Source organism: Sus scrofa, chromosome X, assembly GCF_054392235.1.
Source record: "Sus scrofa isolate SSC_HxYL_T2T_F1_AM1 chromosome X, Sscrofa_HxYL_maternal_Yorkshire_Landrace_v2.0, whole genome shotgun sequence".
In the NCBI taxonomy this organism is placed as follows: Eukaryota; Metazoa; Chordata; class Mammalia; order Artiodactyla; family Suidae; genus Sus; species Sus scrofa.
In genome coordinates, this window is record NC_139401.1 from 57815802 (window position 1) to 57882939 (window position 67138).

A 67138-nucleotide genomic window follows, 5' to 3' on the forward strand; every position below is an offset into this window, starting at 1 on the left:
CAGCCTTCTGCGCGAAGGAGAAGACGTTTGGAGTTGGTTTCCAGCTGCGGAGACCACCAGCCAAGCAGCAGTGCCCACGGAGCCAGAGGCAGCCCAGACCCTCCTTGGCCCTATGGGGAGCCGAGGGCTAGGTGAGAACTAGGCAAGCGCTGGGATCCTGAGCCAAGCCGCATTGGGGCTGAGGTTTGTTCCCCGAGCCCAGTTTCCCTTTGCAGAATGCAGCTCCTAGAAGCGCGTTTTGTGCCGTTTCGGAGCTAGGCCCGAGGTGGGTCCCTCCCTAGCTGGCTATGGGGGGGTTGCTAGGGCCAGTGCACACAGGGCTTCTTCAGGCCAAATCAGCCTTCTGCGCGAAGGAGAAGACGTTTGGAGTTGGTTTCCAGCTGCGGAGACCACCAGCCAAGCAGCAGTGCCCACGGAGCCAGAGGCAACCCAGACCCTCCTTGGCCCTATGGGGAGCCGAGGGCTAGGTGAGAACTAGGCAAGCGCTGGGATCCTGAGCCAAGCCGCATTGGGGCTGAGGTTTGTTCCCCGAGCCCAGTTTCCCTTTGCAGAATGCAGCTCCTAGAAGCGCGTTTTGTGCCGTTTCGGAGCTAGGCCCGAGGTGGGTCCCTCCCTAGCTGGCTATAGGGGAGTTGCTAGGGCCAGTGCACACAGGGCTTCTTCAGGCCAAATCAGCCTTCTGGGCGAAGGAGAAGACGTTTGGAATTGGTTTCCCGCTGCGGAGACAACCAGCCAAGCAGCAGTGCCCACAGAGACAGAGGCAGCCCAGACCCTCCTTGGCCCTGTGGGGAGTCGAGGGCTAGGTGAGAACTAGGCAAGCGCTGGGATCCTGAGCCAAGCCGCATTGGGGCTGAGGTTTGTTCCTCAAGCCCAGTTTCCCTTTGCAGAATGCAGCTCCTAGAAGCGCGTTTTGTGTCGTTTCGGAGCTAGGCCCTAGGTGGGTCTCTCCCTAGCTGGCTCTGGGGGGGTTGCTAGGGCCAGTGCACACAGGGCTTCTTCAGGCCAAATCAGCCTTCTGCGCGAAGGAGAAGTGTTTGGAGTTGGTTTCCAGCTGCGGAGACCACCAGCCAAGCAGCAGTGCCCACGGAGCCAGAGGCAGCCCAGACCCTCCTTGGCCCTATGGGGAGCCGAGGGCTAGGTGAGAACTCGGCAAGCGCTGGGATCCTGAGCCAAGCCGCATTGGGGCTGAGGTTTGTTCCCCGAGCCCAGTTGGCCGTTGCAGAATGCAGCAGCTAGAAGCGCGTTTTGGGCCGTTTCGGAGCTAGGCCCGAGGTGGGTCCCTCCCTAGCTGGCTATAGGGGGGTTGCTAGGGCCAGTGCACACAGGGCTTCTTCAGGCCAAATCAGCCATCTGCGCGAAGGAGAAGACGTTTGGAGTTGGTTTCCAGCTGCGGAGACCACCAGCCAAGCAGCAGTGCCCACGGAGCCAGAGGCAGCCCAGACCCTCCTTGGCCCTATGGGGAGCCGAGGGCTAGGTGAGAACTAGGCAAGCGCTGGGATCCTGAGCCAAGCCGCATTGGGGCTGAGGTTTGTTCCCCGAGCCCAGTTTCCCTTTGCAGAATGCAGCTCCTAGAAGCGCGTTTTGTGCCGTTTCGGAGCTAGGCCCTAGGTGGGTCCCTCCCTAGCTGGCTCTGGGGGGGTTGCTAGGGCCAGTGCACACAGGGCTTCTTCAGGCCAAATCAGCCTTCTGCGTGAAGGAGAAGACGTTTAGAGTTGGTTTCCCGCAGCCGAGGACACCAGGCAAGCAGCAGTGCCCACGGAGCCAGAGGCAGCCCAGACCCTCCTTGGCCCTATGGGGAGCCGAGGGCTAGGTGAGAACTAGGCAAGTGCTGGGATCCTGAGCCAATCCGCATTGGGGCTGAGGTTTGTTCCTCAAGCCCAGTTTCCCTTTGCAGAATGCAGCTCCTAGAAGCGCGTTTTGTGCCGTTTCGGAGCTAGGCCCTAGGTGGGTCCCTCCCTAGCTGGCTATAGGGGGGTTGCCAGGGCCGGTGCACACAGGGCTTCTTCAGGCCAAATCAGCCTTCTGCGTGAAGGAGAAGACATTTGGAGTTGGTTTCCAGCTGCGGAGACCACCAGCCAAGCAGCAGTGCCCACGGAGCCAGTGGCAGCAAAGACCCTCCTTGGTCCTATGGGGAGCCGAGGGCTAGGTGAGAACTAGGCAAGCGCTGGGATCCTGAGCCAAGCCGCATTGGGGCTGAGGTTTGTTCCCCGAGCCCAGTTTCCCTTTGCCGAATGCAGCTCCTAGAAGCGCGTTTTGTGCCGTTTCGGAGCTAGGCCCGAGGTGGGTCCATCCCTAGCTGGCTCTGGGGGGGTTGCTAGGGCCAGTGCACACAGGGCTTCTTCAGGCCAAATCAGCCTTCTGCGCGAAGGAGAAGACGTTGGGAGTTGGTTTCCAGCTGCGGAGACCACCAGCCAAGCAGCAGTGCCCACGGAGCCAGAGGCAGCCCACACCCTCCATGGCCCTATGAGGAGCCGAGGGCTAGGTGAGAACTAGGCAAGCGCTGGGATCCTGAGCCAAGCCGCATTGGGGCTGAGGTTTGTTCCCCGAGCCCTTTGGCCGTTGCAGAATGCAGCAGCTAGAAGCCCGTTTTGGGCCGTTTCGGAGCTAGGCCCGAGGTGGGTCCCTCCCTAGCTGGCTATAGGGGGGTTGCTAGGGCCAGTGCACACAGGGCTTCTTCAGGCCAAATCAGCCTTCTGGGCGAAGGAGAAGACGTTTGGAATTGGTTTCCAGCTGCGGAGACCACCAGCCAAGCAGCAGTGCCCACGGAGCCAGAGGCAGCCCAGACCCTCTTTGGCCCTGTGGGGAGTCGAGGGCTAGGTGAGAACTAGGCAAGCGCTGGGATCCTGAGCCAAGCCGCATTGGGGCTGAGGTTTGTTCCTCAAGCCAGTTTCCCTTTGCAGAATGCAGCTCCTAGAAGCGCGTTTTGTGCCGTTTCGGAGCTAGGCCGAGGTGGGTCCCTCCCTAGCTGGCTCTGGGGGGGTTGCTAGGGCCAGTGCACACAGGTCTTCTTCAGGCCAAATCAGCCTTCTGCGTGAAGGAGAAGACGTTTGGAGATGGTTTCCAGCTGCTGAGACCACCAGCCAAGCAGCAGTGCCCACGGAGCCAGAGGCAGTCCAGACCATCCTTGGCCCTATGGGGAGCCGAGGACTAGGTGAGAACTAGGCAAGCGCTGGGATCCTGAGCCAAGCCGCATTGGGGCTGAGGTTTGTTCCCCGAGCCCAGTTTCCCTTTGCAGAATGCAGCTCCTAGAAGCGCGTTTTGTGTCGTTTCGGAGCTAGGCCCTAGGTGGGTCTCTCCCTAGCTGGCTCTGGGGGGGTTGCTAGGGCCAGTGCACACAGGGCTTCTTCAGGCCAAATCAGCCTTCTGCGCGAAGGAGAAGACGTTTGGAGTTGGTTTCCAGCTGCGGAGACCACCAGCCAAGCAGCAGTGCCCACGTAGCCAGAGGCAGCCCAGACCCTCCTTGGCCCTATGGGGAGCCGAGGGCTAGGTGAGAACTAGGCAAGCGCTGGGATCCTGAGCCAAGCCCCATTGGGGCTGAGGTTTGTTCCCCGAGCCCAGTTTCCCTTTGCAGAATGCAGCTCCTAGAAGCGCGATTTGGGCCGTTTCGGAGCTAGGCCCTAGGTGGGTCCCTCCCTAGCTGGCTATAGGGGGGTTGCTAGGGCCAGTGCACACAGGGCTTCTTCAGGCCAAATCAGCCTTCTGCGCGAAGGAGAAGACGTTTGGAGTTGGTTTCCCGCTGCGGAGACCACCAGCCAAGCAGCAGTGCCCACGGAGCCAGAGGCAGCCCAGACCCTCCTTGGCCCTGTGGGGAGTCGAGAGCTAGGTGAGAACTAGGCAAGCGCTGGGATCCTGAGCCAAGCCGCATTGGGGCTGAGGTTTGTTCCCCGAGCCCAGTTTCCCTTTGCAGAATGCAGCTCCTAGAAGCGCGTTTTGTGCCGTTTCGGAGCTAGGCCCTAGGTGGGTCCCTCCCTAGCTGGCTATAGGGGGGTTGCTAGGGCCAGTGCACACAGGGCTTCTTCAGGCCAAATCAGCCTTCTGCGCGAAGGAGAAGACGTTTGGAGTTGGTTTCCAGCTGCGGAGACCACCAGCCAAGCAGCAGTGCCCACGGAGCCAGAGGCAGCCCAGACCCTCCTTGGCCCTATGGGGAGCCGAGGGCTAGGTGAGAACTAGGCAAGCGCTGGGATCCTGAGCCAAGCCGCATTGGGGCTGAGGTTTGTTCCTCAAGCCCAGTTTCCCTTTGCAGAATGCAGCTCCTAGAAGCGCGTTTTGTGCCGTTTCGGAGCTAGGCCCGAGGTGGATCCCTCCCTAGCTGGCTCTGGGGGGGTTGCTAGGGCCAGTGCACACAGGGCTTCTTCAGGCCAAATCAGCCTTCTGCCTGAAGGAGAAGACGTTTGGAGTTGGTTTCCAGCTGCGGAGACCACCAGCCAAGCAGCAGTGCCCACGGAGCCAGAGGCAGCCCAGACCCTCCTTGGCCCTATGGGGAGCCGAGGGCTAGGTGAGAACTAGGCAAGCGCTGGGATCCTGAGCCAAGCCGCATTGGGGCTGAGGTTTGTTCCCCGAGCCCAGTTGGCCGTTGCAGAATGCAGCAGCTAGAAGCGCGATTTGGGCCGTTTCGGAGCTAGGCCCGAGGTGGGTCCCTCCCTAGCTGGCTATAGGGGGGTTGCTAGGGCCAGTGCACACAGGGCTTCTTCAGGCCAAATCAGCCTTCTGGGCGAAGGAGAAGACGTTTGGAGTTGGCTTCCCGCTGCGGAGACCACCAGCCAAGCAGCAGTGCCCACGGAGCCAGAGGCAGCCCAGACCCTCCTTGGCCCTGTGGGGAGTCGAGGGCTAGGTGAGAACTAGGCAAGCGCTGGGATCCTGAGCCAAGCCGCATTGGGGCTGAGGTTTGTTCCCCGAGCCCAGTTTCCCTTTGCAGAATGCAGCTCCTAGAAGCGCGTTTTGTTCCGTTTCGGAGCTAGGCCCTAGGTGTGTCCCTCCCTAGCTGGCCATAGGGGAGTTGCTAGGGCCAGTGCACACAGGTCTTCTTCAGGCCAAATCAGCCTTCTGCGCGAAGGAGAAGACGTTTGGAATTGGTTTCCAGCTGCGGAGACCACCAGCCAAGCAGCAGTGCCCGCGGAGCCAGAGGCCGCCCAGACCCTCCTTGGCCCTGTGGGGAGTCGAGGGCTAGGTGAGAACTAGGCAATCGCTGGGATCCTGAGCCAAGCCGCATTGGGGCTGAGGTTTGTTCCTCAAGCCCAGTTTCCCTTTGCAGAATGCAGCTCCTAGAAGCGCGTTTTGTGCCGTTTCGGAGCTAGGCCCGAGGTGGGTCCCTCCCTAGCTGGCTCTGGGGGGGTTGCCAGGGCCAGTGCACACAGGGCTTCTTCAGGCCAAATCAGCCTTCTGCGTGAAGGATAAGACGTTTGGAGTTGGATTCCAGCTGCTGAGACCACCAGCCAAGCAGCAGTGCCCACGGAGCCAGAGGCAGCCCAGACCCTCCTTGGACCTATGGGGAGCCGAGGGCTAGGTGAGAACTAGGCAAGCGCTGGGATCCTGAGCCAAGCCGCATTGGGGCTGAGGTTTGTTCCTCAAGCCCAGTTTCCCTTTGCAGAATGCAGCTCCTAGAAGCGCGTTTTGTGCCGTTTCGGAGCTAGGCCCGAGGTGGATCCCTCCCTAGCTGGCTCTGGGGGGGTTGCCAGGGCCAGTGCACACAGGGCTTCTTCAGGCCAAATCAGCCTTCTGCCTGAAGGAGAAGACGTTTGGAGTTGGTTTCCAGCTGCGGAGACCACCAGCCAAGCCGCAGTGCCCACGGAGCCAGAGGCAGCCCAGACCCTCCTTGGCCCTATGGGGAGCCGAGGGCTAGGTGAGAACTAGGCAAGCGATAGGATTCTGAGCCAAGCCGCATTGGGGCTGAGGTTTGTTCCCCGAGCCCAGTTGGCCGTTGCAGAATGCAGCAGCTAGAAGCGCGATTTGGCCCGTTTCGGAGCTAGGCCCGAGGTGGGTCCCTCCCTAGCTGGCTATACGGGGGTTGCTAGGGCCAGTGCACACAGGGCTTCTTCAGGCCAAATCAGCCTTCTGGGCGAAGGAGAAGACGTTTGGAGTTGGCTTCCCGCTGCGGAGACCACCAGCCAAGCAGCAGTGCCCACGGAGCCAGAGGCAGCCCAGACCCTCCTTGGCCCTGTGGGGAGTCGAGGGCTAGGTGAGAACTAGGCAAGCGCTGGGATCCTGAGCCAAGCCGCATTGGGGCTGAGGTTTGTTCCCCGAGCCCAGTTTCCCTTTGCAGAATGCAGCTCCTAGAAGCGCGTTTTGTTCCGTTTCGGAGCTAGGCCCTAGGTGTGTCCCTCCCTAGCTGGCTCTGGGGGGGTTGCTAGGGCCAGTGCACACAGGGCTTCTTCAGGCCAAATCAGCCTTCTGCGCGAAGGAGAAGACGTTTGGAATTGGTTTCCAGCTGCGGAGACCACCAGCCAAGCAGCAGTGCCCGCGGAGCCAGAGGCAGCCCAGACCCTCCTTGGCCCTGTGGGGAGTCGACGGCTAGGTGAGAACTAGGCAATCGCTGGGATCCTGAGCCAAGCCGCATTGGGGCTGAGGTTTGTTCCTCAAGCCCAGTTTCCCTTTGCAGAATGCAGCTCCTAGAAGCGCGTTTTGTGCCGTTTCGGAGCTAGGCCCGAGGTGGGTCCCTCCCTAGCTGGCTCTGGGGGGGTTGCCAGGGCCAGTGCACACAGGGCTTCTTCAGGCCAAATCAGCCTTCTGCGTGAAGGAGAAGACGTTTGGAGTTGGTTTCCAGCTGCTGAGACCACCAGCCAAGCAGCAGTGCCCACGGAGCCAGAGGCAGCCCAGACCCTCCATGGACCTATGGGGAGCCGAGGGCTAGGTGAGAACTAGGCAAGCGCTGGGATCCTGAGCCAAGCCGCATTGGGGCTGAGGTTTGTTCCCCGAGCCCAGTTTGCCGTTGCAGAATGCACTCCTAGAAGCGCGTTTTGGGCCGTTTCGGAGCTAGTCCCGAGGTGGGTCCCTCCCTAGCTGGCTATGGGGGGGTTGCTAGGGCCAGTGCACACAGGGCTTCTTCAGGCCAAATCAGCCTTATGCGCGAAGGAGAAGACGTTTGGAGTTGGTTTCCAGCTGCGGAGACCACCAGCCAAGCAGCAGTGCCCACAGAGCCAGAGGCAGCCCAGACCCTCCTTGGCCCTATGGGGAGCCGAGGGCTAGGTGAGAACTAGGCAAGCGCTGGGATCCTGAGCCAAGCCGCATTGGGGCTGAGGTTTGTTCCCCGAGCCCAGGTTGCCGTTGCAGAATGCAGCTGCTAGAAGCGCGTTTTGTGCCGTTTCGGAGCTAGGCCCGAGGTGGGTCCCTCCCTAGCTGGCTCTGGGGGGGTTGCTAGGGCCAGTGCACACAGGGCTTCTACAGGCCAAATCAGCCTTCTGCGCGAAGGAGAAGACGTTTGGAGTTGGTTTCCAGCTGCTGAGACCACCAGCCAAGCAGCAGTGCCCACGGAGCCAGAGGCAGCCCAGACCCTCCTTGGCCCTGTGGGGAGTCGAGGGCTAGGTGAGAACTAGGCAAGCGCTGGGATCCTGAGCCAAGCCGCATTGGGGCTGAGGTTTGTTCCCCGAGCCCAGTTTCCCTTTGCAGAATGCAGCTCCTAGAAGCGCGTTTTGTTCCGTTTCGGAGCTAGGCCCTAGGTGTGTCCCTCCCTAGCTGGCCATAGGGGAGTTGCTAGGGCCAGTGCACACAGGTCTTCTTCAGGCCAAATCAGCCTTCTGCGCGAAGGAGAAGACGTTTGGAATTGGTTTCCAGCTGCGGAGACCACCAGCCAAGCAGCAGTGCCCGCGGAGCCAGAGGCCGCCCAGACCCTCCTTGGCCCTGTGGGGAGTCGAGGGCTAGGTGAGAACTAGGCAATCGCTGGGATCCTGAGCCAAGCCGCATTGGGGCTGAGGTTTGTTCCTCAAGCCCAGTTTCCCTTTGCAGAATGCAGCTCCTAGAAGCGCGTTTTGTGCCGTTTCGGAGCTAGGCCCGAGGTGGGTCCCTCCCTAGCTGGCTCTGGGGGGGTTGCCAGGGCCAGTGCACACAGGGCTTCTTCAGGCCAAATCAGCCTTCTGCGTGAAGGATAAGACGTTTGAAGTTGGATTCCAGCTGCTGAGACCACCAGCCAAGCAGCAGTGCCCACGGAGCCAGAGGCAGCCCAGACCCTCCTTGGACCTATGGGGAGCCGAGGGCTAGGTGAGAACTAGGCAAGCGCTGGGATCCTGAGCCAAGCCGCATTGGGGCTGAGGTTTGTTCCTCAAGCCCAGTTTCCCTTTGCAGAATGCAGCTCCTAGAAGCGCGTTTTGTGCCGTTTCGGAGCTAGGCCCGAGGTGGATCCCTCCCTAGCTGGCTCTGGGGGGGTTGCCAGGGCCAGTGCACACAGGGCTTCTTCAGGCCAAATCAGCCTTCTGCCTGAAGGAGAAGACGTTTGGAGTTGGTTTCCAGCTGCGGAGACCACCAGCCAAGCCGCAGTGCCCACGGAGCCAGAGGCAGCCCAGACCCTCCTTGGCCCTATGGGGAGCCGAGGGCTAGGTGAGAACTAGGCAAGCGATAGGATCCTGAGCCAAGCCGCATTGGGGCTGAGGTTTGTTCCCCGAGCCCAGTTGGCCGTTGCAGAATGCAGCAGCTAGAAGCGCGATTTGGCCCGTTTCGGAGCTAGGCCCGAGGTGGGTCCCTCCCTAGCTGGCTATACGGGGGTTGCTAGGGCCAGTGCACACAGGGCTTCTTCAGGCCAAATCAGCCTTCTGGGCGAAGGAGAAGACGTTTGGAGTTGGCTTCCCGCTGCGGAGACCACCAGCCAAGCAGCAGTGCCCACGGAGCCAGAGGCAGCCCAGACCCTCCTTGGCCCTGTGGGGAGTCGAGGGCTAGGTGAGAACTAGGCAAGCGCTGGGATCCTGAGCCAAGCCGCATTGGGGCTGAGGTTTGTTCCCCGAGCCCAGTTTCCCTTTGCAGAATGCAGCTCCTAGAAGCGCGTTATGTTCCGTTTCGGAGCTAGGCCCTAGGTGTGTCCCTCCCTAGCTGGCTCTGGGGGGATTGCTAGGGCCAGTGCACACAGGGCTTCTTCAGGCCAAATCAGCCTTCTGCGCGAAGGAGAAGACGTTTGGAATTGGTTTCCAGCTGCGGAGACCACCAGCCAAGCAGCAGTGCCCGCGGAGCCAGAGGCAGCCCAGACCCTCCTTGGCCCTGTGGGGAGTCGACGGCTAGGTGAGAACTAGGCAATCGCTGGGATCCTGAGCCAAGCCGCATTGGGGCTGAGGTTTGTTCCTCAAGCCCAGTTTCCCTTTGCAGAATGCAGCTCCTAGAAGCGCGTTTTGTGCCGTTTCGGAGCTAGGCCCGAGGTGGGTCCCTCCCTAGCTGGCTCTGGGGGGGTTGCCAGGGCCAGTGCACACAGGGCTTCTTCAGGCCAAATCAGCCTTCTGCGTGAAGGAGAAGACGTTTGGAGTTGGTTTCCAGCTGCTGAGACCACCAGCCAAGCAGCAGTGCCCACGGAGCCAGAGGCAGCCCAGACCCTCCATGGACCTATGGGGAGCCGAGGGCTAGGTGAGAACTAGGCAAGCGCTGGGATCCTGAGCCAAGCCGCATTGGGGCTGAGGTTTGTTCCCCGAGCCCAGTTGGCCGTTGCAGAATGCAGCAGCTAGAAGCGCGTTTTGTGCCGTTTCGGAGCTAGTCCCGAGGTGGGTCCCTCCCTAGCTGGCTATGGGGGGGTTGCTAGGGCCAGTGCACACAGGGCTTCTTCAGGCCAAATCAGCCTTCTGCGCGAAGGAGAAGACGTTTGGAGTTGGTTTCCAGCTGCGGAGACCACCAGCCAAGCAGCAGTGCCCACGGAGCCAGAGGCAGCCCAGACCCTCCTTGGCCCTATGGGGAGCCGAGGGCTAGGTGAGAACTAGGCAAGCGCTGGGATCCTGAGCCAAGCCGCATTGGGGCTGAGGTTTGTTCCCCGAGCCCAGGTTGCCGTTGCAGAATGCAGCTGCTTGAAGCGCGTTTTGTGCCGTTTCGGAGCTAGGCCCGAGGTGGGTCCCTCCCTAGCTGGCTCTGGGGGGGTTGCTAGGGCCAGTGCACACAGGGCTTCTTCAGGCCAAATCAGCCTTCTGCGCGAAGGAGAAGACGTTTGGAGTTGGTTTCCAGCTGCGGAGACCACCAGCCAAGCAGCAGTGCCCACGGAGCCAGTGGCGCGTAGACACTCCTTGGCCCTATGGGGAGCCGAGGGCTAGGTGAGAACTAGGCAAGCGCTGGGATCCTGAGCCAAGCCGCATTGGGGCTGAGGTTTGTTCCCCTAGCCCAGTTTCCCTTTGCAGAATGCAGCTCCTAGAAGCGCGTTTTGTGCCGTTTCGGAGCTAGGCCCTATGTGGGTCCCTCCCTAGCTGGCAATAGGGGGGTTGCTAGGGCCAGTGCACACAGGGCTTCTTCAGGCCAAATCAGCCTTCTGCGCAAAGGAGAAGACGTTTGGAGATGGTTTCCAGCTGTGGAGACCACCAGCCAAGCAGCAGTGCCCACGGAGCCAGAGGCAGCCCAGACCCTCCTTGGCCCTATGGGGAGCCGAGGGCTAGGTGAGAACTAGGCAAGCGCTGGGATCCTGAGCCCAGCCGCATTGGGGCTGAGGTTTGTTCCTCAAGCCCAGTTTCCCTTTGCAGAATGCAGCTCCTAGAAGCGCGTTTTGTTCCGTTTCGGAGCTAGGCCCTAGGTGGGTCCCTCCCTAGCTGGCTATAGGGGGGTTGCTAGGGCCAGTGCACACAGGGCTTCTTCAGGCCAAATCAGCCTTCTGCGTGAAGGAGAAGACGTTTGGAATTGGTTTCCAGCTGCGGAGACCACCAGCCAAGCAGCAGTGCCCGCGGAGCCAGAGGCAGCCCAGACCCTCCTTGGCCCTGTGGGGAGTCGAGGGCTAGGTGAGAACTAGGCAATCGCTGGGATCCTGAGCCAAGCCGCATTGGGGCTGAGGTTTGTTCCTCAAGCCCAGTTTCCCTTTGCAGAATGCAGCTCATTGAAGCGCGTTTTGTGCCGTTTCGGAGCTAGGCCCTAGGTGGGTCCCTCCCTAGCTGGCTATAGGGGGGTTGCTAGGGCCAGTGCACACAGGGCTTCTTCAGGCCAAATCAGCCTTCTGCGCGAAGGAGAAGACGTTTGGAATTGGTTTCCAGCTGCGGAGACCACCAGCCAAGCAGCAGTGCCCGCGGAGCCAGAGGCAGCCCAGACCCTCCTTGGCCCTGTGGGGAGTCGAGGGCTAGGTGAGAACTAGGCAAGTGCTGGGATTCTGAGCCAAGCCGCATTGGGGCTGAGGTTTGTTCCTCAAGCCCAGTTTCCCTTTGCAGAATGCAGCTCCTAGAAGCGCGTTTTGTGCCGTTTCGGAGCTAGGCCCGAGGTGGGTCCCTCCCTAGCTGGCTCTGGGGGGATTGCCAGGGCCAGTGCACACAGGGCTTCTTCAGGCCAAATCAGCCTTCTGCGTGAAGGAGAAGACGTTTGGAGTTGGTTTCCAGCTGCTGAGACCACCAGCCAAGCAGCAGTGCCCACGGAGCCAGAGGCAGCCCAGACCCTCCATGGACCTATGGGGAGCCGAGGGCTAGGTGAGAACTAGGCAAGCGCTGGGATCCTGAGCCAAGCCGCATTGGGGCTGAGGTTTGTTCCCCGAGCCCAGTTTCCCTTTGCAGAATGCAGCAGCTAGAAGCGCGTTTTGGGCCGTTTCGGAGCTAGGCCCGAGGTGGGTCCCTCCCTAGCTGGCTCTGGGGGGGTTGCTAGGGCCAGTGCACACAGGGCTTCTTCAGGCCAAATCAGCCTTCTGTGCGAAGGAGAAGACGTTTGGAGTTGGTTTCCAGCTGCGGAGACCACCAGCCAAGCAGCAGTGCCCACGGAGCCAGAGGCAGCCCAGACCCTCCTTGGCCCTATGGGGAGCCGAGGGCTAGGTGAGAACTAGGCAAGCGCTGGGATCCTGAGCCAAGCCGCATTGGGGCTGAGGTTTGTTCCTCAAGCCCAGGTTGCCGTTGCAGAATGCAGCTGCTAGAAGCGCGTTTTGTTCCGTTTCGGAGCTAGGCCCTAGGTGTGTCCCTCCCTAGCTGGCTCTGGGGGGGTTGCTAGGGCCAGTGCACACAGGGCTTCTTCAGGCCAAATCAGCCTTCTGCGCGAAGGAGAAGACGTTTGGAATTGGTTTCCAGCTGCGGAGACCACCAGCCAAGCAGCAGTGCCCGCGGAGCCAGAGGCAGCCCAGACCCTCCTTGGCCCTGTGGGGAGTCGAGGGCTAGGTGAGAACTAGGCAATCGCTGGGATCCTGAGCCAAGCCGCATTGGGGCTGAGGTTTGTTCCTCAAGCCCAGTTTCCCTTTGCAGAATGCAGCTCCTAGAAGCGCGTTTTGTGCCGTTTCGGAGCTAGGCCCGAGGTGGGTCCCTCCCTAGCTGGCTCTGGGGGGGTTGCCAGGGCCAGTGCACACAGGGCTTCTTCAGGCCAAATCAGCCTTCTGCGTGAAGGAGAAGACGTTTGGAGTTGGTTTCCAGCTGCTGAGACCACCAGCCAAGCAGCAGTGCCCACGGAGCCAGAGGCAGCCCAGACCCTCCATGGACCTATGGGGAGCCGAGGGCTAGGTGAGAACTAGGCAAGCGCTGGGATCCTGAGCCAAGCCGCATTGGGGCTGAGGTTTGTTCCCCGAGCCCAGTTGGCCGTTGCAGAATGCAGCAGCTAGAAGCGCGTTTTGGGCCGTTTCGGAGCTAGGCCCGAGGTGGGTCCCTCCCTAGCTGGCTCTGGGGGGGTTGCTAGGGCCAGTGCACACAGGGCTTCTTCAGGCCAAATCAGCCTTCTGCGCGAAGGAGAAGACGTTTGGAGTTGGTTTCCAGCTGCGGAGACCACCAGCCAAGCAGCAGTGCCCACGGAGCCAGAGGCAGCCCAGACCCTCCATGGACCTATGGGGAGCCGAGGGCTAGGTGAGAACTAGGCAAGCGCTGGGATCCTGAGCCAAGCCGCATTGGGGCTGAGGTTTGTTCCCCGAGCCCAGGTTGCCGTTGCAGAATGCAGCTGCTAGAAGCGCGTTTTGGGCCGTTTCGGAGCTAGGCCCGAGGTGGGTCCCTTCCTAGCTGGCTCTGGGGGGGTTGCTAGGGCCAGTGCACACAGGGCTTCTTCAGGCCAAATCAGCCTTCTGCGCGAAGGAGAAGACGTTTGGAGTTGGTTTCCCGCTGCGGAGACCACCAGCCAAGCAGCAGTGCCCACGGAGCCAGAGGCAGCCCAGACCCTCCTTGGCCCTATGGGGAGCCGAGGGCTAGGTGAGAACTAGGCAAGCGCTGGGATCCTGAGCCAAGCCGCATTGGGGCTGAGGTTTGTTCCCCGAGCCCAGTTTCCCTTTGCAGAATGCAGCTCCTAGAAGCGCGTTTTGTGCCGTTTCGGAGCTAGGCCCGAGGTGGGTCCCTCCCTAGGTGGCTATAGGGGGGTTGCTAGGGCCAGTGCACACAGGGCTTCTTCAGGCCAAATCAGCCTTCTGGGCGAAGGAGAAGACGTTTGGAGTTGGTTTCCCGCTGCGGAGACCACCAGCCAAGCAGCAGTGCCCACGGAGCCAGAGGCAGCCCAGACCCTCCTTGGCCCTATGGGGAGCCGAGGGCTAGGTGAGAACTAGGCAAGCGCTGGGATCCTGAGCCAAGCCGCATTGGGGCTGAGGTTTGTTCCCCGAGCCCAGTTTCCCTTTGCAGAATGCAGCTCCTAGAAGCGCGTTTTGTTCCGTTTCGGAGCTAGGCCCTAGGTGGGTCCCTCCCTAGCTGGCTATAGGGGGGTTGCTAGGGCCAGTGCACACAGGGCTTCTTCAGGCCAAATCAGCCTTCTGCGCGAAGGAGAAGACGTTTGGAATTGGTTTCCCGCTGCGGAGACCACCAGCCAAGCAGCAGTGCCCGCGGACCAGAGGCAGCCCAGACCCTCCTTGGCCCTGTGGGGAGTCGAGGGCTAGGTGAGAACTAGGCAAGCGCTGGGATCCTGAGCCAAGCCACTTTGGGGCTGAGGTTTGTTCCTCAAGCCCAGTTTCCCTTTGCAGAATGCAGCTCCTAGAAGCGCGTTTTGTGCCGTTTCGGAGCTAGGCCCGTGGTGGGTCCCTCCCTAGCTGGCTCTGGGGGGGTTGCCAGGGCCAGTGCACACAGGGCTTCTTCAGGCCAAATCAGCCTTCTGCGTGAAGGAGAAGACGTTTGGAGTTGGTTTCCAGCTGCTGAGACCACCAGCCAAGCAGCAGTGCCCACGGAGCCAGAGGCAGCCCAGACCCTCCTTGGACCTATGGGGAGCCGAGGGCTAGGTGAGAACTAGGCAAGCGCTGGGATCCTGAGCCAAGCCGCATTGGGGCTGAGGTTTGTTCCCCGAGCCCAGTTGGCCGTTGCAGAATGCAGCAGCTAGAAGCGCGTTTTGGGCCGTTTCGGAGCTAGGCCCGAGGTGGGTCCCTCCCTAGCTGGCTATGGGGGGGTTGCTAGGGCCAGTGCACACAGGGCTTCTTCAGGCCAAATCAGCCTTCTGCGCGAAGGAGAAGACGTTTGGAGTTGGTTTCCAGCTGCGGAGACCACCAGCCAAGCAGCAGTGCCCACGAAGCCAGAGGCAGCCCAGACCCTCCTTGGCCCTATGGGGAGCCGAGGGCTAGGTGAGAACTAGGCAAGCGCTGGGATCCTGAGCCAAGCCGCATTGGGGCTGAGGTTTGTTCCCCGAGCCCAGGTTGCCGTTGCAGAATGCAGCTGCTAGAAGCGCGTTTTGTGCCGTTTCGGAGCTAGGCCCGAGGTGGGTCCCTCCCTAGCTGGCTCTGGGGGGGTTGCTAGGGCCAGTGCACACAGGGCTTCTTCAGGCCAAATCAGCCTTCTGCGCGAAGGAGAAGACGTTTGGAATTGGTTTCCAGCTGCGGAGACCACCAGCCAAGCAGCAGTGCCCGCGGAGCCAGAGGCAGCCCAGACCCTCCTTGGCCCTGTGGGGAGTCGAGGGCTAGGTGAGAACTAGGCAATCGCTGGGATCCTGAGCCAAGCCGCATTGGGGCTGAGGTTTGTTCCTCAAGCCCAGTTTCCCTTTGCAGAATGCAGCTCCTAGAAGCGCGTTTTGTGCCGTTTCGGAGCTAGGCCCGAGGTGGGTCCCTCCCTAGCTGGCTCTGGGGGGGTTGCCAGGTCCAGTGCACACAGGGCTTCTTCAGGCCAAATCAGCCTTCTGCGTGAAGGAGAAGACGTTTGGAGTTGGTTTCCAGCTGCTGAGACCACCAGCCAAGCAGCAGTGCCCACGGAGCCAGAGGCAGCCCAGACCCTCCATGGACCTATGGGGAGCCGAGGGCTAGGTGAGAACTAGGCAAGCGCTGGGATCCTGAGCCAAGCCGCATTGGGGCTGAGGTTTGTTCCCCGAGCCCAGTTGGCCGTTGCAGAATGCAGCAGCTAGAAGCGCGTTTTGGGCCGTTTCGGAGCTAGGCCCGAGGTGGGTCCCTCCCTAGCTGGCTCTGGGGGGGTTGCTAGGGCCAGTGCACACAGGGCTTCTTCAGGCCAAATCAGCCTTCTGCGCGAAGGAGAAGACGTTTGGAGTTGGTTTCCAGCTGCGGAGACCACCAGCCAAGCAGCAGTGCCCACGGAGCCAGAGGCAGCCCAGACCCTCCATGGACCTATGGGGAGCCGAGGGCTAGGTGAGAACTAGGCAAGCGCTGGGATCCTGAGCCAAGCCGCATTGGGGCTGAGGTTTGTTCCCCGAGCCCAGGTTGCCGTTGCAGAATGCAGCTGCTAGAAGCGCGTTTTGGGCCGTTTCGGAGCTAGGCCCGAGGTGGGTCCCTTCCTAGCTGGCTCTGGGGGGGTTGCTAGGGCCAGTGCACACAGGGCTTCTTCAGGCCAAATCAGCCTTCTGCGCGAAGGAGAAGACGTTTGGAGTTGGTTTCCCGCTGCGGAGACCACCAGCCAAGCAGCAGTGCCCACGGAGCCAGAGGCAGCCCAGACCCTCCTTGTCCCTATGGGGAGCCGAGGGCTAGGTGAGAACTAGGCAAGCGCTGGGATCCTGAGCCAAGCCGCATTGGGGCTGAGGTTTGTTCCCCGAGCCCAGTTTCCCTTTGCAGAATGCAGCTCCTAGAAGCGCGTTTTGTGCCGTTTCGGAGCTAGGCCCGAGGTGGGTCCCTCCCTAGCTGGCTATAGGGGGGTTGCTAGGGCCAGTGCACACAGGGCTTCTTCAGGCCAAATCAGCCTTCTGGGCGAAGGAGAAGACGTTTGGAGTTGGTTTCCCGCTGCGGAGACCACCAGCCAAGCAGCAGTGCCCACGGAGCCAGAGGCAGCCCAGACCCTCCTTGGCCCTATGGGGAGCCGAGGGCTAGGTGAGAACTAGGCAAGCGCTGGGATCCTGAGCCAAGCCGCATTGGGGCTGAGGTTTGTTCCCCGAGCCCAGTTTCCCTTTGCAGAATGCAGCTCCTAGAAGCGCGTTTTGTTCCGTTTCGGAGCTAGGCCCTAGGTGGGTCCCTCCCTAGCTGGCTATAGGGGGGTTGCTAGGGCCAGTGCACACAGGGCTTCTTCAGGCCAAATCAGCCTTCTGCGCGAAGGAGAAGACGTTTGGAATTGGTTTCCCGCTGCGGAGACCACCAGCCAAGCAGCAGTGCCCGCGGACCAGAGGCAGCCCAGACCCTCCTTGGCCCTGTGGGGAGTCGAGGGCTAGGTGAGAACTAGGCAAGCGCTGGGATCCTGAGCCAAGCCACTTTGGGGCTGAGGTTTGTTCCTCAAGCCCAGTTTCCCTTTGCAGAATGCAGCTCCTAGAAGCGCGTTTTGTGCCGTTTCGGAGCTAGGCCCGTGGTGGGTCCCTCCCTAGCTGGCTCTGGGGGGGTTGCCAGGGCCAGTGCACACAGGGCTTCTTCAGGCCAAATCAGCCTTCTGCGTGAAGGAGAAGACGTTTGGAGTTGGTTTCCAGCTGCTGAGACCACCAGCCAAGCAGCAGTGCCCACGGAGCCAGAGGCAGCCCAGACCCTCCTTGGACCTATGGGGAGCCGAGGGCTAGGTGAGAACTAGGCAAGCGCTGGGATCCTGAGCCAAGCCGCATTGGGGCTGAGGTTTGTTCCCCGAGCCCAGTTGGCCGTTGCAGAATGCAGCAGCTAGAAGCGCGTTTTGGGCCGTTTCGGAGCTAGGCCCGAGGTGGGTCCCTCCCTAGCTGGCTATGGGGGGGTTGCTAGGGCCAGTGCACACAGGGCTTCTTCAGGCCAAATCAGCCTTCTGCGCGAAGGAGAAGACGTTTGGAGTTGGTTTCCAGCTGCGGAGACCACCAGCCAAGCAGCAGTGCCCACGGAGCCAGAGGCAGCCCAGACCCTCCTTGGCCCTATGGGGAGCCGAGGGCTAGGTGAGAACTAGGCAAGCGCTGGGATCCTGAGCCAAGCCGCATTGGGGCTGAGGTTTGTTCCCCGAGCCCAGGTTGCCGTTGCAGAATGCAGCTGCTAGAAGCGCGTTTTGTGCCGTTTCGGAGCTAGGCCCGAGGTGGGTCCCTCCCTACCTGGCTCTGGGGGGGTTGCTAGGGCCAGTGCACACAGGGCTTCTTCAGGCCAAATCAGCCTTCTGCGCGAAGGAGAAGACGTTTGGAGTTGGTTTCCAGCTGCGGAGACCACCAGCCAAGCAGCAGTGCCCACGGAGCCAGTGGCAGCATAGACACTCCTTGGCCCTATGGGGAGCCGAGGGCTAGGTGAGAACTAGGCAAGCGCTGGGATCCTGAGCCAAGCCGCATTGGGGCTGAGGTTTGTTCCCCTAGCCCAGTTTCCCTTTGCAGAATGCAGCTCCTAGAAGCGCGTTTTGTGCCGTTTCGGAGCTAGGCCCTATGTGGGTCCCTCCCTAGCTGGCTATAGGGGGGTTGCTAGGGCCAGTGCACACAGGGCTTCTTCAGGCCAAATCAGCCTTCTGCGCAAAGGAGAAGACGTTTGGAGATGGTTTCCAGCTGCGGAGACCACCAGCCAAGCAGCAGTGCCCACGGAGCCAGAGGCAGCCCAGACCCTCCTTGGCCCTATGGGGAGCCGAGGGCTAGGTGAGAACTAGGCAAGCGCTGGGATCCTGAGCCAAGCCGCATTGGGGCTGAGGTTTGTTCCTCAAGCCCAGTTTCCCTTTGCAGAATGCAGCTCCTAGAAGCGCGTTTTGTTCCGTTTCGGAGCTAGGCCCTAGGTGGGTCCCTCCCTAGCTGGCTATAGGGGGGTTGCTAGGGCCAGTGCACACAGGGCTTCTTCAGGCCAAATCAGCCTTCTGCGCGAAGGAGAAGACGTTTGGAATTGGTTTCCAGCTGCGGAGACCACCAGCCAAGCAGCAGTGCCCGCGGAGCCAGAGGCAGCCCAGACCCTCCTTGGCCCTGTGGGGAGTCGAGGGCTAGGTGAGAACTAGGCAATCGCTGGGATCCTGAGCCAAGCCGCATTGGGGCTGAGGTTTGTTCCTCAAGCCCAGTTTCCCTTTGCAGAATGCAGCTCCTAGAAGCGCGTTTTGTGCCGTTTCGGAGCTAGGCCCTAGGTGGGTCCCTCCCTAGCTGGCTATAGGGGGGTTGCTAGGGCCAGTGCACACAGGGCTTCTTCAGGCCAAATCAGCCTTCTGCGCGAAGGAGAAGACGTTTGGAATTGGTTTCCAGCTGCGGAGACCACCAGCCAAGCAGCAGTGCCCGCGGAGCCAGAGGCAGCCCAGACCCTCCTTGGCCCTGTGGGGAGTCGAGGGCTAGGTGAGAACTAGGCAATCGCTGGGATCCTGAGCCAAGCCGCATTGGGGCTGAGGTTTGTTCCCCGAGCCCAGTTTCCCTTTGCAGAATGCAGCTCCTAGAAGCGCGTTTTGTGCCGTTTCGGAGCTAGGCCCGAGGTGGGTCCCTCCCTAGCTGGCTCTGGGGGGGTTGCCAGGGCCAGTGCACACAGGGCTTCTTCAGGCCAAATCAGCCTTCTGCGTGAAGGAGAAGACGTTTGGAGTTGGTTTCCAGCTGCTGAGACCACCAGCCAAGCAGCAGTGCCCACGGAGCCAGAGGCAGCCCAGACCCTCCATGGACCTATGGGGAGCCGAGGGCTAGGTGAGAACTAGGCAAGCGCTGGGATCCTGAGCCAAGCCGCATTGGGGCTGAGGTTTGTTCCCCGAGCCCAGTTGGCCGTTGCAGAATGCAGCAGCTAGAAGCGCGTTTTGGGCCGTTTCGGAGCTAGGCCCGAGGTGGGTCCCTCCCTAGCTGGCTCTGGGGGGGTTGCTAGGGCCAGTGCACACAGGGCTTCTTCAGGCCAAATCAGCCTTCTGCGCGAAGGAGAAGACGTTTGGAGTTGGTTTCCAGCTGCGGAGACCACCAGCCAAGCAGCAGTGCCCACGGAGCCAGAGGCAGCCCAGACCCTCCTTGGCCCTATGGGGAGCCGAGGGCTAGGTGAGAACTAGGCAAGCGCTGGGATCCTGAGCCAAGCCGCATTGGGGCTGAGGTTTGTTCCCCGAGCCCAGGTTGCCGTTGCAGAATGCAGCTGCTAGAAGCGCGTTTTGTGCCGTTTCGGAGCTAGGCCCGAGGTGGGTCCCTCCCTAGCTGGCTCTGGGGGGGTTGCTAGGGCCAGTGCACACAGGGCTTCTTCAGGCCAAATCAGCCTTCTGCGCGAAGGAGAAGACGTTTGGAATTGGTTTCCAGCTGCGGAGACCACCAGCCAAGCAGCAGTGCCCGCGGAGCCAGAGGCAGCCCAGACCCTCCTTGGCCCTGTGGGGAGTCGACGGCTAGGTGAGAACTAGGCAATCGCTGGGATCCTGAGCCAAGCCGCATTGGGGCTGAGGTTTGTTCCTCAAGCCCAGTTTCCCTTTGCAGAATGCAGCTCCTAGAAGCGCGTTTTGTGCCGTTTCGGAGCTAGGCCCGAGGTGGGTCCCTCCCTAGCTGGCTCTGGGGGGGTTGCCAGGGCCAGTGCACACAGGGCTTCTTCAGGCCAAATCAGCCTTCTGCGTGAAGGAGAAGACGTTTGGAGTTGGTTTCCAGCTGCTGAGACCACCAGCCAAGCAGCAGTGCCCACGGAGCCAGAGGCAGCCCAGACCCTCCATGGACCTATGGGGAGCCGAGGGCTAGGTGAGAACTAGGCAAGCGCTGGGATCCTGAGCCAAGCCGCATTGGGGCTGAGGTTTGTTCCCCGAGCCCAGTTGGCCGTTGCAGAATGCAGCAGCTAGAAGCGCGTTTTGGGCCGTTTCGGAGCTAGGCCCGAGGTGGGTCCCTCCCTAGCTGGCTCTGGGGGGGTTGCTAGGGCCAGTGCACACAGGGCTTCTTCAGGCCAAATCAGCCTTCTGCGCGAAGGAGAAGACGTTTGGAGTTGGTTTCCAGCTGCGGAGACCACCAGCCAAGCAGCAGTGCCCACGGAGCCAGAGGCAGCCCAGACCCTCCATGGACCTATGGGGAGCCGAGGGCTAGGTGAGAACTAGGCAAGCGCTGGGATCCTGAGCCAAGCCGCATTGGGGCTGAGGTTTGTTCCCCGAGCCCAGGTTGCCGTTGCAGAATGCAGCTGCTAGAAGCGCGTTTTGGGCCGTTTCGGAGCTAGGCCCGAGGTGGGTCCCTTCCTAGCTGGCTCTGGGGGGGTTGCTAGGGCCAGTGCACACAGGGCTTCTTCAGGCCAAATCAGCCTTCTGCGCGAAGGAGAAGACGTTTGGAGTTGGTTTCCCGCTGCGGAGACCACCAGCCAAGCAGCAGTGCCCACGGAGCCAGAGGCAGCCCAGACCCTCCTTGGCCCTATGGGGAGCCGAGGGCTAGGTGAGAACTAGGCAAGCGCTGGGATCCTGAGCCAAGCCGCATTGGGGCTGAGGTTTGTTCCCCGAGCCCAGTTTCCCTTTGCAGAATGCAGCTCCTAGAAGCGCGTTTTGTGCCGTTTCGGAGCTAGGCCCGAGGTGGGTCCCTCCCTAGCTGGCTATAGGGGGGTTGCTAGGGCCAGTGCACACAGGGCTTCTTCAGGCCAAATCAGCCTTCTGGGCGAAGGAGAAGACGTTTGGAGTTGGTTTCCCGCTGCGGAGACCACCAGCCAAGCAGCAGTGCCCACGGAGCCAGAGGCAGCCCAGACCCTCCTTGGCCCTATGGGGAGCCGAGGGCTAGGTGAGAACTAGGCAAGCGCTGGGATCCTGAGCCAAGCCGCATTGGGGCTGAGGTTTGTTCCCCGAGCCCAGTTTCCCTTTGCAGAATGCAGCTCCTAGAAGCGCGTTTTGTTCCGTTTCGGAGCTAGGCCCTAGGTGGGTCCCTCCCTTGCTGGCTATAGGGGGGTTGCTAGGGCCAGTGCACACAGGGCTTCTTCAGGCCAAATCAGCCTTCTGCGCGAAGGAGAAGACGTTTGGAATTGGTTTCCCGCTGCGGAGACCACCAGCCAAGCAGCAGTGCCCGCGGACCAGAGGCAGCCCAGACCCTCCTTGGCCCTGTGGGGAGTCGAGGGCTAGGTGAGAACTAGGCAAGCGCTGGGATCCTGAGCCAAGCCACTTTGGGGCTGAGGTTTGTTCCTCAAGCCCAGTTTCCCTTTGCAGAATGCAGCTCCTAGAAGCGCGTTTTGTGCCGTTTCGGAGCTAGGCCCTTGGTGGGTCCCTCCCTAGCTGGCTCTGGGGGGGTTGCCAGGGCCAGTGCACACAGGGCTTCTTCAGGCCAAATCAGCCTTCTGCGTGAAGGAGAAGACGTTTGGAGTTGGTTTCCAGCTGCTGAGACCACCAGCCAAGCAGCAGTGCCCACGGAGCCAGAGGCAGCCCAGACCCTCCTTGGACCTATGGGGAGCCGAGGGCTAGGTGAGAACTAGGCAAGCGCTGGGATCCTGAGCCAAGCCGCATTGGGGCTGAGGTTTGTTCCCCGAGCCCAGTTGGCCGTTGCAGAATGCAGCAGCTAGAAGCGCGTTTTGGGCCGTTTCGGAGCTAGGCCCGAGGTGGGTCCCTCCCTAGCTGGCTATGGGGGGGTTGCTAGGGCCAGTGCACACAGGGCTTCTTCAGGCCAAATCAGCCTTCTGCGCGAAGGAGAAGACGTTTGGAGTTGGTTTCCAGCTGCGGAGACCACCAGCCAAGCAGCAGTGCCCACGGAGCCAGAGGCAGCCCAGACCCTCCTTGGCCCTATGGGGAGCCGAGGGCTAGGTGAGAACTAGGCAAGCGCTGGGATCCTGAGCCAAGCCGCATTGGGGCTGAGGTTTGTTCCCCGAGCCCAGGTTGCCGTTGCAGAATGCAGCTGCTAGAAGCGCGTTTTGTGCCGTTTCGGAGCTAGGCCCGAGGTGGGTCCCTCCCTAGCTGGCTCTGGGGGGGTTGCTAGGGCCAGTGCACACAGGGCTTCTTCAGGCCAAATCAGCCTTCTGCGCGAAGGAGAAGACGTTTGGAGTTGGTTTCCAGCTGCGGAGACCACCAGCCAAGCAGCAGTGCCCACGGAGCCAGTGGCAGCATAGACACTCCTTGGCCCTATGGGGAGCCGAGGGCTAGGTGAGAACTAGGCAAGCGCTGGGATCCTGAGCCAAGCCGCATTGGGGCTGAGGTTTGTTCCCCTAGCCCAGTTTCCCTTTGCAGAATGCAGCTCCTAGAAGCGCGTTTTGTGCCGTTTCGGAGCTAGGCCCTATGTGGGTCCCTCCCTAGCTGGCTATAGGGGGGTTGCTAGGGCCAGTGCACACAGGGCTTCTTCAGGCCAAATCAGCCTTCTGCGCAAAGGAGAAGACGTTTGGAGATGGTTTCCAGCTGCGGAGACCACCAGCCAAGCAGCAGTGCCCACGGAGCCAGAGGCAGCCCAGACCCTCCTTGGCCCTATGGGGAGCCGAGGGCTAGGTGAGAACTAGGCAAGCGCTGGGATCCTGAGCCAAGCCGCATTGGGGCTGAGGTTTGTTCCTCAAGCCCAGTTTCCCTTTGCAGAATGCAGCTCCTAGAAGCGCGTTTTGTTCCGTTTCGGAGCTAGGCCCTAGGTGGGTCCCTCCCTAGCTGGCTATAGGGGGGTTGCTAGGGCCAGTGCACACAGGGCTTCTTCAGGCCAAATCAGCCTTCTGCGCGAAGGAGAAGACGTTTGGAATTGGTTTCCAGCTGCGGAGACCACCAGCCAAGCAGCAGTGCCCGCGGAGCCAGAGGCAGCCCAGACCCTCCTTGGCCCTGTGGGGAGTCGAGGGCTAGGTGAGAACTAGGCAATCGCTGGGATCCTGAGCCAAGCCGCATTGGGGCTGAGGTTTGTTCCTCAAGCCCAGTTTCCCTTTGCAGAATGCAGCTCCTAGAAGCGCGTTTTGTGCCGTTTCGGAGCTAGGCCCTAGGTGGGTCCCTCCCTAGCTGGCTATAGGGGGGTTGCTAGGGCCAGTGCACACAGGGCTTCTTCAGGCCAAATCAGCCTTCTGCGCGAAGGAGAAGACGTTTGGAATTGGTTTCCAGCTGCGGAGACCACCAGCCAAGCAGCAGTGCCCGCGGAGCCAGAGGCAGCCCAGACCCTCCTTGGCCCTGTGGGGAGTCGAGGGCTAGGTGAGAACTAGGCAATCGCTGGGATCCTGAGCCAAGCCGCATTGGGGCTGAGGTTTGTTCCTCAAGCCCAGTTTCCCTTTGCAGAATGCAGCTCCTAGAAGCGCGTTTTGTGCCGTTTCGGAGCTAGGCCCGAGGTGGGTCCCTCCCTAGCTGGCTCTGGGGGGGTTGCCAGGGCCAGTGCACACAGGGCTTCTTCAGGCCAAATCAGCCTTCTGCGTGAAGGAGAAGACGTTTGGAGTTGGTTTCCAGCTGCTGAGACCACCAGCCAAGCAGCAGTGCCCACGGAGCCAGAGGCAGCCCAGACCCTCCATGGACCTATGGGGAGCCGAGGGCTAGGTGAGAACTAGGCAAGCGCTGGGATCCTGAGCCAAGCCGCATTGGGGCTGAGGTTTGTTCCCCGAGCCCAGTTGGCCGTTGCAGAATGCAGCAGCTAGAAGCGCGTTTTGGGCCGTTTCGGAGCTAGGCCCGAGGTGGGTCCCTCCCTAGCTGGCTCTGGGGGGGTTGCTAGGGCCAGTGCACACAGGGCTTCTTCAGGCCAAATCAGCCTTCTGCGCGAAGGAGAAGACGTTTGGAGTTGGTTTCCAGCTGCGGAGACCACCAGCCAAGCAGCAGTGCCCACGGAGCCAGAGGCAGCCCAGACCCTCCATGGACCTATGGGGAGCCGAGGGCTAGGTGAGAACTAGGCAAGCGCTGGGATCCTGAGCCAAGCCGCATTGGGGCTGAGGTTTGTTCCTCAAGCCCAGGTTGCCGTTGCAGAATGCAGCTGCTAGAAGCGCGTTTTGGGCCGTTTCGGAGCTAGGCCCGAGGTGGGTCCCTTCCTAGCTGGCTCTGGGGGGGTTGCTAGGGCCAGTGCACACAGGGCTTCTTCAGGCCAAATCAGCCTTCTGCGCGAAGGAGAAGACGTTTGGAGTTGGTTTCCCGCTGCGGAGACCACCAGCCAAGCAGCAGTGCCCACGGAGCCAGAGGCAGCCCAGACCCTCCTTGGCCCTATGGGGAGCCGAGGGCTAGGTGAGAACTAGGCAAGCGCTGGGATCCTGAGCCAAGCCGCATTGGGGCTGAGGTTTGTTCCCCGAGCCCAGTTTCCCTTTGCAGAATGCAGCTCCTAGAAGCGCGTTTTGTGCCGTTTCGGAGCTAGGCCCGAGGTGGGTCCCTCCCTAGCTGGCTATAGGGGGGTTGCTAGGGCCAGTGCACACAGGGCTTCTTCAGGCCAAATCAGCCTTCTGGGCGAAGGAGAAGACGTTTGGAGTTGGTTTCCCGCTGCGGAGACCACCAGCCAAGCAGCAGTGCCCACGGAGCCAGAGGCAGCCCAGACCCTCCTTGGCCCTATGGGGAGCCGAGGGCTAGGTGAGAACTAGGCAAGCGCTGGGATCCTGAGCCAAGCCGCATTGGGGCTGAGGTTTGTTCCCCGAGCCCAGTTTCCCTTTGCAGAATGCAGCTCCTAGAAGCGCGTTTTGTTCCGTTTCGGAGCTAGGCCCTAGGTGGGTCCCTCCCTAGCTGGCTATAGGGGGGTTGCTAGGGCCAGTGCACACAGGGCTTCTTCAGGCCAAATCAGCCTTCTGCGCGAAGGAGAAGACGTTTGGAATTGGTTTCCCGCTGCGGAGACCACCAGCCAAGCAGCAGTGCCCGCGGACCAGAGGCAGCCCAGACCCTCCTTGGCCCTGTGGGGAGTCGAGGGCTAGGTGAGAACTAGGCAAGCGCTGGGATCCTGAGCCAAGCCACATTGGGGCTGAGGTTTGTTCCTCAAGCCCAGTTTCCCTTTGCAGAATGCAGCTCCTAGAAGCGCGTTTTGTGCCGTTTCGGAGCTAGGCCCGTGGTGGGTCCCTCCCTAGCTGGCTCTGGGGGGGTTGCCAGGGCCAGTGCACACAGGGCTTCTTCAGGCCAAATCAGCCTTCTGCGTGAAGGAGAAGACGTTTGGAGTTGGTTTCCAGCTGCGGAGACCACCAGCCAAGCAGCAGTGCCCACGGAGCCAGAGGCAGCCCAGACCCTCCTTGGACCTATGGGGAGCCGAGGGCTAGGTGAGAACTAGGCAAGCGCTGGGATCCTGAGCCAAGCCGCATTGGGGCTGAGGTTTGTTCCCCGAGCCCAGTTGGCCGTTGCAGAATGCAGCAGCTAGAAGCGCGTTTTGGGCCGTTTCGGAGCTAGGCCCGAGGTGGGTCCCTCCCTAGCTGGCTATGGGGGGGTTGCTAGGGCCAGTGCACACAGGGCTTCGTCAGGCCAAATCAGCCTTCTGCGCGAAGGAGAGGACGTTTGGAGTTGGTTTCCAGCTGCGGAGACCACCAGCCAAGCAGCAGTGCCCACGGAGCCAGAGGCAGCCCAGACCCTCCTTGGCCCTATGGGGAGCCGAGGGCTAGGTGAGAACTAGGCAAGCGCTGGGATCCTGAGCCAAGCCGCATTGGGGCTGAGGTTTGTTCCCCGAGCCCAGGTTGCCGTTGCAGAATGCAGCTGCTAGAAGCGCGTTTTGTGCCGTTTCGGAGCTAGGCCCGAGGTGGGTCCCTCCCTAGCTGGCTCTGGGGGGGTTGCTAGGGCCAGTGCACACAGGGCTTCTTCAGGCCAAATCAGCCTTCTGCGCGAAGGAGAAGACGTTTGGAGTTGGTTTCCAGCTGCGGAGACCACCAGCCAAGCAGCAGTGCCCACGGAGCCAGTGGCAGCATAGACACTCCTTGGCCCTATGGGGAGCCGAGGGCTAGGTGAGAACTAGGCAACTGCTGGGATCCTGAGCCAAGCCGCATTGGGTTGAGGTTGGTTTTTCAAGCCCAGTTTTCCTTTGCAGAATGCAGCTCCTAGAAGCGCGTTTTGTGCCGTTTCGGAGCTAGGCCCGAGGTGGGTCCCTCCCTAGCTGGCTATAGGGGGGTTGCTAGGGCCAGTGCACACAGGGCTTCTTCAGGCCAAATCAGCCTTCTGCGCAAAGGAGAAGACGTTTGGAGATGGTTTCCAGCTGCGGAGACCACCAGCCAAGCAGCAGTGCCCACGGAGCCAGAGGCAGCCCAGACCCTCCTTGGCCCTATGGGGAGCCGAGGGCTAGGTGAGAACTAGGCAAGCGCTGGGATCCTGAGCCAAGCCGCATTGGGGCTGAGGTTTGTTCCCCGAGCCCAGTTGGCCGTTGCAGAATGCAGCTGCTAGAAGCGCGTTTTGGGCCGTTTCAGAGCTAGGCCCGAAGTGGGTCCCTCCCTAGCTGGCTCTAGGGGGGTTGCTAGGGCCAGTGCACACAGGGCTTCTTCAGGCCAAATCAGCCTTCTGCGCGAGGGAGAAGACGTTTGGAATTGGTTTCCCGCTGGGGAGACCACTAGCCAAGCAGCAGTGCCCACGGAGCCAGAGGCAGCCCAGACCCTCCTTGGCCCTGTGGGGAGTCGAGGGCTAGGTGAGAACTAGGCAAGCGCTGGGATCCTGAGCCAAGCCGCATTGGGGCTGAGGTTTGTTCCTCAAGCCCAGTTTCCCTTTGCAGAATGCAGCTCCTAGAAGCGCGTTTTGTGCCGTTTCGGAGCTAGGACCGAGGTGGGTCCCTCCCTAGCTGGCTCTGGGGGGGTTGCCAGGGCCAGTGCACACAGGGCTTCTTCAGGCCAAATCAGCCTTCTGCCTGAAGGAGAAGACGTTTGGAGTTGGTTTCCAGCTGCGGAGACCACCAGCCAAGCAGCAGTGCCCACGGAGCCAGAGGCAGCCCAGACCCTCCTTGGCCCTATGGGGAGCCGAGGGCTAGGTGAGAACTAGGCAAGCGCTGGGATCCTGAGCCAAGCCGCATTGGGGCTGAGGTTTGTTCCCCGAGCCCAGTTTGCCGTTGCAGAATGCACTCCTAGAAGCGCGTTTTCTGCAGTTTCGGAGCTAGGCCCTAGGTGGGTCCCTCCCTAGCTGGCTATAGGGGGATTGCTAGGGCCAGTGAACACAGGGATTCTTTAGGCCAAATCAGCCTTCTGCGCAAAGGAGAAGACGTTTGGAGTTGGTTTCCAGCTGCGGAGACCACCAGCCAAGCAGCAGTGCCCACGGAGCCAGAGGCAGCCCAGACCCTCCTTGGCCCTATGGGGAGCCGAGGGCTAGGTGAGAACTCGGCAAGTGCTGGGATCCTGAGCCAAGCCGCATTGGAGCTGAGGTTTGTTCCCCGAGCCCAGTTTCCCTTTGCAGAATGCAGCTCCTAGAAGCGCGTTTTGTTCCATTTCGGAGCTAGGCCCTAGGTGGTTCCCTCCCTAGCTGGCTATAGGGGGGTTGCTAGGGCCAGTGCACACAGGGCTTCTTCAGGCCAAATCAGCCTTCTGCGCGAAGGAGAAGACGTTTGGAATTGGTTTCCAGCTGCGGAGACCACCAGCCAAGCAGCAGTGCCCACGGAGCCAGAGGCAGCCCAGACCCTCCTTGGCCCTATGGGGAGCCGAGGGCTAGGTGAGAACTAGGCAAGCGCTGGGATCCTGAGCCAAGCCGCATTGGGGCTGAGGTTTGTTCCCCGAGCCCAGTTTCCCTTTGCAGAATGCAGCTCCTAGAAGCGCGTTTTGTGCCGTTTCGGAGCTAGGCCCGAGGTGGGTCCCTCCCTAGCTGGCTCTGGGGGGGTTGCCAGGGCCAGTGCACACAGGGCTTCTTCAGGCCAAATCAGCCTTCTGCGTGAAGGAGAAGACGTTTGGAGTTGGTTTCCAGCTGCGGAGACCACCAGCCAAGCAGCAGTGCCCACGGAGCCAGAGGCAGCCCAGACCCTCCTTGGCCCTATGGGGAGCCGAGGGCTAGGTGAGAACTAGGCAAGCGCTGGGATCCTCATCCAAGCCGCATTGGGGCTGAGGTTTGTTCCCCGAGCCCAGTTGGCCGTTGCAGAATGCAGCTGCTAGAAGCGCGTTTTGGGCCGTTTCAGAGCTAGGCCCGAAGTGGGTCCCTCCCTAGCTGGCTATGGGGGGGTTGCTAGGGCCAGTGCACACAGGGCTTCTTCAGGCCAAATCAGCCTTCTGCGCGAGGGAGAAGACGTTTGGAATTGGTTTCCCGCTGCGGAGACCACTAGCCAAGCAGCAGTGCCCACGGAGCCAGAGGCAGCCCAGACCCTCCTTGGCCCTATGGGGAGCCGAGGGCTAGGTGAGAACTAGGCAAGCGCTGGGATCCTGAGCCAAGCCGCATTGGGGCTGAGGTTTGTTCCTCAAGCCCAGTTTCCCTTTGCAGAATGCAGCTCCTAGAAGCGCGTTTTGTGCCGTTTCGGAGCTAGGACGGAGGTGGGTCCCTCCCTAGCTGGCTCTGGGGGGGTTGCTAGGGCCAGTGCACACAGGGCTTCTTCAGGCCAAATCAGCCTTCTGCGCGAAGGAGAAGACGTTTGGAATTGGTTTCCAGCTGCGGAGACCACCAGCCAAGCAGCAGTGCCCACGGAGCCAGAGGCAGCCCAGACCCTCCTTGGCCCTATGGGGAGCCGAGGGCTAGGTGAGAACTAGGCAAGCGCTGGGATCCTGAGCCAAGCCGCATTGGGGCTGAGGTTTGTTCCCCGAGCCCAGTTTGCCGTTGCAGAATGCACTCCTAGAAGCGCGTTTTGTGCAGTTTCGGAGCTAGGCCCTAGGTGGGTCCCTCCCTAGCTGGCTATAGGGGGGTTGCTAGGGCCAGTGCACACAGGGCTTCTTCAGGCCAAATCAGCCTTCTGCGCAAAGGAGAAGACGTTTGGAGTTGGTTTCCCGCTGCGGAGACCACCAGCCAAGCAGCAGTGCCCACGGAGCCAGAGGCAGCCCAGACCCTCCTTGGCCCTATGGGGAGCCGAGGGCTAGGTGAGAACTCGGCAAGTGCTGGGATCCTGAGCCAAGCCGCATTGGAGCTGAGGCTTGTTCCCCGAGCCCAGTTTCCCTTTGCAGAATGCAGCTCCTAGAAGCGCGGTTTGTGCCGTTTCGGAGCTAGGCCCGAGGTGGGTCCCTCCCTAGCTGGCTCTGGGGGGGTTGCTAGGGCCAGTGCACACAGGGCTTCTTCAGGCCAAATCAGCCTTCTGCGTGAAGGAGAAGACGTTTGGAATTGGTTTCCAGCTGCGGAGACCACCAGCCAAGCAGCAGTGCCCACGGAGCCAGAGGCAGCCCAGACCCTCCTTGGCCCTATGGGGAGCCGAGGGCTAGGTGAGAACTAGGCAAGCGCTGGGATCCTGAGCCAAGCCGCATTGGGGCTGAGGTTTGTTCCCGAGCCCAGTTTGCCGTTGCAGAATGCACTCCTAGAAGCACGTTTTGTGCAATTTCGGAGCTAGGCCCTAGGTGGGTCCCTCCCTAGCTGGCTCTGGGGGGGTTGCTAGGGCCAGTGCACACAGGGCTTCTTCAGGCCAAATCAGCCTTCTGGGCGAAGGAGAAGACGTTTGGAGTTGGTTTCCCGCTGCGGAGACCACCAGCCAAGCAGTAGTGCCCACGGAGCCAGAGGCAGCCCAGACCCTCCTTGGCCCTGTGGGGAGTGGAGGTCTAGGTGAGAACTAGGCAAGCGCTGGGATCCTGAGCCAAGCCGCATTGGGGCTGAGGTTTGTTCCCCGAGCCCAGTTTCCCTTTGCAGAATGCAGCTCCTAGAAGCGCGTTTTGTTCCGTTTCGGAGCTAGGCCCTAGGTGGGTCCCTCCCTAGCTGGCTCTGGGGGGGTTGCTAGGGCCAGTGCACACAGGGCTTCTTCAGGCCAAATCAGCCTTCTGCGCGAAGGAGAAGACGTTTGGAATTGGTTTCCCGCTGCGGAGACCACCAACCAAGCAGCAGTGCACACGGAGCCAGAGGCAGCCCAGACCCTCCTTGGCCCTGTGGGGAGTCGAGGGCTAGGTGAGAACTAGGCAAGCGCTGGGATCCTGAGCCAAGCCGCATTGGGGCTGAGGTTTGTTCCTCAAGCCCAGTTTCCCTTTGCAGAATGCAGCTCCTAGAAGCGCGTTTTGTGCCGTTTCGGAGCTAGGCCCGAGGTGGGTCCCTCCCTAGCTGGCTCTGGGGGGGTTGCCAGGGCCAGTGCACACAGGGCTTCTTCAGGCCAAATCAGCCTTCTGCGTGAAGGAGAAGACGTTTGGAGTTGGTTTCCAGCTGCGGAGACCACCAGCCAAGCAGCAGTGCCCACGGAGCCAGTGGCAGCATAGACCCTCCTTGGCCCTATGGGGAGCCGAGGGCTAGGTGAGAACTAGGCAAGCGCTGGGATCCTGAGCCAAGCCGCATTGGGGCTGAGGTTTGTTCCCCGAGCCCAGTTTGCCTTTGCAGAATGCAGCTCCTAGAAGCGCGGTTTGGGCCGTTTCGGAGCTAGGCCCGAGGTGGGTCCCTCCCTAGCTGGCTATAGGGGGGTTGCTAGGGCCAGTGCACACAGGGCTTCTTCAGGCCAAATCAGCCTTCTGCGCGAAGGAGAAGACGTTTGGAGTTGGTTTCCCGCTGCGGAGACCACCAGCCAAGCAGCAGTGCCCACGGAGCCAGAGGCAGCCCAGACCCTCCTTGGCCCTATGGGGAGCCGAGGGCTAGGTGAGAACTAGGCAAGCGCTGGGATCCTGAGCCAAGCCGCATTGGGGCTGAGGTTTGTTCCCCGAGCCCAGTTTGCCGTTGCAGAATGCACTCCTAGAAGCGCGTTTTGTGCAGTTTCGGAGCTAGGCCCTAGGTGGGTCCCTCCCTAGCTGGCTATAGGGGGGTTGCTAGGGCCAGTGCACACAGGGCTTCTTCAGGCCAAATCAGCCTTCTGCGCAAAGGAGAAGACGTTTGGAGTTGGTTTCCCGCTGCGGAGACCACCAGCCAAGCAGCAGTGCCCACGTAGCCAGAGGCAGCCCAGACCCTCCTTGGCCCTATGGGGAGCCGAGGGCTAGGTGAGAACTCGGCAAGTGCTGGGATCCTGAGCCAAGCCGCATTGGAGCTGAGGCTTGTTCCCCGAGCCCAGTTTCCCTTTGCAGAATGCAGCTCTTAGAAGCGCGTTTTGTTCCGTTTCGGAGCTAGGCCCTAGGTGGGTCCCTCCCTAGCTGGCTATAGGGGGGTTGCTAGGGCCAGTGCACACAGGGCTTCTTCAGGCCAAATCAGCCTTCTGGGCGAAGGAGAAGACGTTTGGAGTTGGTTTCCAGCTGCGGAGACCACCAGCCAAGCAGCAGTGCCCACGGAGCCAGAGGCAGCCCAGACCCTCCTTGGCCCTGTGGGGAGTCGAGGGCTAGGTGAGAACTAGGCAAGCGCTGGGATCCTGAGCCAAGCCGCATTGGGGCTGAGGTTTGTTCCTCAAGCCCAGTTTCCCTTTGCAGAATGCAGCTCCTAGAAGCGCGGTTTGTGCCGTTTCGGAGCTAGGCCCGAGGTGGGTCCCTCCCTAGCTGGCTCTGGGGGGGTTGCTAGGGCCAGTGCACACAGGGCTTCTTCAGGCCAAATCAGCCTTCTGCGCGAAGGAGAAGACGTTTGGAATTGGTTTCCAGCTGCGGAGACCACCAGCCAAGCAGCAGTGCCCACGGAGCCAGAGGCAGCCCAGACCCTCCTTGGCCCTATGGGGAGCCGAGGGCTAGGTGAGAACTCGGCAAGTGCTGGGATCCTGAGCCAAGCCGCATTGGAGCTGAGGTTTGTTCCCCGAGCCCAGTTTCCCTTTGCAGAATGCAGCTCTTAGAAGCGCGTTTTGTTCCGTTTCGGAGCTAGGCCCTAGGTGGGTCCCTCCCTAGCTGGCTCTGGGGGGGTTGCTAGGGCCAGTGCACACAGGGCTTCTTCAGGCCAAATCAGCCTTCTGGGCGAAGGAGAAGACGTTTGGAGTTGGTTTCCCGCTGCGGAGACCACCAGCCAAGCAGTAGTGCCCACGGAGCCAGAGGCAGCCCAGACCCTCCTTGGCCCTGTGGGGAGTGGAGGGCTAGGTGAGAACTAGGCAAGCGCTGGGATCCTGAGCCAAGCCGCATTGGGGCTGAGGTTTGTTCCCCGAGCCCAGTTTCCCTTTGCAGAATGCAGCTCCTAGAAGCGCGTTTTGTGCCGTTTCGGAGCTAGGCCCGAGGTGGGTCCCTCCCTAGCTGGCTCTGGGGGGGTTGCTAGGGCCAGTGCACACAGGGCTTCTTCAGGCCAAATCAGCCTTCTGCGCGAAGGAGAAGACGTTTGGAATTGGTTTCCCGCTGCGGAGACCACCAGCCAAGCAGCAGTGCCCACGGAGCCAGAGGCAGCCCAGACCCTCCTTGGCCCTGTGGGGAGTCGAGGGCTAGGTGAGAACTAGGCAAGCGCTGGGATCCTGAGCCAAGCCGCATTGGGGCTGAGGTTTGTTCCTCAAGCCCAGTTTCCCTTTGCAGAATGCAGCTCCTAGAAGCGCGTTTTGTGCCGTTTCGGAGCTAGGCCCGAGGTGGGTCCCTCCCTAGCTGGCTCTGGGGGGGTTGCCAGGGCCAGTGCACACAGGGCTTCTTCAGGCCAAATCAGCCTTCTGTGTGAAGGAGAAGACGTTTGGAGTTGGTTTCCAGCTGCGGAGACCACCAGCCAAGCAGCAGTGCCCACGGAGCCAGTGGCAGCATAGACCCTCCTTGGCCCTATGGGGATCCGAGGGCTAGGTGAGAACTAGGCAAGCGCTGGGATCCTGAGCCAAGCCGCATTGGGGCTGAGGTTTGTTCCCCTAGCCCAGTTTGCCTTTGCAGAATGCAGCTCCTAGAAGCGCGGTTTGGGCCGTTTCGGAGCTAGGCCCGAGGTGGGTCCCTCCCTAGCTGGCTATAGGGGGGTTGCTAGGGCCAGTGCACACAGGGCTTCTTCAGGCCAAATCAGCCTTCTGCGCGAAGGAGAAGACGTTTGGAGTTGGTTTCCAGCTGCGGAGACCACCAGCCAAGCAGCAGTGCCCACGGAGCCAGAGGCAGCCCAGACCCTCCTTGGCCCTATGGGGAGCCGAGGGCTAGGTGAGAACTAGGCAAGCGCTGGGATCCTGAGCCAAGCCGCATTGGGGCTGAGGTTTGTTCCCCGAGCCCAGTTGGCCGTTGCAGAATGCAGCTCCTAGAAGCGCGTTTTGGGCCGTTTCGGAGCTAGGCCCGAAGTGGGTCCCTCCCTAGCTGGCTCTGGGGGGGTTGCTAGGGCCAGTGCACACAGGGCTTCTTCAGGCCAAATCAGCCTTCTGCGTGAAGGAGAAGACGTTTGGAGTTGGTTTCCAGCTGCGGAGACCACCAGCCAAGCAGCAGTGCCCACGGAGCCAGTGGCAGCAAAGACCCTCCTTGGCCCTATGGGGAGCCGAGGGCTAGGTGAGAACTAGGCAAGCGCTGGGATCCTGAGCCAAGCCGCATTGGGGCTGAGGTTTGTTCCCCGAGCCCAGTTTCCCTTTGCAGAATGCAGCTCCTAGAAGCGCGTTTTGTGCCGTTTCGGAGCTAGGCCCTAGGTGGGTCCCTCCCTAGCTGGCTCTGGGGGGGTTGCTAGGGCCAGTGCACACAGGGCTTCTTCAGGCCAAATCAGCCTTCTGCGCAAAGGAGAAGACGTTTGGAGTTGGTTTACAGCTGCGGAGACCACCAGCCAAGCAGCAGTGCCCACGGAGCCAGAGGCAGCCCAGACCCTCCTTGGCCCTATGGGGAGCCGAGGGCTAGGTGAGAACTCGGCAAGTGCTGGGATCCTGAGCCAAGCCGCATTGGAGCTGAGGTTTGTTCCCCGAGCCCAGTTTCCCTTTGCAGAATGCAGCTCCTAGAAGCGCGTTTTGTTCCGTTTCGGAGCTAGGCCCGAGGTGGGTCCCTCCCTAGCTGGCTATAGGGGGGTTGCTAGGGCCAGTGCACACAGGGCTTCTTCAGGCCAAATCAGCCTTCTGCGCGAAGGAGAAGACGTTTGGAATTGGTTTCCAGCTGCGGAGACAACCAGGCAAGCAGCAGTGCCCACGGAGCCAGAGGCAGCCCAGACCCTCCTTGGCCCTATGGGGAGCCGAGGGCTAGGTGAGAACTAGGCAAGCGCTGGGATCCTGAGCCAAGCCGCATTGGGGCTGAGGTTTGTTCCCCGAGCCCAGTTTGCCGTTGCAGAATGCACTCCTAGAAGCGCGTTTTGTGCAGTTTCGGAGCTAGGCCCTAGGTGGGTCCCTCCCTAGCTGGCTATAGGGGGGTTGCTAGGGCCAGTGCACACAGGTCTTCTTCAGGCCAAATCAGCCTTCTGCGCGAAGGAGAAGACGTTTGGAGTTGGTTTCCAGCTGCGGAGACCACCAGCCAAGCAGCAGTGCCCACGGAGCCAGAGGCAGCCCAGACCCTCCTTGGCCCTATGGGGAGCCGAGGGCTAGGTGAGAACTCGGCAAGTGCTGGGATCCTGAGCCAAGCCGCATTGGAGCTGAGGTTTGTTCCCCGAGCCCAGTTTCCCTTTGCAGAATGCAGCTCCTAGAAGCGCGTTTTGTTCCGTTTCGGAGCTAGGCCCTAGGTGGGTCCCTCCCTAGCTGGCTATAGGGGGGTTGCTAGGGCGAGTGCACACAGGGCTTCTTCAGGCCAAATCAGCCTTCTGGGCGAAGGAGAAGACGTTTGGAATTGGTTTCCCGCTGCGGAGACCACCAGCCAAGCAGCAGTGCCCACGGAGCCAGAGGCAGCCCAGACCCTCCTTGGCCCTGTGGGGAGTCGAGGGCTAGGTGAGAACTAGGCAAGCGCTGGGATCCTGAGCCAAGCCGCATTGGGGCTGAGGTTTGTTCCCCGAGCCCAGTTTCCCTTTGCAGAATGCAGCTCCTAGAAGCGCGTTTTGTGCCGTTTCAGAGCTAGGCCCGAGGTGGGTCCCTCCCTAGCTGGCTCTGTGGGGGTTGCCAGGGCCAGTGCACACAGGGCTTCTTCAGGCCAAATCAGCCTTCTGCGTGAAGGAGAAGACGTTTGGAGTTGGTTTCCAGCTGCGGAGACCACCAGCCAAGCAGCAGTGCCCACGGAGCCAGTGGCAGCAAAGACCCTCCTTGGCCCTATGGGGAGCCGAGGGCTAGGTGAGAACTAGGCAAGCGCTGGGATCCTGAGCCAAGCCGCATTGGGGCTGAGGTTTGTTCCCCGAGCCCAGTTTCCCTTTGCAGAATGCAGCTCCTAGAAGCGCGTTTTGTGCCGTTTCGGAGCTAGGCCCGAGGTGGGTCCCTCCCTAGCTGGCTCTGGGGGGGTTGCTAGGGCCAGTGCACACAGGGCTTCTTCAGGCCAAATCAGCCTTCTGCGTGAAGGAGAAGACGTTTGGAATTGGTTTCCAGCTGCGGAGACCACCAGCCAAGCAGCAGTGCCCACGGAGCCAGAGGCAGCCCAGACCCTCCTTGGCCCTATGGGGAGCCGAGGGCTAGGTGAGAATTAGGCAAGCGCTGGGATCCTGAGCCAAGCCGCATTGGGGCTGAGGTTTGTTCCCCGAGCCCAGTTTGCCGTTGCAGAATGCACTCCTAGAAGCGCGTTTTCTGCAGTTTCGGAGCTAGGCCCTAGGTGGGTCCCTCCCTAGCTGGCTATAGGGGGATTGCTAGGGCCAGTGCACACAGGGCTTCTTCAGGCCAAATCAGCCTTCTGCGCAAAGGAGAAGACGTTTGGAGTTGGTTTCCAGCTGCGGAGACCACCAGCCAAGCAGCAGTGCCCACGGAGCCAGAGGCAGCCCAGACCCTCCTTGGCCCTATGGGGAGCCGAGGGCTAGGTGAGAACTCGGCAAGTGCTGGGATCCTGAGCCAAGCCGCATTGGAGCTGAGGTTTGTTCCCCGAGCCCAGTTTCCCTTTGCAGAATGCAGCTCCTAGAAGCGCGTTTTGTTCCGTTTCGGAGCTAGGCCCGAGGTGGGTCCCTCCCTAGCTGGCTATAGGGGGGTTGCTAGGGCCAGTGCACACAGGGCTTCTTCAGGCCAAATCAGCCTTCTGCGCGAAGGAGAAGACGTTTGGAATTGGTTTCCAGCTGCGGAGACAACCAGGCAAGCAGCAGTGCCCACGGAGCCAGAGGCAGCCCAGACCCTCCTTGGCCCTATGGGGAGCCGAGGGCTAGGTGAGAACTAGGCAAGCGCTGGGATCCTGAGCCAAGCCGCATTGGGGCTGAGGTTTGTTCCCCGAGCCCATTTTGCCGTTGCAGAATGCACTCCTAGAAGCGCGTTTTGTGCAGTTTCGGAGCTAGGCCCTAGGTGGGTCCCTCCCTAGCTGGCTCTGGGGGGGTTGCTAGGGCCAGTGCACACAGGGCTTCTTCAGGCCAAATCAGCCTTCTGCGTGAAGGAGAAGACGTTTGGAGTTGGTTTCCAGCTGCGGAGACCACCAGCCAAGCAGCAGTGCCCACGGAGCCAGTGGCAGCAAAGACCCTCCTTGGCCCTATGGGGAGCCGAGGGCTAGGTGAGAACTAGGCAAGCGCTGGGATCCTGAGCCAAGCCGCATTGGGGCTGAGGTTTGTTCCCCGAGCCCAGTTTCCCTTTGCAGAATGCAGCTCCTAGAAGCGCGTTTTGTTCCGTTTCGGAGCTAGGCCCTAGGTGGGTCCCTCCCTAGCTGGCTCTGGGGGGGTTGCTAGGGCCAGTGCACACAGGGCTTCTTCAGGCCAAATCAGCCTTCTGCGTGAAGGAGAAGACGTTTGGAATTGGTTTCCAGCTGCGGAGACCACCAGCCAAGCAGCAGTGCCCACGGAGCCAGAGGCAGCCCAGACCCTCCTTGGCCCTATGGGGAGCCGAGGGCTAGGTGAGAACTAGGCAAGCGCTGGGATCCTCAGCCAAGCCGCATTGGGGCTGAGGTTTGTTCCCCGAGCCCAGTTTGCCGTTGCAGAATGCACTCCTAGAAGCGCGTTTTGTGCAGTTTCGGAGCTAGGCCCTAGGTGGGTCCTCCCTAGCTGGCTATAGGGGGATTGCTAGGGCCAGTGCACACAGGGCTTCTTCAGGCCAAATCAGCCTTCTGCGCAAAGGAGAAGACGTTTGGAGTTGGTTTACAGCTGCGGAGACCACCAGCCAAGCAGCAGTGCCCACGGAGCCAGAGGCAGCCCAGACCCTCCTTGGCCCTATGGGGAGCCGAGGGCTAGGTGAGAACTAGGCAAGCGCTGGGATCCTGAGCCAAGCCGCATTGGAGCTGAGGTTTGTTCCCCGAGCCCAGTTTCCCTTTGCAGAATGCAGCTCCTAGAAGCGCGTTTTGTTCCGTTTCGGAGCTAGGCCCGAGGTGGGTCCCTCCCTAGCTGGCTATAGGGGGGTTGCTAGGGCCAGTGCACACAGGGCTTCTTCAGGCCAAATCAGCCTTCTGCGCGAAGGAGAAGACGTTTGGAATTGGTTTCCAGCTGCGGAGACAACCAGGCAAGCAGCAGTGCCCACGGAGCCAGAGGCAGCCCAGACCCTCCTTGGCCCTATGGGGAGCCGAGGGCTAGGTGAGAACTAGGCAAGTGCTGGGATCCTGAGCCAAGCCGCATTGGGGCTGAGGTTTGTTCCCCGAGCCCAGTTTGCCGTTGCAGAATGCACTCCTAGAAGCGCGTTTTCTGCAGTTTCGGAGCTAGGCCCTAGGTGGGTCCCTCCCTAGCTGGCTATAGGGGGGTTGCTAGGGCCAGTGCACACAGGGCTTCTTCAGGCCAAATCAGCCTTCTGCGCGAAGGAGAAGACGTTTGGAGTTGGTTTCCAGCTGCGGAGACCACCAGCCAAGCAGCAGTGCCCACGGAGCCAGAGGCAGCCCAGACCCTCCTTGGCCCTATGGGGAGCCGAGGGCTAGGTGAGAACTCGGCAAGTGCTGGGATCCTGAGCCAAGCCGCATTGGAGCTGAGGTTTGTTCCCCGAGCCCAGTTTCCCTTTGCAGAATGCAGCTCCTAGAAGCGCGTTTTGTTCCGTTTCGGAGCTAGGCCCTAGGTGGGTCCCTCCCTAGCTGGCTATAGGGGGGTTGCTAGGGCGAGTGCACACAGGGCTTCTTCAGGCCAAATCAGCCTTCTGGGCGAAGGAGAAGACGTTTGGAATTGGTTTCCAGCTGCGGAGACCACCAGCCAAGCAGCAGTGCCCACGGAGCCAGAGGCAGCCCAGACCCTCCTTGGCCCTGTGGGGAGTCGAGGGCTAGGTGAGAACTAGGCAAGCGCTGGGATCCTGAGCCAAGCCGCATTGGGGCTGAGGTTTGTTCCCCGAGCCCAGTTTCCCTTTGCAGAATGCAGCTCCTAGAAGCGCGTTTTGTGCCGTTTCAGAGCTAGGCCCGAGGTGGGTCCCTCCCTAGCTGGCTCTGGGGGGGTTGCCAGGGCCAGTGCACACAGGGCTTCTTCAGGCCAAATCAGCCTTCTGCGTGAAGGAGAAGACGTTTGGAGTTGGTTTCCAGCTGCGGAGACCACCAGCCAAGCAGCAGTGCCCACGGAGCCAGTGGCAGCAAAGACCCTCCTTGGCCCTATGGGGAGCCGAGGGCTAGGTGAGAACTAGGCAAGCGCTGGGATCCTGAGCCAAGCCGCATTGGGGCTGAGGTTTGTTCCCCGAGCCCAGTTTCCCTTTGCAGAATGCAGCTCCTAGAAGCGCGTTTTGTGCCGTTTCGGAGCTAGGCCCGAGGTGGGTCCCTCCCTAGCTGGCTCTGGGGGGGTTGCTAGGGCCAGTGCACACAGGGCTTCTTCAGGCCAAATCAGCCTTCTGCGTGAAGGAGAAGACGTTTGGAATTGGTTTCCAGCTGCGGAGACCACCAGCCAAGCAGCAGTGCCCACGGAGCCAGAGGCAGCCCAGACCCTCCTTGGCCCTATGGGGAGCCGAGGGCTAGGTGAGAATTAGGCAAGCGCTGGGATCCTGAGCCAAGCCGCATTGGGGCTGAGGTTTGTTCCCCGAGCCCAGTTTGCCGTTGCAGAATGCACTCCTAGAAGCGCGTTTTGTGCAGTTTCGGAGCTAGGCCCTAGGTGGGTCCCTCCCTAGCTGGCTATAGGGGGATTGCTAGGGCCAGTGCACACAGGGCTTCTTCAGGCCAAATCAGCCTTCTGCGCAAAGGAGAAGACGTTTGGAGTTGGTTTCCAGCTGCGGAGACCACCAGCCAAGCAGCAGTGCCCACGGAGCCAGAGGCAGCCCAGACCCTCCTTGGCCCTATGGGGAGCCGAGGGCTAGGTGAGAACTCGGCAAGTGCTGGGATCCTGAGCCAAGCCGCATTGGAGCTGAGGTTTGTTCCCCGAGCCCAGTTTCCCTTTGCAGAATGCAGCTCCTAGAAGCGCGTTTTGTGCAGTTTCGGAGCTAGGCCCGAGGTGGGTCCCTCCCTAGCTGGCTATAGGGGGGTTGCTAGGGCCAGTGCACACAGGGCTTCTTCAGGCCAAATCAGCCTTCTGGGCGAAGGAGAAGACGTTTGGAGTTGGTTTCCCGCTGCGGAGACCACCAGCCAAGCAGCAGTGCCCACGGAGCCAGAGGCAGCCCAGACCCTCCTTGGCCCTGTGGGGAGTCGAGGGCTAGGTGAGAACTAGGCAAGCGCTGGGATCCTGAGCCAAGCCGCATTGGGGCTGAGGTTTGTTCCCCGAGCCCAGTTTCCCTTTGCAGAATGCAGCTCCTAGAAGCGCGTTTTGTTCCGTTTCGGAGCTAGGCCCTAGGTGGGTCCCTCCCTAGCTGGCTATAGGGGGGTTGCTAGAGCCAGTGCACACAGGGCTTCTTCAGGCCAAATCAGCCTTCTGCGTGAAGGAGAAGACGTTTGGAATTGGTTTCCCGCTGCGGAGACCACCAGCCAAGCAGCAGTGCCCACGGAGCCAGAGGCAGCCCAGACCCTCCTTGGCCCTGTGGGGAGTCGAGGGCTAGGTGAGAACTAGGCAAGCGCTGGGATCCTGAGCCAAGCCGCATTGGGGCTGAGCTTTGTTCCTCAAGCCGAGTTTCCCTTTGCAGAATGTAGCACCTAGAAGTGCGTTTTGTGCCGTTTCGGAGCTAGGCCCGAGGTGGGTCCCTCCCTAGCTGGCTCTGGGGGGGTTGCCAGGGCCAGTGCACACAGGGCTTCTTCAGGCCAAATCAGCCTTCTGCGTGAAGGAGAAGACGTTTGGAGTTGGTTTCCAGCTGCGGAGACCACCAGCCAAGCAGCAGTGCCCACGGAGCCAGTGGCAGCAAAGACCCTCCTTGGCCCTATGGGGAGCCGAGGGCTAAGTGAGAACTAGGCAAGCGCTGGGATCCTGAGCCAAGCCGCATTGGGGCTGAGGTTTGTTCCCCGAGCCCAGTTTGCCGTTGCAGAATGCACTCCTAGAAGCGCGTTTTGTGCAGTTTCGGAGCTAGGCCCTAGGTGGGTCCATCCCTAGCTGGCTATAGGGGGGTTGCTAGGGCCAGTGCACACAGGGCTTCTTCAGGCCAAATCAGCCTTCTGCGCGAAGGAGAAGACGTTTGGAGTTGGTTTCCCGCTGCGGAGACCACCAGCCAAGCAGCAGTGCCCACGTAGCCAGAGGCAGCCCAGACCCTCCTTGGCCCTATGGGGAGCCGAGGGCTAGGTGAGAACTAGGCAAGCGCTGGGATCCTCAGCCAAGCCGCATTGGGGCTGAGGTTTGTTCCCAGAGCCCAGTTTCCCTTTGCAGAATGCAGCTGCTAGAAGCGCGTTTTGAGCCGTTTCGGAGCTAGGCCCGAGGTGGGTCCCTCCCTAGCTGGCTATGGTGGGGTTGCCAGGGCCAGTGCACACAGGGCTTCTTCAGGCCAAATCAGCCTTCTGCGCGAAGGAGAAGACGTTTGGAATTGGTTTCCAGCTGCGGAGACAACCAGGCAAGCAGCAGTGCCCACGGAGCCAGAGGCAGCCCAGACCCTCCTTGGCCCTATGGGGAGCCGAGGGCTAGGTGAGAACTAGGCAAGCGCTGGGATCCTGAGCCAAGCCGCATTGGGGCTGAGGTTTGTTCCCCGAGCCCAGTTTGCCGTTGCAGAATGCACTCCTAGAAGCGCGTTTTGTGCCGTTTCGGAGCTAGGCCCGAGGTGGGTCCCTCCCTAGCTGGCTATAGGGGGGTTGCTAGGGCCAGTGCACACAGGGCTTCTTCAGGCCAAATCAGCCTTCTGCGCGAAGGAGAAGACGTTTGGAGTTGGTTTCCAGCTGCGGAGACCACCAGCCAAGCAGCAGTGCCCACGTAGCCAGAGGCAGCCCAGACCCTCCTTGGCCCTATGGGGAGCCGAGGGCTAGGTGAGAACTCGGCAAGTGCTGGGATCCTGAGCCAAGCCGCATTGGAGCTGAGGTTTGTTCCCCGAGCCCAGTTTCCCTTTGCAGAATGCAGCCCCTAGAAGCACGTTTTGTTCCGTTTCGGAGCTAGGCCCTAGGTGGGTCCCTCCCTAGCTGGCTATAGGGGGGTTGCTAGGGCGAGTGCACACAGGGCTTCTTCAGGCCAAATCAGCCTTCTGCGTGAAGGAGAAGACGTTTGGAATTGGTTTCCCGCTGCGGAGACCACCAGCCAAGCAGCAGTGCCCACGGAGCCAGAGGCAGCCCAGACCATCCTTGGCCCTGTGGGGAGTCGAGGGCTAGGTGAGAACTAGGCAAGCGCTGGGATCCTGAGCCAAGCCGCATTGGGGCTGAGGTTTGTTCCCCGAGCCCAGTTTCCCTTTGCAGAATGCAGCTCCTAGAAGCGCGTTTTGTGCCGTTTCAGAGCTAGGCCCGAGGTGGGTCCCTCCCTAGCTGGCTCTGGGGGGGTGGCTAGGGCCAGTGCACACTGGGCTTCTTCAGGCCAAATCAGCCTTCTGCGCGAAGGAGAAGACGTTTGGAATTGGTTTCCCGCTGCGGAGACCACCAGCCAAGCAGCAGTGCCCACGGAGCCAGAGGCAGCCCAGACCCTCCTTGGCCCTGTGGGGAGTCGAGGGCTAGGTGAGAACTAGGCAAGCGCTGGGATCCTGAGCCAAGCCGCATTGGGGCTGAGGTTTGTTCCCCGAGCCCAGTTTCCCTTTGCAGAATGCAGCTCCTAGAAGCGCGTTTTGTGCCGTTTCGGAGCTAGGCCCGAGGTGGGTCCCTCCCTAGCTGGCTCTGGGGGGGTGGCTAGGGCCAGTGCACACAGGGCTTCTTCAGGCCAAATCAGCCTTCTGCGCGAAGGAGAAGAAGTTTGGAATTGGTTTCCAGCTGCGGAGACCACCAGCCAAGCAGCAGTGCCCACGCAGCCAGAGGCAGTCCAGACCCTCCTTGGCCCTATGGGGAGCCGAGGGCTAGGTGAGAACTAGGCAAGCGCTGGGATCGTGAGCCAAGCCGCATTGGGGCTGAGGTTTGTTCCCCGAGCCCAGTTTCCCTTTGCAGAATGCAGCTCCTAGAAGCGCGGTTTGGGCCGTTTCTGAGCTAGGCCCGAGGTGGGTCCCTCCCTAGGTGGCTATAGGGGGGTTGCTAGGGCCAGTGCACACAGGGCTTCTTCAGGCCAAATCAGCCTTCTGCGCGAAGGAGAAGACGTTTGGAGTTGGTTTCCCGCTGCGGAGACCACCAGCCAAGCAGCAGTGCCCACGGGGCCAGAGGCAGTGCAGACCCTCCTTGGCCCTATGGGGAGCCGAGGGCTAGGTGAGAACTAGGCAAGCGCTGGGATCCTCAGCCAAGCCGCATTGGGGCTGAGGTTTGTTCCCCGAGCCCAGTTTCCCTTTGCAGAATGCAGCTCCTAGAAGCGCGTTTTGTGCCGTTTCAGAGCTAGGCCCCAGGTGGGTCCCTCCCTAGCTGGCTCTGGGGGGGTTGCCAGGGCCAGTGCACACAGGGCTTCTTCAGGCCAAATCAGCCTTCTGCGTGAAGGAGAAGACGTTTGGAGTTGGTTTCCAGCTGCGGAGACCACCAGCCAAGCAGCAGTGCCCACGGAGCCAGTGGCAGCAAAGACCCTCCTTGGCCCTATGGGGAGCCGAGGGCTAGGTGAGAACTAGGCAAGCGCTGGGATCCTGAGCCAAGCCGCATTGGGGCTGAGGTTTGTTCCCCGAGCCCAGTTTGCCGTTGCAGAATGCACTCCTAGAAGCGCGTTTTGTGCAGTTTCGGAGCTAGGCCCTAGGTGGGTCCCTCCCTAGCTGGCTATAGGGGGGTTGCTAGGGCCAGTGCACACAGGGCTTCTTCAGGCCAAATCAGCCTTCTGCGCGAAGGAGAAGACGTTTGGAGTTGGTTTCCAGCTGCGGAGACCACCAGCCAAGCAGCAGTGCCCACGGAGCCAGAGGCAGCCCAGACCCTCCTTGGCCCTATGGGGAGCCGAGGGCTAGGTGAGAACTCGGCAAGTGCTGGGATCCTGAGCCAAGCCGCATTGGAGCTGAGGTTTGTTCCCCGAGCCCAGTTTCCCTTTGCAGAATGCAGCTCCTAGAAGCGCGTTTTGTTCCGTTTCGGAGCTAGGCCCTAGGTGGGTCCCTCCCTAGCTGGCTATAGGGGGGTTGCTAGGGCGAGTGCACACAGGGCTTCTTCAGGCCAAATCAGCCTTCTGGGCGAAGGAGAAGACGTTTGGAATTGGTTTCCCGCTGCGGAGACCACCAGCCAAGCAGCAGTGCCCACGGAGCCAGAGGCAGCCCAGACCCTCCTTGGCCCTGTGGGGAGTCGAGGGCTAGGTGAGAACTAGGCAAGCGCTGGGATCCTGAGCCAAGCCGCATTGGGGCTGAGGTTTGTTCCCCGAGCCCAGTTTCCCTTTGCAGAATGCAGCTCCTAGAAGCGCGGTTTGTGCCGTTTCGGAGCTAGGCCCGAGGTGGGTCCCTCCCTAGCTGGCTCTGGGGGGGTTGCTAGGGCCAGTGCACACAGGGCTTCTTCAGGCCAAATCAGCCTTCTGCGCGAAGGAGAAGACGTTTGGAATTGGTTTCCAGCTGCGGAGACCACCAGCCAAGCAGCAGTGCCCACGGAGCCAGAGGCAGTCCAGACCCTCCTTGGCCCTATGGGGAGCCGAGGGCTAGGTGAGAACTAGGCAAGCGCTGGGATCCTGAGCCAAGCCGCATTGGGGCTGAGGTTTGTTCCCCGAGCCCAGTTTCCCTTTGCAGAATGCAGCTCCAAGAAGCGCGTTTTGTTCCGTTTCGGAGCTAGGCCCTTGGTGGGTCCCTCCCTAGCTGGCTATAGGGGGGTTGCTAGGGCCAGTGCACACAGGGCTTCTTCAGGCCAAATCAGCCTTCTGGGCGAAGGAGAAGACGTTTGGAGTTGGTTTCCCGCTGCGGAGACCACCAGCCAAGCAGCAGTGCCCACGGAGCCAGAGGCAGCCCAGACCCTCCTTGGCCCTGTGGGGAGTCGAGGGCTAGGTGAGAACTAGGCAAGCGCTGGGATCCTGAGCCAAGCCGCATTGGGGCTGAGGTTTGTTCCCCGAGCCCAGTTTCCCTTTGCAGAATGCAGCTCCTAGAAGCGCGTTTTGTTCCGTTTCGGAGCTAGGCCCTAGGTGGGTCCCTCCCTAGCTGGCTATAGGGGGGTTGCTAGAGCCAGTGCACACAGGGCTTCTTCAGGCCAAACCAGCCTTCTGCGTGAAGGAGAAGACGTTTGGAATTGGTTTCCCGCTGCGGAGACCACCAGCCAAGCAGCAGTGCCCACGGAGCCAGAGGCAGCCCAGACCCTCCTTGGCCCTGTGGGGAGTCGAGGGCTAGGTGAGAACTAGGCAAGCGCTGGGATCCTGAGCCAAGCCGCATTGGGGCTGAGCTTTGTTCCTCAAGCCGAGTTTCCCTTTGCAGAATGTAGCACCTAGAAGTGCGTTTTGTGCCGTTTCGGAGCTAGGCCCGAGGTGGGTCCCTCCCTAGCTGGCTCTGGGGGGGTTGCCAGGGCCAGTGCACACAGGGCTTCTTCAGGCCAAATCAGCCTTCTGCGTGAAGGAGAAGACGTTTGGAGTTGGTTTCCAGCTGCGGAGACCACCAGCCAAGCAGCAGTGCCCACGGAGCCAGTGGCAGCAAAGACCCTCCTTGGCCCTATGGGGAGCCGAGGGCTAGGTGAGAACTAGGCAAGCGCTGGGATCCTGAGCCAAGCCGCATTGGGGCTGAGGTTTGTTCCCCGAGCCCAGTTTGCCGTTGCAGAATGCACTCCTAGAAGCGCGTTTTGTGCAGTTTCGGAGCTAGGCCCTAGGTGGGTCCCTCCCTAGCTGGCTATAGGGGGGTTGCTAGGGCCAGTGCACACAGGGCTTCTTCAGGCCAAATCAGCCTTCTGCGCGAAGGAGAAGACGTTTGGAGTTGGTTTCCAGCTGCGGAGACCACCAGCCAAGCAGCAGTGCCCACGGAGCCAGAGGCAGCCCAGACCCTCCTTGGCCCTATGGGGAGCCGAGGGCTAGGTGAGAACTCGGCAAGTGCTGGGATCCTGAGCCAAGCCGCATTGGAGCTGAGGTTTGTTCCCCGAGCCCAGTTTCCCTTTGCAGAATGCAGCTCCTAGAAGCGCGTTTTGTTCCGTTTCGGAGCTAGGCCCTAGGTGGGTCCCTCCCTAGCTGGCTATAGGGGGGTTGCTAGGGCGAGTGCACACAGGGCTTCTTCAGGCCAAATCAGCCTTCTGGGCGAAGGAGAAGATGTTTGGAATTGGTTTCCCGCTGCGGAGACCACCAGCCAAGCAGCAGTGCCCACGGAGCCAGAGGCAGCCCAGACCCTCCTTGGCCCTGTGGGGAGTCGAGGGCTAGGTGAGAACTAGGCAAGCGCTGGGATCCTGAGCCAAGCCGCATTGGGGCTGAGGTTTGTTCCCCGAGCCCAGTTTCCCTTTGCAGAATGCAGCTCCTAGAAGCGCGTTTTGTGCCGTTTCAGAGCTAGGCCCGAGGTGGGTCCCTCCCTAGCTGGCTCTGGGGGGGTGGCTAGGGCCAGTGCACACTGGGCTTCTTCAGGCCAAATCAGCCTTCTGCGCGAAGGAGAAGACGTTTGGAGTTGGTTTCCCGCTGCGGAGACCACCAGCCAAGCAGCAGTGCCCACGGAGCCAGAGGCAGCCCAGACCCTCCTTGGCCCTGTGGGGAGTCGAGGGCTAGGTGAGAACTAGGCAAGCGCTGGGATCCTGAGCCAAGCCGCATTGGGGCTGAGGTTTGTTCCCCGAGCCCAGTTTCCCTTTGCAGAATGCAGCTCCTAGAAGCGCGTTTTGTGCCGTTTCAGAGCTAGGCCCGAGGTGGGTCCCTCCCTAGCTGGCTCTGGGGGGGTGGCTAGGGCCAGTGCACACTGGGCTTCTTCAGGCCAAATCAGCCTTCTGCGCGAAGGAGAAGACGTTTGGAATTGGTTTCCCGCTGCGGAGACCACCAGCCAAGCAGCAGTGCCCACGGAGCCAGAGGCAGCCCAGACCCTCCTTGGCCCTGTGGGGAGTCGAGGGCTAGGTGAGAACTAGGCAAGCGCTGGGATCCTGAGCCAAGCCGCATTGGGGCTGAGGTTTGTTCCCCGAGCCCAGTTTCCCTTTGCAGAATGCAGCTCCTAGAAGCGCGTTTTGTTCCGTTTCGGAGCTAGGCCCTAGGTGGGTCCCTCCCTAGCTGGCTATAGGGGGGTTGCTAGGGCGAGTGCACACAGGGCTTCTTCAGGCCAAATCAGCCTTCTGGGCGAAGGAGAAGACGTTTGGAATTGGTTTCCCGCTGCGGAGACCACCAGCCAAGCAGCAGTGCCCACGGAGCCAGAGGCAGCCCAGACCCTCCTTGGACCTGTGGGGAGTCGAGGGCTAGGTGAGAACTAGGCAAGCGCTGGGATCCTGAGCCAAGCCGCATTGGGGCTGAGGTTTGTTCCCCGAGCCCAGTTTCCCTTTGCAGAATGCAGCTCCTAGAAGCGCGTTTTGTTCCGTTTCAGAGCTAGGCCCGAGGTGGGTCCCTCCCTAGCTGGCTCTGGGGGGGTGGCTAGGGCCAGTGCACACTGGGCTTCTTCAGGCCAAATCAGCCTTCTGTGCGAAGGAGAAGACGTTTGGAATTGGTTTCCCGCTGCGGAGACCACCAGCCAAGCAGCAGTGCCCACGGAGCCAGAGGCAGCCCAGACCCTCCTTGGCCCTGTGGGGAGTCGAGGGCTAGGTGAGAACTAGGCAAGCGCTGGGATCCTGAGCCAAGCCGCATTGGGGCTGAGGTTTGTTCCCCGAGCCCAGTTTCCCTTTGCAGAATGCAGCTCCTAGAAGCGCGTTTTGTTCGGTTTCGGAGCTAGGCCCGAGGTGGGTCCCTCCCTAGCTGGCTCTGGGGGGGTGGCTAGGGCCAGTGCACACTGGGCTTCTTCAGGCCAAATCAGCCTTCTGCGCGAAGGAGAAGACGTTTGGAATTGGTTTCCCGCTGCGGAGACCACCAGCCAAGCAGCAGTGCCCACGGAGCCAGAGGCAGCCCAGACCCTCCTTGGCCCTGTGGGGAGCCGAGGGCTAGGTGAGAACTAGGCAAGCGCTGGGATCCTGAGCCAAGCCGCATTGGGGCTGAGGTTTGTTCCCCGAGCCCAGTTTCCCTTTGCAGAATGCAGCTCCTAGAAGCGCGTTTTGTGCCGTTTCGGAGCTAGGCCCGAGGTGGGTCCCTCCCTAGCTGGCTCTGGGGGGGTTGCTAGGGCCAGTGCACACAGGGCTTCTTCAGGCCAAATCAGCCTTCTGCGCGAAGGAGAAGACGTTTGGAATTGGTTTCCCGCTGCGGAGACCACCAGCCAAGCAGCAGTGCCCACGGAGCCAGAGGCAGTCCAGACCCTCCTTGGCCCTATGGGGAGCCGAGGGCTAGGTGAGAACTAGGCAAGCGCTGGGATCCTGAGCCAAGCCGCATTGGGGCTGAGGTTTGTTCCTCAAGCCGATTTTCCCTTTGCAGAATGCAGCTCATAGAAGCGCGTTTTGTTCCGTTTCGGAGCTAGGCCCTTGGTGGGTCCCTCCCTAGCTGGCTATAGGGGGGTTGCTAGGGCCAGTGCACACAGGGCTTCCTCAGGCCAAATCAGCCTTCTGGGCGAAGGAGAAGACGTTTGGAGTTGGTTTCCCGCTGCGGAGACCACCAGCCAAGCAGCAGTGCCCACGGAGCCAGAGGCAGCCCAGACCCTCCTTGGCCCTGTGGGGAGTCGAGGGCTAGGTGAGAACTAGGCAAGCGCTGGGATCCTGAGCCAAGCCGCATTGGGGCTGAGGTTTGTTCCCCGAGCCCAGTTTCCCTTTGCAGAATGCATCTCCTAGAAGCGCGTTTTGTTCCGTTTCGGAGCTAGGCCCTAGGTGAGTCCCTCCCTAGCTGGCTATAGGGGGGTTGCTAGAGCCAGTGCACCCAGGGCTTCTTCAGGCCAAATCAGCCTTCTGCGTGAAGGAGAAGACGTTTGGAATTGGTTTCCCGCTGCGGAGACCACCAGCCAAGCAGCAGTGCCCACGGAGCCAGAGGCAGCCCAGACCCTCCTTGGCCCTGTGGGGAGTCGAGGGCTAGGTGAGAACTAGGCAAGCGCTGGGATCCTGAGCCAAGCCGCATTGGGGCTGAGCTTTGTTCCTCAAGCCGAGTTTCCCTTTGCAGAATGCAGCACCTAGAAGTGCGTTTTGTGCCGTTTCGGAGCTAGGCCCGAGGTGGGTCCCTCCCTAGCTGGCTCTGGGGGGGTTGCCAGGGCCAGTGCACACAGGGCTTCTTCAGGCCAAATCAGCCTTCTGCGTGAAGGAGAAGACGTTTGGAGTTGGTTTCCAGCTGCGGAGACCACCAGCCAAGCAGCAGTGCCCACGGAGCCAGTGGCAGCAAAGACCCTCCTTGGCCCTATGGGGAGCCGAGGGCTAGGTGAGAATTAGGCAAGCGCTGGGATCCTGAGCCAAGCCGCATTGGGGCTGAGGTTTGTTCCCCGAGCCCAGTTTGCCGTTGCAGAATGCACTCCTAGAAGCGCGTTTTGTGCAGTTTCGGAGCTAGGCCCTAGGTGGGTCCATCCCTAGCTGGCTATAGGGGGGTTGCTAGGGCCAGTGCACACAGGGCTTCTTCAGGCCAAATCAGCCTTCTGCGCGAAGGAGAAGACGTTTGGAGTTGGTTTCCCGCTGCGGAGACCACCAGCCAAGCAGCAGTGCCCACGTAGCCAGAGGCAGCCCAGACCCTCCTTGGCCCTATGGGGAGCCGAGGGCTAGGTGAGAACTAGGCAAGCGCTGGGATCCTGAGCCAAGCCGCATTGGGGCTGAGGTTTGTTCCCCGAGCCCAGTTTCCCTTTGCAGAATGCACTCCTAGAAGCGCGTTTTGTGCCGTTTCGGAGCTAGGCCCCAGGTGGGTCCCTCCCTAGCTGGCTCTGGGGGGGTTGCCAGGGCCAGTGCACACAGGGCTTCTTCAGGCCAAATCAGCCTTCTGCGTGAAGGAGAAGACGTTTGGAGTTGGTTTCCAGCTGCGGAGACCACCAGCCAAGCAGCAGTGCCCACGGAGCCAGTGGCAGCAAAGACCCTCCTTGGCCCTATGGGGAGCCGAGGGCTAGGTGAGAACTAGGCAAGCGCTGGGATCCTGAGCCAAGCCGCATTGGGGCTGAGGTTTGTTCCCCGAGCCCAGTTTCCCTTTGCAGAATGCAGCTCCTAGAAGCGCGGTTTGGGCCGTTTCGGAGCTAGGCCCGAGGTGGGTCCCTCCCTAGCTGGCTATAGGGGGGTTGCTAGGGCCAGTGCACACAGGGCTTCTTCAGGCCAAATCAGCCTTCTGCGCGAAGGAGAAGACGTTTGGAATTGGTTTCCAGCTGCGGAGACAACCAGGCAAGCAGCAGTGCCCACGGAGCCAGAGGCAGCCCAGACCCTCCTTGGCCCTATGGGGAGCCGAGGGCTAGGTGAGAACTAGGCAAGCGCTGGGATCCTGAGCCAAGCCGCATTGGGGCTGAGGTTTGTTCCCCGAGCCCAGTTTGCCGTTGCAGAATGCACTCCTAGAAGCGCGTTTTGTGCAGTTTCGGAGCTAGGCCCTAGGTGGGTCCCTCCCTAGCTGGCTATAGGGGGGTTGCTAGGGCGAGTGCACACAGGGCTTCTTCAGGCCAAATCAGCCTTCTGGGCGAAGGAGAAGACGTTTGGAATTGGTTTCCCGCTGCGGAGACCACCAGCCAAGCAGCAGTGCCCACGGAGCCAGAGGCAGCCCAGACCCTCCTTGGCCCTGTGGGGAGTCGAGGGCTAGGTGAGAACTAGGCAAGCGCTGGGATCCTGAGCCAAGCCGCATTGGGGCTGAGGTTTGTTCCCCGAGCCCAGTTTCCCTTTGCAGAATGCAGCTCCTAGAAGCGCGGTTTGTGCCGTTTCGGAGCTAGGCCCGAGGTGGGTCCCTCCCTAGCTGGCTCTGTGGGGGTTGCCAGGGCCAGTGCACACAGGGCTTCTTCAGGCCAAATCAGCCTTCTGCGCGAAGGAGAAGACGTTTGGAATTGGTTTCCAGCTGCGGAGACCACCAGCCAAGCAGCAGTGCCCACGGAGCCAGAGGCAGTCCAGACCCTCCTTGGCCCTATGGGGAGCCGAGGGCTAGGTGAGAACTAGGCAAGCGCTGGGATCCTGAGCCAAGCCGCATTGGGGCTGAGGTTTGTTCCCCGAGCCCAGTTTCCCTTTGCAGAATGCAGCTCCTAGAAGCGCGTTTTGTTCCGTTTCGGAGCTAGGCCCTTGGTGGGTCCCTCCCTAGCTGGCTATAGGGGGGTTGCTAGGGCCAGTGCACACAGGGCTTCTTCAGGCCAAATCAGCCTTCTGGGCGAAGGAGAAGACGTTTGGAGTTGGTTTCCCGCTGCGGAGACCACCAGCCAAGCAGCAGTGCCCACGGAGCCAGAGGCAGCCCAGACCCTCCTTGGCCCTGTGGGGAGTCGAGGGCTAGGTGAGAACTAGGCAAGCGCTGGGATCCTGAGCCAAGCCGCATTGGGGCTGAGGTTTGTTCCCCGAGCCCAGTTTCCCTTTGCAGAATGCAGCTCCTAGAAGCGCGTTTTGTTCCGTTTCGGAGCTAGGCCCTAGGTGGGTCCCTCCCTAGCTGGCTATAGGGGGGTTGCTAGAGCCAGTGCACACAGGGCTTCTTCAGGCCAAATCAGCCTTCTGCGTGAAGGAGAAGACGTTTGGAATTGGTTTCCCGCTGCGGAGACCACCAGCCAAGCAGCAGTACCCACGGAGCCAGAGGCAGCCCAGACCCTCCTTGGCCCTGTGGGGAGTCGAGGGCTAGGTGAGAACTAGGCAAGCGCTGGGATCCTGAGCCAAGCCGCATTGGGGCTGAGCTTTGTTCCTCAAGCCGAGTTTCCCTTTGCAGAATGCAGCACCTAGAAGTGCGTTTTGTGCCGTTTCGGAGCTAGGCCCGAGGTGGGTCCCTCCCTAGCTGGCTCTGGGGGGGTTGCCAGGGCCAGTGCACACAGGGCTTCTTCAGGCCAAATCAGCCTTCTGCGTGAAGGAGAAGACGTTTGGAGTTGGTTTCCAGCTGCGGAGACCACCAGCCAAGCAGCAGTGCCCACGGAGCCAGTGGCAGCCCAGACCCTCCTTGGCCCTATGGGGAGCCGAGGGCTAGGTGAGAACTAGGCAAGCGCTGGGATCCTGAGCCAAGCCGCATTGGGGCTGAGGTTTGTTCCCCGAGCCCAGTTTGCCGTTGCAGAATGCACTCCTAGAAGCGCGTTTTGTGCAGTTTCGGAGCTAGGCCCTAGGTGGGTCCATCCCTAGCTGGCTATAGGGGGGTTGCTAGGGCCAGTGCACACAGGGCTTCTTCAGGCCAAATCAGCCTTCTGCGCGAAGGAGAAGACGTTTGGAGTTGGTTTCCCGCTGCGGAGACCACCAGCCAAGCAGCAGTGCCCACGTAGCCAGAGGCAGCCCAGACCCTCCTTGGCCCTATGGGGAGCCGAGGGCTAGGTGAGAACTAGGCAAGCGCTGGGATCCTGAGCCAAGCCGCATTGGGGCTGAGGTTTGTTCCCCGAGCCCAGTTTCCCTTTGCAGAATGCAGCTGCTAGAAGCGCGTTTTGAGCCGTTTCGGAGCTAGGCCCGAGGTGGGTCCCTCCCTAGCTGGCTATGGTGGGGTTGCCAGGGCCAGTGCACACAGGGCTTCTTCAGGCCAAATCAGCCTTCTGCGTGAAGGAGAAGACGTTTGTAGTTGGTTTCCAGCTGCGGAGACCACCAGCCAAGCAGCAGTGCCCACGGAGCCAGTGGCAGCAAAGACCCTCCTTGGCCCTATGGGGAGCCGAGGGCTAGGTGAGAACTAGGCAAGTGCTGGGATCCTGAGCCAAGCCGCATTGGGGCTGAGGTTTGTTCCCCGAGCCCAGTTTGCCTTTGCAGAATGCAGCTCCTAGAAGCGCGGTTTGGGCCGTTTCTGAGCTAGGCCCGAGGTGGGTCCCTCCCTAGGTGGCTATAGGGGGGTTGCTAGGGCCAGTGCACACAGGGCTTCTTCAGGCCAAATCAGCCTTCTGCGCGAAGGAGAAGACGTTTGGAGTTGGTTTCCCGCTGCGGAGACCACCAGCCAAGCAGCAGTGCCCACGGAGCCAGAGGCAGCCCAGACCCTCCTTGGCCCTATGGGGAGCCGAGGGCTAGGTGAGAACTAGGCAAGCGCTGGGATCCTCAGCCAAGCCGCATTGGGGCTGAGGTTTGTTCCCCGAGCCCAGTTTCCCTTTGCAGAATGCAGCTCCTAGAAGCGCGTTTTGTGCCGTTTCGGAGCTAGGCCCGAGGTGGGTCCCTCCCTAGCTGGCTCTGGGGGGGTTGCCAGGGCCAGTGCACACAGGGCTTCTTCAGGCCAAATCAGCCTTCTGCGTGAAGGAGAAGACGTTTGGAGTTGGTTTCCAGCTGCGGAGACCACCAGCCAAGCAGCAGTGCCCACGGAGCCAGTGGCAGCAAAGACCCTCCTTGGCCCTATGGGGAGCCGAGGGCTAGGTGAGAACTAGGCAAGCGCTGGGATCCTGAGCCAAGCCGCATTGGGGCTGAGGTTTGTTCCCCGAGCCCAGTTTCCCTTTGCAGAATGCAGCTCCTAGAAGCGCGGTTTGGGCCGTTTAGGAGCTAGGCCCGAGGTGGGTCCCTCCCTAGGTGGCTATAGGGGGGTTGCTAGGGCCAGTGCACACAGGGCTTCCTCAGGCCAAATCAGCCTTCTGCGCGAAGGAGAAGACGTTTGGAGTTGGTTTCCCGCTGCGGAGACCACCAGCCAAGCAGCAGTGCCCACGGAGCCAGAGGCATTCCAGACCCTCCTTGGCCCTATGGGGAGCCGAAGGCTAGGTGAGAACTAGGCAAGCGCTGGGATCCTCAGCCAAGCTGCATTGGGGCTGAGGTTTGTTCCCCGAGCCCAGTTTCCCTTTGCAGAATGCAGCTCCTAGATGCGCGTTTTGTGCCGTTTCGGAGCTAGGCCCTAGGTGGGTCCCTCCCTAGCTGGCGATAAGGGGGTTGATAGAGCCAGTGCACACAGGGCTTCTTCAGGCCAAATCAGCCTTCTGGGTGAAGGAGAAGACGTTTGGAGTTGGTTTCCCGCTGCAGAGACCACCAGCCAAGCAGCAGTGCCCACGGAGCCAGAGGCAGACCAGACCCTCCTTGGCCCTGTGGGGAGTCGAGGGCTAGGTGAGAACTAGGCAAGCGCTGGGATCCTGAGCCAAGCCGCATTGGGGCTGAGGTTTGTTCCTCAAGCCCAGTTTCCCTTTGCAGAATGCAGCTCCTAGAAGCGCGTTTTGTGCCGTTTCGGAGCTAGGCCCGAGGTGGGTCCCTCCCTAGCTGGCTCTGGGGGGGTTGCTAGGGCCAGTGCACACAGGGCTTCTTCAGGCCAAATCAGCCTTCTGCGCGAAGGAGAAGACGTTTGGAGTTGGTTTCCAGCTGCGGAGACCACCAGCCAAGCAGCAAGGCCCACGGAGCCAGAGGCAGCCCAGACCCTCCTTGGCCCTATGGGGAGCCGAGGGCTAGGTGAGAACTAGGCAAGCGCTGGGATCCTGAGCCAAGCCGCATTGGGGCTGAGGTTTGTTCCCCGAGCCCAGTTTGCCGTTGCAGAATGCACTCCTAGAAGCGCGTTTTGTGCAGTTTAGGAGCTAAGCCCTAGGTGGGTCCCTCCCTTGCTGGCTATAGGGGGGTTGCTAGGGCCAGTGCACACAGGGCTTCTTCAGGCCAAATCAGCCTTCTGCGCGAAGGAGAAGACGTTTGGAGTTGGTTTTCCAATGCGGAGACCACCAGGCAAGCAGTAGTGCCCACGGAGCCAGAGGCTGCCCAGACCCTCCTTGGCCCTATGGGGAGCCGAGGGCTAGGTGAGAACTAGGCAAGCGCTGGGATCCTGAGCCAAGCCGCATTGGGGCTGAGGTTTGTTCCCCGAGCCCAGTTTCCCTTTGCAGAATGCAGCTCCTAGAAGCGCGTTTTGTTCCGTTTCGGAGCTAGGCCCTTGGTGGGTCCCTCCCTAGCTGGCTATAGGGGGGTTGCTAGGGCCAGTGCACACAGGGCTTCTTCAGGCCAAATCAGCCTTCTGGGCGAAGGAGAAGACGTTTGGAGTTGGTTTCCCGCTGCGGAGACCACCAGCCAAGCAGCAGTGCCCACGGAGCCAGTGGCAGCCCAGACCCTCCTTGGCCCTGTGGGGAGTCGAGGGCTAGGTGAGAACTAGGCAAGCGCTGGGATCCTGAGCCAAGCCGCATTGGGGCTGAGGTTTGTTCCCCGAGCCCAGTTTCCCTTTGCAGAATGCAGCTCCTAGAAGCGCGTTTTGTTCCGTTTCGGAGCTAGGCCCTAGGTGGGTCCCTCCCTAGCTGGCTATAGGGGGGTTGCTAGAGCCAGTGCACACAGGGCTTCTTCAGGCCAAATCAGCCTTCTGCGTGAAGGAGAAGACGTTTGGAATTGGTTTCCCGCTGCGGAGACCACCAGCCAAGCAGCAGTGCCCACGGAGCCAGAGGCAGCCCAGACCCTCCTTGGCCCTGTGGGGAGTCGAGAGCTAGGTGAGAACTAGGCAAGCGCTGGGATCCTGAGCCAAGCCGCATTGGGGCTGAGCTTTGTTCCTCAAGCCGAGTTTCCCTTTGCAGAATGCAGCTCCTAGAAGTGCGTTTTGTGCCGTTTCGGAGCTAGGCCCGAGGTGGGTCCCTCCCTAGCTGGCTCTGGGGGGGTTGCTAGGGCCAGTGCACACAGGGCTTCTTCAGGCCAAATCAGCCTTCTGCGCGAAGGAGAAGACGTTTGGAATTGGTTTCCAGCTGCGGAGACCACCAGCCAAGCAGCAGTGCCCACGGAGCCAGTGGCAGCAAAGACCCTCCTTGGCCCTATGGGGAGCCGAGGGCTAGGTGAGAACTAGGCAAGCGCTGGGATCCTGAGCCAAGCCGCATTGGGGCTGAGGTTTGTTCCCCGAACCCAGTTTGCCGTTGCAGAATGCACTCCTAGAAGCGCGTTTTGTGCAGTTTCGGAGCTAGGCCCTAGGTGGGTCCATCCCTAGCTGGCTATAGGGGGTTTGCTAGGGCCAGTGCACACAGGGCTTCTTCAGGCCAAATCAGCCTTCTGCGCGAAGGAGAAGACGTTTGGAGTTGGTTTCCCGCTGCGGAGACCACCAGCCAAGCAGCAGTGCCCACGGAGCCAGAGGCAGCCCAGACCCTCCTTGGCCCTATGGGGAGCCGAGGGCTAGGTGAGAACTAGGCAAGCGCTGGGATCCTCAGCCAAGCCGCATTGGGGCTGAGGTTTGTTCCCCGAGCCCAGTTTCCCTTTGCAGAATGCAGCTCCTAGAAGCGCGTTTTGTGCCGTTTCGGAGCTAGGCCCGAGGTGGGTCCCTCCCTAGCTGGCTCTGGGGGGGTTGCCAGGGCCAGTGCACACAGGGCTTCTTCAGGCCAAATCAGCCTTCTGCGTGAAGGAGAAGACGTTTGGAGTTGGTTTCCAGCTGCGGAGACCACCAGCCAAGCAGCAGTGCCCACGGAGCCAGTGGCAGCAAAGACCCTCCTTGGCCCTATGGGGAGCCGAGGGCTAGGTGAGAACTAGGCAAGCGCTGGGATCCTGAGCCAAGCCGCATTGGGGCTGAGGTTTGTTCCCCGAGCCCAGTTTCCCTTTGCAGAATGCAGCTCCTAGAAGCGCGGTTTGGGCCGTTTAGGAGCTAGGCCCGAGGTGGGTCCCTCCCTAGGTGGCTATAGGGGGGTTGCTAGGGCCAGTGCACACAGGGCTTCCTCAGGCCAAATCAGCCTTCTGCGCGAAGGAGAAGACGTTTGGAGTTGGTTTCCCGCTGCGGAGACCACCAGCCAAGCAGCAGTGCCCACGGAGCCAGAGGCATTCCAGACCCTCCTTGGCCCTATGGGGAGCCGAAGGCTAGGTGAGAACTAGGCAAGCGCTGGGATCCTCAGCCAAGCTGCATTGGGGCTGAGGTTTGTTCCCCGAGCCCAGTTTCCCTTTGCAGAATGCAGCTCCTAGATGCGCGTTTTGTGCCGTTTCGGAGCTAGGCCCTAGGTGGGTCCCTCCCTAGCTGGCGATAAGGGGGTTGATAGAGCCAGTGCACACAGGGCTTCTTCAGGCCAAATCAGCCTTCTGGGTGAAGGAGAAGACGTTTGGAGTTGGTTTCCCGCTGCAGAGACCACCAGCCAAGCAGCAGTGCCCACGGAGCCAGAGGCAGACCAGACCCTCCTTGGCCCTGTGGGGAGTCGAGGGCTAGGTGAGAACTAGGCAAGCGCTGGGATCCTGAGCCAAGCCGCATTGGGGCTGAGGTTTGTTCCTCAAGCCCAGTTTCCCTTTGCAGAATGCAGCTCCTAGAAGCGCGTTTTGTGCCGTTTCGGAGCTAGGCCCGAGGTGGGTCCCTCCCTAGCTGGCTCTGGGGGGGTTGCTAGGGCCAGTGCACACAGGGCTTCTTCAGGCCAAATCAGCCTTCTGCGCGAAGGAGAAGACGTTTGGAGTTGGTTTCCAGCTGCGGAGACCACCAGCCAAGCAGCAAGGCCCACGGAGCCAGAGGCAGCCCAGACCCTCCTTGGCCCTATGGGGAGCCGAGGGCTAGGTGAGAACTAGGCAAGCGCTGGGATCCTGAGCCAAGCCGCATTGGGGCTGAGGTTTGTTCCCCGAGCCCAGTTTGCCGTTGCAGAATGCACTCCTAGAAGCGCGTTTTGTGCAGTTTAGGAGCTAAGCCCTAGGTGGGTCCCTCCCTTGCTGGCTATAGGGGGGTTGCTAGGGCCAGTGCACACAGGGCTTCTTCAGGCCAAATCAGCCTTCTGCGCGAAGGAGAAGACGTTTGGAGTTGGTTTTCCAATGCGGAGACCACCAGGCAAGCAGTAGTGCCCACGGAGCCAGAGGCTGCCCAGACCCTCCTTGGCCCTATGGGGAGCCGAGGGCTAGGTGAGAACTAGGCAAGCGCTGGGATCCTGAGCCAAGCCGCATTGGGGCTGAGGTTTGTTCCCCGAGCCCAGTTTCCCTTTGCAGAATGCAGCTCCTAGAAGCGCGTTTTGTTCCGTTTCGGAGCTAGGCCCTTGGTGGGTCCCTCCCTAGCTGGCTATAGGGGGGTTGCTAGGGCCAGTGCACACAGGGCTTCTTCAGGCCAAATCAGCCTTCTGGGCGAAGGAGAAGACGTTTGGAGTTGGTTTCCCGCTGCGGAGACCACCAGCCAAGCAGCAGTGCCCACGGAGCCAGAGGCAGCCCAGACCCTCCTTGGCCCTGTGGGGAGTCGAGGGCTAGGTGAGAACTAGGCAAGCGCTGGGATCCTGAGCCAAGCCGCATTGGGGCTGAGGTTTGTTCCCCGAGCCCAGTTTCCCTTTGCAGAATGCAGCTCCTAGAAGCGCGTTTTGTTCCGTTTCGGAGCTAGGCCCTAGGTGGGTCCCTCCCTAGCTGGCTATAGGGGGGTTGCTAGAGCCAGTGCACACAGGGCTTCTTCAGGCCAAATCAGCCTTCTGCGTGAAGGAGAAGACGTTTGGAATTGGTTTCCCGCTGCGGAGACCACCAGCCAAGCAGCAGTGCCCACGGAGCCAGAGGCAGCCCAGACCCTCCTTGGCCCTGTGGGGAGTCGAGAGCTAGGTGAGAACTAGGCAAGCGCTGGGATCCTGAGCCAAGCCGCATTGGGGCTGAGCTTTGTTCCTCAAGCCGAGTTTCCCTTTGCAGAATGCAGCTCCTAGAAGTGCGTTTTGTGCCGTTTCGGAGCTAGGCCCGAGGTGGGTCCCTCCCTAGCTGGCTCTGGGGGGGTTGCTAGGGCCAGTGCACACAGGGCTTCTTCAGGCCAAATCAGCCTTCTGCGCGAAGGAGAAGACGTTTGGAATTGGTTTCCAGCTGCGGAGACCACCAGCCAAGCAGCAGTGCCCACGGAGCCAGTGGCAGCAAAGACCCTCCTTGGCCCTATGGGGAGCCGAGGGCTAGGTGAGAACTAGGCAAGCGCTGGGATCCTGAGCCAAGCCGCATTGGGGCTGAGGTTTGTTCCCCGAACCCAGTTTGCCGTTGCAGAATGCACTCCTAGAAGCGCGTTTTGTGCAGTTTCGGAGCTAGGCCCTAGGTGGGTCCATCCCTAGCTGGCTATAGGGGGTTTGCTAGGGCCAGTGCACACAGGGCTTCTTCAGGCCAAATCAGCCTTCTGCGCGAAGGAGAAGACGTTTGGAGTTGGTTTCCCGCTGCGGAGACCACCAGCCAAGCAGCAGTGCCCACGTAGCCAGAGGCAGCCCAGACCCTCCTTGGCCCTATGGGGAGCCGAGGGCTAGGTGAGAACTAGGCAAGCGCTGGGATCCTCAGCCAAGCCGCATTGGGGCTGAGGTTTGTTCCCCGAGCCCAGTTTCCCTTTGCAGAATGCAGCTCCTAGAAGCGCGTTTTGTGCCGTTTCGGAGCTAGGCCCGAGGTGGGTCCCTCCCTAGCTGGCTCTGGGGGGGTTGCCAGGGCCAGTGCACACAGGGCTTCTTCAGGCCAAATCAGCCTTCTGCGTGAAGGAGAAGACGTTTGGAGTTGGTTTCCAGCTGCGGAGACCACCAGCCAAGCAGCAGTGCCCACGGAGCCAGTGGCAGCAAAGACCCTCCTTGGCCCTATGGGGAGCCGAGGGCTAGGTGAGAACTAGGCAAGCGCTGGGATCCTGAGCCAAGCCGCATTGGGGCTGAGGTTTGTTCCCCGAGCCCAGTTTGCCTTTGCAGAATGCAGCTCCTAGAAGCGCGGTTTGGGCCGTTTCGGAGCTAGGCCCGAGGTGGGTCCCTCCCTAGGTGGCTATAGGGGGGTTGCTAGGGCCAGTGCACACAGGGCTTCTTCAGGCCAAATCAGCCTTCTGCGCGAAGGAGAAGACGTTTGGAGTTGGTTTCCCGCTGCGGAGACCACCAGCCAAGCAGCAGTGCCCACGGAGCCAGAGGCAGTCCAGACCCTCCTTGGCCCTATGGGGAGCCGAGGGCTAGGTGAGAACTAGGCAAGCGCTGGGATCCTCAGCCAAGCCGCATTGGGGCTGAGGTTTGTTCCCCGAGCCCAGTTTCCCTTTGCAGAATGCAGCTCCTAGAAGCGCGGTTTGTGCCGTTTCGGAGCTAGGCCCGAGGTGGGTCCCTCCCTAGCTGGCTCTGGGGGGGTTGCTAGGGCCAGTGCACACAGGGCTTCTTCAGGCCAAATCAGCCTTCTGCGCGAAGGAGAAGACGTTTCGAATTGGTTTCCAGCTGCGGAGACCACCAGCCAAGCAGCAGTGCCCACGGAGCCAGTGGCAGCAAAGACCCTCCTTGGCCCTATGGGGAGCCGAGGGCTAGGTGAGAACTAGGCAAGCGCTGGGATCCTGAGCCAAGCCGCATTGGGGCTGAGGTTTGTTCCCCGAGCCCAGTTTGCCGTTGCAGAATGCACTCCTAGAAGCGCGTTTTGTGCAGTTTCGGAGCTAGGCCCTAGGTGGGTCCATCCCTAGCTGGCTATAGGGGGTTTGCTAGGGCCAGTGCACACAGGGCTTCTTCAGGCCAAATCAGCCTTCTGCGCGAAGGAGAAGACGTTTGGAGTTGGTTTCCCGCTGCGGAGACCACCAGCCAAGCAGCAGTGCCCACGTAGCCAGAGGCAGCCCAGACCCTCCTTGGCCCTATGGGGAGCCGAGGGCTAGGTGAGAACTAGGCAAGCGCTGGGATCCTCAGCCAAGCCGCATTGGGGCTGAGGTTTGTTCCCCGAGCCCAGTTTCCCTTTGCAGAATGCAGCTCCTAGAAGCGCGTTTTGTGCCGTTTCGGAGCTAGGCCCGAGGTGGGTCCCTCCCTAGCTGGCTCTGGGGGGGTTGCCAGGGCCAGTGCACACAGGGCTTCTTCAGGCCAAATCAGCCTTCTGCGCGAAGGAGAAGACGTTTGGAGTTGGTTTCCAGCTGCGGAGACCACCAGCCAAGCAGCAGTGCCCACGGAGCCAGTGGCAGCAAAGACCCTCCTTGGCCCTATGGGGAGCCGAGGGCTAGGTGAGAACTAGGCAAGCGCTGGGATCCTGAGCCAAGCCGCATTGGGGCTGAGGTTTGTTCCCCGAGCCCAGTTTGCCTTTGCAGAATGCAGCTCCTAGAAGCGCGGTTTGGGCCGTTTCGGAGCTAGGCCCGAGGTGGGTCCCTCCCTAGCTGGCTATAGGGGGTTTGCTAGGGCCAGTGCACACAGGGCTTCTTCAGGCCAAATCAGCCTTCTGCGCGAAGGAGAAGACGTTTGGAGTTGGTTTCCCGCTGCGGAGACCACCAGCCAAGCAGCAGTGCCCACGTAGCCAGAGGCAGCCCAGACCCTCCTTGGCCCTATGGGGAGCCGAGGGCTAGGTGAGAACTAGGCAAGCGCTGGGATCCTCAGCCAAGCCGCATTGGGGCTGAGGTTTGTTCCCCGAGCCCAGTTTCCCTTTGCAGAATGCAGCTCCTAGAAGCGCGTTTTGTGCCGTTTCGGAGCTAGGCCCGAGGTGGGTCCCTCCCTAGCTGGCTCTGGGGGGGTTGCCAGGGCCAGTGCACACAGGGCTTCTTCAGGCCAAATCAGCCTTCTGCGCGAAGGAGAAGACGTTTGGAGTTGGTTTCCAGCTGCGGAGACCACCAGCCAAGCAGCAGTGCCCACGGAGCCAGTGGCAGCAAAGACCCTCCTTGGCCCTATGGGGAGCCGAGGGCTAGGTGAGAACTAGGCAAGCGCTGGGATCCTGAGCCAAGCCGCATTGGGGCTGAGGTTTGTTCCCCGAGCCCAGTTTGCCTTTGCAGAATGCAGCTCCTAGAAGCGCGGTTTGGGCCGTTTCGGAGCTAGGCCCGAGGTGGGTCCCTCCCTAGGTGGCTATAGGGGGGTTGCTAGGGCCAGTGCACACAGGGCTTCTTCAGGCCAAATCAGCCTTCTGCGCGAAGGAGAAGACGTTTGGAGTTGGTTTCCCGCTGCGGAGACCACCAGCCAAGCAGCAGTGCCCACGGAGCCAGAGGCAGTCCAGACCCTCCTTGGCCCTATGGGGAGCCGAGGGCTAGGTGAGAACTAGGCAAGCGCTGGGATCCTCAGCCAAGCCGCATTGGGGCTGAGGTTTGTTCCCCGAGCCCAGTTTCCCTTTGCAGAATGCAGCTCCTAGAAGCGCGGTTTGGGCCGTTTCGGAGCTAGGCCCGAGGTGGGTCCCTCCCTAGCTGGCTCTGGGGGGGTTGCCAGGGCCAGTGCACACAGGGCTTCTTCAGGCCAAATCAGCCTTCTGCGTGAAGGAGAAGACGTTTGGAGTTGGTTTCCAGCTGCGGAGACCACCAGCCAAGCAGCAGTGCCCACGGAGCCAGTGGCAGCAAAGACCCTCCATGGCCCTATGGGGAGCCGAGGGCTAGGTGAGAACTAGGCAAGCGCTGGGATCCTGAGCCAAGCCGCATTGGGGCTGAGGTTTGTTCCCCGAGCCCAGTTTCCCTTTGCAGAATGCAGCTCCTAGAAGCGCGGTTTGGGCCGTTTCGGAGCTAGGCCCGAGGTGGGTCCCTCCCTAGGTGGCTATAGGGGGGTTGCTAGGGCCAGTGCACACAGGGCTTCTTCAGGCCAAATCAGCCTTCTGCGCGAAGGAGAAGACGTTTGGAGTTGGTTTCCCGCTGCGGAGACCACCAGCCAAGCAGCAGTGCCCACAGAGCCAGAGGCAGTCCAGACCCTCCTTGGCCCTATGGGGAGCCGAGGGCTAGGTGAGAACTAGGCAAGCGCTGGGATCCTCAGCCAAGCCGCATTGGGGCTGAGGTTTGTTCCCCGAGCCCAGTTTCCCTTTGCAGAATGCAGCTCCTAGAAGTGCGTTTTGTGCCGTTTCGGAGCTAGGCCCGAGGTGGGTCCCTCCCTAGCTGGCTCTGGGGGGGTTGCCAGGGCCAGTGCACACAGGGCTTCTTCAGGCCAAATCAGCCTTCTGCGTGAAGGAGAAGACGTTTGGAGTTGGTTTCAAGCTGCGGAGACCACCAGCCAAGCAGCAGTGCCCACGGAGCCAGTGGCAGCAAAGACCCTCCTTGGCCCTATGGGGAGCCGAGGGCTAGGTGAGAACTAGGCAAGTGCTGGGATCCTGAGCCAAGCCGCATTGGGGCTGAGGTTTGCTCCCCGAGCCCAGTTTCCCTTTGCAGAATGAAGCTCCTAGAAGCGCGGTTTGGGCCGTTTCGGAGCTAGGGCCGAGGTGGGTCCCTCCCTAGGTGGCTATAGGGGGGTTGCTAGGGCCAGTGCACACAGGGCTTCTTCAGGCCAAATCAGCCTTCTGCGCGAAGGAGAAGACGTTTGGAGTTGGTTTCCCGCTGCGGAGACCACCAGCCAAGCAGCAGTGCCCACGGAGCCAGAGATAGTCCAGACCCTCCTTGGCCCTATGGGGAGCCGAGGGCTAGGTGAGAACTAGGCAAGCGCTGGGATCCTCAGCCAAGCCGCATTGGGGCTGAGGTTTGTTCCCCGAGCCCAGTTTCCCTTTGCAGAATGCAGCTCCTAGAAGTGCGTTTTGTGCCGTTTCGGAGCTAGGCCCGAGGTGGGTCCCTCCCTAGCTGGCTCTGGGGGGGTTGCCAGGGCCAGTGCACACAGGGCTTCTTCAGGCCAAATCAGCCTTCTGCGTGAAGGAGAAGACGTTTGAAGTTGGTTTCCAGCTGCGGAGACCACCAGCCAAGCAGCAGTGCCCACGGAGCCAGTGGCAACAAAGACCCTCCTTGGCCCTATGGGGAGCCGAGGGCTAGGTGAGAACTAGGCAAGCGCTAGGATCCTGAGCCAAGCCGCATTGGGGCTGAGGTTTGTTCCCCGAGCCCAGTTTCCCTTTGCAGAATGCAGCTCCTAGAAGCGCGTTTTGTTCCTTTTCGGAGCTAGGCCCTTGGTGGGTCCCTCCCTAGCTGGCTATAGGGGGGTAGCTAGGGCCAGTGCACACAGGGCTTCTTCAGGCCAAATCAGCCTTCTGCGCGAAGGAGAAGACGTTTGGAGTTGGTTTCCCGCTGCGGAGACCACCAGCCAAGCAGCAGTGCCCACGGAGCCAGAGGCAGCCCAGACCCTCCTTGGCCCTGTGGGGAGTCGAGGGCTAGGTGAGAACTAGGCAAGCGCTGGGATCCTGAGCCAAGCCGCATTGGGGCTGAGGTTTGTTCCCCGAGCCCAGTTTGCCGTTGCAGAATGCACTCCTAGAAGCGCGTTTTGTGCAGTTTCGGAGGTAGGCCCTAGGTGGGTCCATCCCTAGCTGGCTATAGGGGGGTTGCTAGGGCCAGTGCACACAGGGCTTCTTCAGGCCAAATCAGCCTTCTGCGCGAAGGAGAAGACGTTTGGAGTTGGTTTCCCGCTGCGGAGACCACCAGCCAAGCAGCAGTGCCCACGTAGCCAGAGGCAGCCCAGACCCTCCTTGGCCCTATGGGGAGCCGAGGGCAAGGTGAGAACTAGGCAAGCGCTGGGATCCTCAGCCAAGCCGCATTGGGGCTGAGGTTTGTTCCCCGAGCCCAGTTTCCCTTTGCAGAATGAAGCTCCTAGAAGCGCGGTTTGGGCCGTTTCGGAGCTAGGCCCGAGGTGGGTCCCTCCCTAGGTGGCTATAGGGGGGTTGCTAGGGCCAGTGCACACAGCGCTTCTTCAGGCCAAATCAGCCTTCTGCGCGAAGGAGAAGACGTTTGGAGTTGGTTTCCCGCTGCGGAGACCACCAGCCAAGCAGCAGTGCCCACGGAGCCAGAGGTAGTCCAGACCCTCCTTGGCCCTATGGGGAGCCGAGGGCTAGGTGAGAACTAGGCAAGCGCTGGGATCCTCAGCCAAGCCGCATTGGGGCTGAGGTTTGTTCCCCGAGCCCAGTTTCCCTTTGCAGAATGCAGCTCCTAGAAGTGCGTTTTGTGCCGTTTCGGAGCTAGGCCCGAGGTGGGTCCCTCCCTAGCTGGCTCTGGGGGGGTTGCCAGGGCCAGTGCACACAGGGCTTCTTCAGGCCAAATCAGCCTTCTGCGTGAAGGAGAAGACGTTTGGAGTTGGTTTCCAGCTGCGGAGACCACCAGCCAAGCAGCAGTGCCCACGGAGCCAGTGGCAACAAAGACCCTCCTTGGCCCTATGGGGAGCCGAGAGCTAGGTGAGAACTAGGCAAGCGCTGGGATCCTGAGCCAAGCCGCATTGGGGCTGAGGTTTGTTCCCCGAGCCCAGTTTCCCTTTGCAGAATGCAGCTCCTAGAAGCGCGTTTTGTTCCGTTTCGGAGCTAGGCCCTTGGTGGGTCCCTCCCTAGCTGGCTATAGGGGGGTTGCTTGGGCCAGTGCGCACAGGGCTTCTTCAGGCCAAATCAGCCTTCTGCGCGAAGGAGAAGACGTTTGGAGTTGGTTTCCCGCTGCGGAGACCACCAGCCAAGCAGCAGTGCCCACGGAGCCAGAGGCAGCCCAGACCCTCCTTGGCCCTGTGGGGAGTCGAGGGCTAGGTGAGAACTAGGCAAGCGCTGGGATCCTGAGCCAAGCCGCATTGGGGCTGAGGTTTGTTCCCCGAGCCCAGTTTGCCGTTGCAGAATGCACTCCTAGAAGCGCGTTTTGTGCAGTTTCGGAGCTAGGCCCTAGGTGGGTCCATCCCTAGCTGGCTATAGGGGGTTTGCTAGGGCCAGTGCACACAGGGCTTCTTCAGGCCAAATCAGCCTTCTGCGCGAAGGAGAAGACGTTTGGAGTTGGTTTCCCGCTGCGGAGACCACCAGCCAAGCAGCAGTGCCCACGGAGCCAGAGGCAGCCCAGACCCTCCTTGGCCCTATGGGGAGCCGAGGGCTAGGTGAGAACTAGGCAAGCGCTGGGATCCTCAGCCAAGCCGCATTGGGGCTGAGGTTTGTTCCCCGAGCCCAGTTTCCCTTTGCAGAATGCAGCTCCTAGAAGCGCGTTTTGTGCAGTTTCGGAGCTAGGCCCGAGGTGGGTCCCTCCCTAGCTGGCTCTGGGGGGGTTGCCAGGGCCAGTGCACACAGGGCTTCTTCAGGCCAAATCAGCCTTCTGCGTGAAGGAGAAGACGTTTGGAGTTGGTTTCCAGCTGCGGAGACCACCAGCCAAGCAGCAGTGCCCACGGAGCCAGTGGCAGCAAAGACCCTCCTTGGCCCTATGGGGAGCCGAGGGCTAGGTGAGAACTAGGCAAGCGCTGGGATCCTGAGCCAAGCCGCATTGGGGCTGAGGTTTGTTCCCCGAGCCCAGTTTGCCTTTGCAGAATGCAGCTCCTAGAAGCGCGGTTTGGGCCGTTTCGGAGCTAGGCCCGAGGTGGGTCCCTCCCTAGGTGGCTATAGGGGGGTTGTTAGGGCCAGTGCACACAGGGCTTCTTCAGGCCAAATCAGCCTTCTGCGCGAAGGAGAAGACGTTTGGAGTTGGTTTCCCGCTGCGGAGACCACCAGCCAAGCAGCAGTGCCCACGGAGCCAGAGGCAGTCCAGACCCTCCTTGGCCCTATGGGGAGCCGAGGGCTAGGTGAGAACTAGGCAAGCGCTGGGATCCTCAGCCAAGCCGCATTGGGGCTGAGGTTTGTTCCCCGAGCCCAGTTTCCCTTTGCAGAATGCAGCTCCTAGAAGCGCGTTTTGTGCCGTTTCGGAGCTAGGCCCGAGGTGGGTCCCTCCCTAGCTGGCTCTGGGGGGGTTGCCAGGGCCAGTGCACACAGGGCTTCTTCAGGCCAAATCAGCCTTCTGCGTGAAGGAGAAGACGTTTGGAGTTGGTTTCAAGCTGCGGAGACCACCAGCCAAGCAGCAGTGCCCACGGAGCCAGAGGCAGCAAAGACCCTCCTTGGCCCTATGGGGAGCCGAGGGCTAGGTGAGAACTAGGCAAGCGCTGGGATCCTGAGCCAAGCCGCATTGGGGCTGAGGTTTGTTCCCCGAGCCCAGTTTGCCTTTGCAGAATGCAGCTCCTAGAAGCGCGGTTTGGGCCGTTTCGGAGCTAGGCCCGAGGTGGGTCCCTCCCTAGGTGGCTATAGGGGGGTTGCTAGGGCCAGTGCACACAGGGCTTCTTCAGGCCAAATCAGCCTTCTGCGCGAAGGAGAAGACGTTTGGAGTTGGTTTCCCGCTGCGGAGACCACCAGCCAAGCAGCAGTGCCCACGGAGCCAGAGGCAGTCCAGACCCTCCTTGGCCCTATGGGGAGCCGAGGGCTAGGTGAGAACTAGGCAAGCGCTGGGATCCTCAGCCAAGCCGCATTGGGGCTGAGGTTTGTTCCCCGAGCCCAGTTTCCCTTTGCAGAATGCAGCTCCTAGAAGCGCGTTTTGTGCCGTTTCGGAGCTAGGCCCGAGGTGGGTCCCTCCCTAGCTGGCTCTGGGGGGGTTGCCAGGGCCAGTGCACACAGGGCTTCTTCAGGCCAAATCAGCCTTCTGCGTGAAGGAGAAGACGTTTGGAGTTGGTTTCAAGCTGCGGAGACCACCAGCCAAGCAGCAGTGCCCACGGAGCCAGTGGCAGCAAAGACCCTCCTTGGCCCTATGGGGAGCCGAGGGCTAGGTGAGAACTAGGCAAGCGCTGGGATCCTGAGCCAAGCCGCATTGGGGCTGAGGTTTGTTCCCCGAGCCCAGTTTCCCTTTGCAGAATGCAGCTCCTAGAAGCGCGGTTTGGGCCGTTTCGGAGCTAGGCCCGAGGTGGGTCCCTCCCTAGGTGGCTATAGGGGGGTTGCTAGGGCCAGTGCACACAGGGCTTCTTCAGGCCAAATCAGCCTTCTGCGCGAAGGAGAAAACGTTTGGAGTTGGTTTCCCGCTGCGGAGACCACCAGCCAAGCAGCAGTGCCCACGGAGCCAGAGGTAGTCCAGACCCTCCTTGGCCCTATGGGGAGCCGAGGGCTAGGTGAGAACTAGGCAAGCGCTGGGATCCTCAGCCAAGCCGCATTGGGGCTGAGGTTTGTTCCCCGAGCCCAGTTTCCCTTTGCAGAATGCAGCTCCTAGAAGTGCGTTTTGTGCCGTTTCGGAGCTAGGCCCGAGGTGGGTCCCTCCCTAGCTGGCTCTGGGGGGGTTGCCAGGGCCAGTGCACACAGGGCTTCTTCAGGCCAAATCAGCCTTCTGCGTGAAGGAGAAGACGTTTGGAGTTGGTTTCCAGCTGCGGAGACCACCAGCCAAGCAGCAGTGCCCACGGAGCCAGTGGCAACAAAGACCCTCCTTGGCCCTATGGGGAGCCGAGGGCTAGGTGAGAACTAGGCAAGCGCTGGGATCCTGAGCCAAGCCGCATTGGGGCTGAGGTTTGTTCCCCGAGCCCAGTTTGCCGTTGCAGAATGCACTCCTAGAAGCGCGTTTTGTGCAGTTTCGGAGCTAGGCCCTAGGTGGGTCCATCCCTAGCTGGCTATAGGGGGGTTGCTAGGGCCAGTGCA